Source organism: Adelges cooleyi, unplaced genomic scaffold, assembly GCF_023614345.1.
Source record: "Adelges cooleyi isolate 19-005CV unplaced genomic scaffold, UGA_ACOO_1.1 ACOO_flye_CR_arks_rails_tigmint_CR_PRNA_593, whole genome shotgun sequence".
NCBI classification, from domain to species: Eukaryota; Metazoa; Arthropoda; class Insecta; order Hemiptera; family Adelgidae; genus Adelges; species Adelges cooleyi.
In genome coordinates, this window is record NW_026096289.1 from 1 (window position 1) to 72,089 (window position 72,089).

Consider the following 72,089-nt stretch of genomic DNA (forward strand, 5'->3'; position numbering starts at 1 on the left):
CCGGTATGTATCCTTTTATGAGTCTTAAGAGAAGACTGTTGGCTGAATGTTCTTTCACACACATTGCATCTAAAAGGTTTCTCTTCAGTATGTATCCTTTTATGAGTCTTAAGAGAAGACTGTTGGCTGAATGTTCTTTCACACACATTGCATCTAAAAGGTTTCTCGCCAGTATGTGTCCTTTTATGTTTCTTGAGATCACATTGTTGACAGAATGTCTTTGCACAGAAATCGCATCTAAATGGTTTCTCACCGGTATGTATCCTTTCATGTTTTTTGAGATTAGATTTTTGACTGAATTTTTTTTCACAGACATTGCATCTAAAAAGTGTTTCTCCGGTATGTGTTCTCTCATGAGTCTTGAGAGAAGACTGTTGGCTGAATGTTCTTTCACACACATTGCATCTAAAAGGTTTCTCGCCAGTATGTGTCCTTTTATGAGTTTTGAGGTAAGATTGTTTATTAAAACATTTTTCACAGAAATTACATCTAAAAAGTTTCTCGCCGGTATGTATCCTTTTATGAGTTTTGAGGTTAGATGGATGACAGAATGTCTTTGCACAGACATCGCATTTGTAAGGTTTCTCTCCGGTATGTATCCTTTCATGATTTTTGAGATTAGATTTTTGACTGAATTTTTTTTCACAGACATCGCATCTAAAAAGTGTTTCTCCGGTATGTGTTCTCTCATGAGTCTTGAGAGAAGACTGTTGACTGAATTTTCTTTCACACACATTGCATTTAAAAGGTTTCTCTCTGGTATGTATCCTTTTATGGTAGTTGAGGTTAGATTGGTGACTGAATGTTTTTTCACAAACGTCACAATTAAAAGGTTTTTCTCCAGTATGTGTCATTTTATGAGTTTTGAGGTGTTCTTTTCGTCCAAATGACTTTTCACACACATTGCATTTAAAAGCCTTTTCGTCCGTATGAATCCGCCAATGTCTTTTCAGGTTTGATTTTGATTTGAAACTTTTTAAACAAATACCACAATTAAATAGGACATCTTTGTTTCTAGTATAGTTATCAATAGAGTTTGTACAATTTGAAGTGTCGATCTCGTTACACGGATAATGAATACTGCAACACGCATGAAACAAAATAAATTAATTTAAGATCAATATTTTATAGCAAATATTAATATTACTATTATTATATGTGTTAATGCATCAATCAAGCATAATTTTTAAGAAATAATTTCAAGGATTTCGCACACGACACATAATAGTGTTGAAATTTACCCATTTGAAAATATTTTTACTTGTGTTATTTTTTAAAAATATAAAATATAATTTTTTATATTTTCAAATATAGAAATTAGAAAATATTTATTTATTTATCTTGTTTACAATGCATTAAATATTGGATTTTAAATGACTTCGTAAGTATTATAATAATTCAAATCTAAATAAGTAACGGTCAGTCTACATGTTTTATACATTTATAGAATATAAAAAGGGCGAGTATGTAATTTTGTATACAAAATATTATAAAATATTACTAGCAGTAGAAATACTCTGAATGTTATTTTTTAAGAAAAAAAAATAAAATAAAGAGGAGTTGAAGAAGTAGGAAAGTACGACAGAATCATAGAATTAAATATTCATCTCATCGAAAACTATAAGTAAATTAGCATTGAGAATAGCTACGAAATAAAAGAATAAGAGTAAACATGAATGTATGCAATTTTAATTTTATTACAGACAATTAAACGCGAAACAGAGACTAGAAATATAATAAGAGGGCTCCATACAGACCATTTTTAAGGAGTTTTGTATAGGCAATATTTAAGAAAAAATTGGTTTAAATAAATTTCGACCAAGTCAATAAATTTACCGGTTAATTTGTATAAGCTTCAAGGTATTATTTTTAATTTAAATCATTTTGTCTATGAGTAAAAGCCATTTGAGTTAATACAACATACATTTTTTGTTCCATCGCACAGGCTCAACCAGTGATCCGATAAGTAATATGAAAACAGATTTGAATTCGTCATGAAATTTACTTGACATCGGTCGACGTACTTTTTTGATTTCTTATTACTACTATGTATAAAACACGTTTGAACATTTTATACAATTTCAACATTTTAAAATAATATTTAGAAAGGGTTAAAATTTAAAATTGAAAAAGTCCTTCGACCGATCCTAAGTAAACTTCATGACAAATTCAGATCCGTGTTTAGATTGCTTATCGGATCACTGGCTAGGCCTGTGCGATGGAATGAAAATTATGTATTTTGACTGAAAAAATGGTCTGTATGGAGCCCCCTAAAAGGTAAAATTATTTTGCATGGTAATTTTTTATTCAACTAATACATATTACAGTATTATTTATAAAGCAATAGTAATTATTAACTTTTAATATAAACTGAGTGGCCATAGACATAGATTGGGTCTCCTATCGACAGTTATTTTCAGTACCTACACTATATTTTCATTAAATATAATCAAATTATTTATATATATATATATATAAAAAGTGGGCCAGAGAAACAGGAAAATTTGAAAGTTTTAGTGGCAGCCCTAAGGAGCTTCTAGAAAGGCGATAGTGTTATTTTTATGTTCACAGGTAACTGCTATTTAGTAATCATGGAATAGTAGGTCGGTTTAGACACCATAATATCCCCAAAGGAGGACTTGAAAGTAACTTATGCTTACTGTTAGTAATCAAACCTCACTTATAACTGTTATTTGTGACATGCATGATTCTTCTTTTAATAATTAAAGTAAACAACCTCATCACTAAACCGTCAATCAACGTTTACTTAAAACGGTAATTTATGCTTAAATTCTATTTTTCTTTGTTATGTCCGTGGTTACCTTAAAATATGGTTTTTAATTCGTCGTTTTGTCTTAAACGATTTTTGGCAGTAATTGCAGTCATACAACGGTGTTAGCTCGTTTTCAGCATCAAACAGTTCATGCCTTACGATTTCAATATCTGATTCGAACACACAGTCATTGAAGCATTCTTTTCCAAATTTGACAATCAAATTGTCGTTATTGCAGCTAAATTTACAACAAACAAAATTAACATAATTTATATTTTGTATTAAAATTAAAAAAAATATATACATAATAGTAACAAAAAAAAAGAATAAAGAACTTGCATGAATGTTAAAATTTAACGTGACACAGAGACTAGAAACATATTACAAGGGTAAAATACTTAATACCTGTGTAAAATAAAGAATAATTTAGTTTACATTGTTTGAAAAATAAAAACCATCCAAATTTTCAGTGGTATATTTTGTTTTTTTTAAATATTTAAAACTAAATTTTAATTTACTTAAGTTAGATGAATAACACAAAACTACAAGTATGACTATTGACTTATAGGTAAGAAGTCAAGACGATAAAGATTTAAGCTAAACGATAGACCATTTAGCGGACTAGGTTAATTTAATGTGGCGTTGATCCCGTATCATTAGACACAACACGACTCCGGTGTACGAAGCACCTATCTTTTAGGATACATGGGATTTTATACTTCAATAACTAAATAAGTGATTGGCTTCTTTTTGGTGTGAAAAAGTTACATAGATGCACATGGTCAGTTTCCAACAGCTGAATTAAATATATTTTGGTTTTGAAATGTGTTTCATTCACTAATTTGTCAGTATCGTGTTTATTGTTGGATACATCATAATGCTCATCAACTAAGTAATTAACAAAGCCTAAATTATTATTTTACTGTATATTCAGACTTTTATCTATAAATAGTTCAATAAATTTGGCTTTTGTGTAAGCATAGAAGGTCTATTAGCTAAAAGGAGAGTAAAAAAAAATACATATACATTTTTTATATATACTTAAAATTTGGATTTATTTATAATTCACAATCAGACCATTAACATTTTATTATTATAGAGATAAAAATAGAAATTACTTATGTACTATATATAAAACTTTTAAAATAGTATTTACTAAACAATTATTTTAAAAGAGTATACATTTTACTGCAAATTTAACTGATCGATAACAAGTTTTAAATAAACTCATATGTTTAATATAATTTAAACCCTTATGATTTATAATAGCTTAAAGTGAATTAAGTTACTCAAGAAAAGTTCATGTTTCTCTTTACTTTTTATAACGTCAAAAATAATTGTTTAAACAATATTATTAAAACTATTTTGAAAATGAATTATGACATCATCAATTACATTTTTTTTTAAATTACGGAGGAAGTCATAGTTACAAAAGCTTAATTGTTTTATCTAGTAAAAAATGGTATTAAAATTGACTTACTCATAAGTATTGTTGACTTCATTCTTTACTATACACTCCTCTATAGTAGAAACTTCATTGTTTTTGAACTGCACATTTAACGGTTTGGGTGCAATGACTTCAAAGGAGTGTTGTTCTGTTTCATCATTTTCAAGTTTAATTTTCAACATTTTATACCGCTTCCAAACTCTATAATTGACATTTATAGGACAAATTAATTACAAAACTTTACTATTTTATTAAGTATTAAATTTAGTAATAACAATGATATAACAAAGAATAATTTAGTTAACATGATTTGAAAAATAAAAAACCAACAAAGTTTTGAGTGGTATATTTTGTTTTTTTTTTAATATTTAAAACTAAATAATAATTTACTAAAATTACATGAATAACACAAAACTACAAGTACGACTTGTTGGTAAGAATCTAACACGATAAAGATTAAAACTAGACGATAGCCCATTTTGTCGACTACGTTAAATTAAAGTGACATTCTGTGTCATTCAACCAAACTCTGAGCAATTAGTAAGTAATAAACAAACACATATGGATTATGATTCTATTTATTAACAAGCAGCATTCTAAGTCAATGGAATACGGAAAACACGACAATAATGTATACAAAACGGTAGGTACTCACATAACATAGAACCGTAAACCGCTGTTCACGGCTGCTACTTAAAACTTATAATAAATTATTAACAGACAAGACAAAACACAATTGTAACTTACTAACAAAACACAACGCAATACGGTTGTATTTATCATAAAATAAGTTATTATGATTAATATTTAGAAATTCTCACGAATCGGACCCGTAGCAACAATAATGAAAACCAATTGTTTCTATGGCGCTAAATCTAATTGAACTAGTTATAATTCACAGAAAGGAGCGATTGCAAAATAAAAATCTCGGACACTAACAAAAACAAAATTTGTATTTAATGTAGGTTTATTAACGCGAACTGCAGGACAAATGACAATGCAAACATTTTCTAGACAGATTTGTGATAGTGTGTGTTTGTATGATAACGAGTGATTGTCACAGGTGGAGGTACACCGCAGCATGGAGGTAAACTGGAGTTTTATAAGGCATACAAATCAATTTCCCAACTCCGGTTTCAAAGCTTGTTGTAAATTTACCTTCATCGAAATCCTATAAAATGTATTAATGCGTTTACCTAAGTTTTTATTCGATATGGAAACCCCTTCGCTGACTTGTAAAATTAGTGTTCAATATTATAATTACATTACAACAAAAATACCATGTGTTATCTTTATCCCTATATTTTTTTATACAGCGTAATAAGGTAGTACGATTCGGTTTTTAATTTATCTGAGAACGCGACCATTCTGATTTACTACTAGCCAACCCTAATTATGAGTATTTTACTTTTAATCAAATATAAAAAACTATAACAAATCATACTATCTTTATAAAATATAAAACTGAAAAAATTAAAGATTAAAATACAAAGTTGTCTAGGGGACTTTTTAGGTATTCACCGTGTTTCCAATCAGTATAAAAATATAGTAAATAGTAACAAATATTATATTTCATAAGTTTGAAATAAGGAAAGCTAAAATTATAATAAATATTATATTATGGTTCCTCGAAACTTTTGAATAATGAGTTAAACAATAGTAAGAGGTTTTTACAAACAACCATTCTCCTGTAAAATTGTCTTTTTGTATCTACTTACATCGTTTAATCTTTGTTGAAGTTTGAACACAGTTGTATATTTTAAAATAACACAATACATTGTGTTTAAATTAGGGTTGGGACTAATATTCGGATTTGGCGGATATCCGGATTATTTGATATCCGGATAATTCGGATACGGATATCCGAAATCCGGATAATTTTGGATATCCGGATAATTGATCAACTATCCGGATATCCGAGTTTCAGATATCAAATAATATTTAAATTATCCGGAGAACCAAAACTATCCGAATAGTTAAAAAATTATCCGGATAGTTTCGGATGTTAATTTAATTTTTAACCAGCCGAATATATTTTTTTGAGTACTCAAATTTATGTATTTTTTGAAACTTTCACGGGTTGAAATATCACATGGATGATTTTCAGATATATTCGTGTCAGTGGTTATTAACCGGCAGCGGAACAGTCGTGACAACCCTGAGGATGGACTCTGCAAAGAGTCCGAATAGTCGGTTAACAACCACTAACACAGATATATCTAAAAATCATTCATGTGATAGTAAAATTTAATTAGGTGTCGTTATTTAATTATTCGGTATGTTTAAAAACACTGTACCTATATTATTATGGTATATTTGTCTTATAAAAATGAAATGAATATCCGGATAATTTTTAACTATCCGAAACTATCCGGATTTAGGATATCCGTATCCGAATTATCCGGATAATTCGGATAGGCCCAACCCCTAGTTTAAATCTCTAAAAAGGTCCATGTTGAGTCTATTATCTTATGTAATATTTGATATGGATCGTATAAATATTTAAAGTTAGATATTTTAGTTTAGATATTTCACTTGTATTCAATTCATACATGATTAACTAAATAATTTTATTTTTTTGTTCCAGAGCTGTTAATTTAACTCATTTTTCTCTACCTCAAAAATGCCATAGACCAATCAGATATTATGTGCAATGTATATAAACTTAACTAATATTTAAAATAAATCAATAAACAGGCTTTTCCGTTACTTGATACGCAAGTTTATTTATTTTACTCTTAATACTGGCTTTTTTTTGTCAAATAAGAGACATACTGGTGCATTTAGCGCGAGTAAAGTATTTATTAAATGTATCTATTTAATACTATACATTATCCATTTTTCATACATTCTTGTTTTAACATTTAAAATATATTATTAAAGTTAAAATTAAATTGTCAGTTCTTATTTTTGAAGTTAAATTATTTCTCAAGTAGTATTTAATAATACATTTTTCTAAATAAAAACTTAATTTAAATTTAATAGAATAATGGTGGTGTATTGACAAACTGTGAGATATTAAAAAGGAAGAAGGTTTTAACTTAACCGACAAAACATTAAAATTTTTAAATTTAATTAAAAACATTTCTTTCTTTGTTTTCGCTGCTTTTTGCCTGTTTATTACTAGGCACTGATTGGCAAAGATGCTTGTTTTTAACTACTTAAAGTTGTATTAGCTACATTCTTAAGTTATAAAAAAATTAACTCGAGCAAGTAAAAAGTTATTTTTTACAAATTCATCTGAAGTTAAAACAACGATTAAAAGCTTATTACGAAAAATCTGAGTAAGAAATGTTTCATCATTTTCAAGTTTTAGTCGTGTGCTTTTGCTTGATGCCTTTTTAGAGTATTTTGGTGACCATACGATTTTTTACAGACGGAGCATTCATAACGTACCCCACCAATATGTATGCGTTCATGAGTTTTGAGGGTAGATTGTTGACTGAATTTTTTTTCACACACATCGCACTTAAACGGTTTCTCACCGGTATGTATCCTTTCATGTTTCTTGAGATCACATTGTTGACAGAATGTCTTTGCACAGAAATCGCATCTAAATGGTTTCTCACCGGTATGTATCCTTTCATGTTTTTTGAGATTAGATTTTTGACTGAATTTTTTTTCACAGACATTGCATCTAAAAAGTGTTTCTCCGGTATGTGTTCTCTCATGAGTCTTGAGAGAAGACTGTTGACTGAATTTTCTTTCACACACATTGCATTTAAAAGGTTTCTCTCCGGTATGCATCCTTTTATGAGTTTTGAGGTAAGATTGTGTATTAAAACATTTTTCACAGAAATTGCATCTAAAAGGTTTCTCTCCGGTATGTATACGTGCATGAGTTTTGAGGGTAGATTGTTGACAGAATGTCTTTGCACAGAAATCGCATCTAAATGGTTTCTCACCGGTATGTATCCTTTCATGTTTCTTGAGATCACATTGTTGACAGAATGTCTTTGCACAGAAATCGCATCTAAATGGTTTCTCACCGGTATGTATCCTTTCATGTTTTTTGAGATTAGATTTTTGACTGAATTTTTTTTCACAGACATTGCATCTAAAAAGTGTTTCTCCGGTATGTGTTCTCTCATGAGTCTTGAGAGAAGACTGTTGACTGAATTTTCTTTCACACACATTGCATTTAAAAGGTTTCTCTCCGGTATGCATCCTTTTATGAGTTTTGAGGTAAGATTGTGTATTAAAACATTTTTCACAGAAATTGCATCTAAAAGGTTTCTCTCCGGTATGTATACGTGCATGAGTTTTGAGGGTAGATTGTTGACAGAATGTCTTTGCACAGACATCGCACTTAAAGGGCTTTTCGTCAGTATGAATCCGCCAATGTCTTCTCAGGGATAATTTTGATGTAAAACTTTTTAAACAAATACCACAATTAAATAGGACATCTTTGTTTCGAGTATAGTAATCCAAATAGTTTGTAAAATTTGAAGTGTCGATCTCGTTACAAGGATAATGAATACTGCAACACGCATGAAACAAAATAAATTAATTTAAGATTAATATTTTATAGCAAATATTAATATTACTATAGTTATATGTGTTAATGCATCAAACAAGCATAATTTTTTAGAAATAATTTCAAGGATTTGGCATACGACACATAATTACTAAAATAGTTGTACTTTATCTGTTTGTATTTATGTTATTTTAAGTGGCAGCTCTGAGGAGCTTTTAGAAAGTCGATAGTGTTATTTTTATGTTCACAGGTAACTGCTATTTAGTAATCATGGAATAGTAGGTCGGTTTAGACACCATAATATCCCCAAAGGAGGACTTGAAAGTAACTTATGCTTACTCTTAGTAATCAAACCTCACTTATAACTGTTATTTGTGACATGCAGGATTCTTTTAATAATTAAAGTAAACAACCTCATCACTAAACCGTCAATCAACGTTTACTTAAAACGGTAATTTATGCTTAAATTCTATTTTTCTTTGTTATGTCCGTGGTTACCTTAAAATATGGTTTTTAATTCGTCGTTTTGTCTTAAACGATTTTTGGCAGTAATTGCAGTCATACAACGGTGTTAGCTCTTTTTCAGCATCAAACAGTTCATGCCTTACGATTTCAATATCTGATTCGAAAACACAATCATTGAAGCATTCTTTTTCAAATTTGACATTCAAATCGTCGTTATTGCAGCTAAATTTACAACAAACAAAATTAACATAATTTATATTTTGTATTAAAATTAAAAAAAATATATACATAATAGTTACAAAAAAAAAAGAATAAAGAACTTGCGTGTATGTTAAAATTTACCATGACACAGAGACTAGAAACATATTACAAGGGTAAAATACTTGAAATCGTTGTAGGTGGAATGGTAGAAAACAATATAACATGGTAAATATCATGAGAATGTACGGTAACATAATGCAGTAATATAGACTTAGACCGGTCATCGTACCCACAATTTTATTTTTTTTGGTATTTTGGTTTAACATCATATTGATAAGAGGTAGATATAGTTTTAAAACAATCTTTAATCAAACGAAGAAGAGGTTATTACTATAAGTTAAATGTCAGCAAACGCTAACGTCGATACCAACGATGGGTTTATAGAGGAGGACGACATAATTACAAAAGATTAATAAATTTATTTAGGATAAAAAAAATGGTTATAAAAATAGCCTTACACATAAGTATTGTCGACCTTATTCTTTATCAAATACTCCTCTGTTGTAGAAATTTCATTGTTTTTGAACTGCACATTTAACGGTTTGGGTGCAATGACTTCAAAGGAGTGTTGTTCTGTTTCATCATTTTCAAGTTTAATTTTCAACATTTTATAACGCTTCCAAACTCTATAATTGACATTTATAGGACAAATTAATTACAAAACTTTACTATTTTATTAAGTATTAAATTTAGTAATAACAATGATATAACAAAGAATAATTTAGTTAACATGATTTGAAAAATAAAAAACCAACAAAGTTTTGAGTGGTATATTTTGTTTTTTTTTTAATATTTAAAACTAAAAAATAATTTACTAAAATTAGATGAATAACACAAAACTACAAGTACGACTTGTTGGTAAGAATCTAACACGATAAAGATTAAAACTAGACGATAGCCCATTTTGTCGACTATGTTAAATTAAAGTGACATTCTGTGTCATTCAACCAAACTCCGAGCAATTAGTAAGTAATAAACAAACACATATGGATTATAATTCTATTTATTAACAAGCAGCATTCTAAGTCAATGGAATACGGAAAACACGACAATAATGTATACAAAACGGTAGGTACTCACATTACGTAGAACCGTAAACCGCTGTTCACGGCTGCTACTTAAAATGTATAACAAATGAATTACAGGCAAGACAAAACTCAATTGGAACTCATTAACGAAACACAACGCAATACGTTAAGTATTTAATATTTATCACAGAATTCGACCAAGTTATTTTGATTAAAATCTAAAAAAAATTACCAATCGGACCCGTAGCAACAATAATGAAAACAAATTGTTTCTATGGCGCTAAATCTAATTGAACTAGTTATAATCAACAGAAAGGAGCGATTGCAAAATAAAAATCTCAAATACTAACAAAAACAAAGTTTGTATTTAATGTAGGTTTATTAACGCGAACTGCAAGACAAATGACAATGTAAACATTTTCTAGACAGATTTGTGATAGTGTGTGTTTGTATGATAACGAGTGATTGTCACAGGTGGAGGTACAACGCAGCATGGAGGTAAACTGGGGTTTTATAAGGCATACAAATCAATTACCCAACTCCGGTTTCAAAGCTTGTTGTAAATTTACCTTCATCGAAATCCTATATAATGTATTAATGCGTTTACCTAAGTTTTTATTCGTTATGGAAACCCATACGCTGACTTGTAAAATTAGTTTTTAATATTATGACCAAAAAATATATAATACAAATATATATTAATAATAATACAATTTACAACTAATATTCTGCATAATATAAAAGTTATTAAAAAATATATAGGTAGCACAATAAATCGAAAACACAGTAATACAGTGGAAACAATAAACTAAAAATATCAAAATAATTAAAATAAAACTTAATTTTCATAACCATGGTTAGTTGGTTATAAAAAAAATACACATTTTTAATTAATAACCAATTTAAAAATATAAACTTACTTGTTAATATTTTAACAAAATAACAATATTATCAACTATTTTTCATGTGTAAATTATAGAACTAAAAAATGATATTATAAAAATATAAAAACTTAAAAATGTATATAGTCTGTGAACAGAATTATAAGTCAAATAGAAAACGTCAAAGTAATGATCAATTAAACGATAGTAAACATTGAAAAACTATAAAAAAATTAAAGCTGACACTTATTATCCCTTTAAAATACCTATATGTGAATAGGTAGTTTTTCTTCGTACTAAAGAAAAAAAACAATACACTTTTATTAACATTTTGAATATATATATATATTTTTTTTTAATAGTATAATTTAAATATTCTTTTGTGTTTTATTATAAAATATGCAAATAAAAACTCAGTATATCGATCAACTGGTAGCTTAGTTGAAAACCGTGGTACAAATCTAAAAGAACTAAAATGTGTGTATTATATAATTTGGTAAATAATATAGTGAGGAGTTTTTACAAACAGCCAGTCTACTATGAAATTGTGTTTATGTATCTACTTACACTAATTATTAATTAAGCCATAGTTCTAAAATATTATATATGTGCGTTTTTTTTTTACTTAAGCTATCACGTATGATCTTTGTTGAACACAGAAGTCTATCAATGTTGAATCTATTATCTTATGTAATATTTAATATGGACAGTTAAGGTATTTAAAGATATTTCGCTTGAATTAAATTGATACATTATTAACTAATGAATTTCATTTATTTTTTCCAGAGCTGTTAATTTAACTCATATTTCTCCACTTCAAAATGCCATAGACCAATCAGATATTATGTGCAATGTATATAAACTAACTAATATTTAAAATCAATCAATAAACTGGCTTTTCCGTTACATAATACGCAAGTTTAATTATTTTACTCTTAATACTGTATTTTTTGTCAAACAAGAGACATACCATATTTAGCACGAAGAAAGTACTTATTAAATGTATCTATTTAATACTATACATTATCCATTTTTTATACATTCTTGTTTTAACTTTTAAAAACATATTATTATAGTTAAAATTAAATTGTCAGTTCTTATTTTTGAAGTTAAATTATTTCTCAAGTAGTATTTAATAATAAATTTTTCTAAACAAAAACTTAATTTAAATTTAATAGAATAATGGCGGTGTATCGACAAAGTGTGAGATATTAAAAAGGAATAAGGTTTTAACTTAACCGACAAAACATTAAAATTTTTTAATTTAATTAAAAACATTTCTTTCTTTGTTTTCGCTGCTTTTTGCCTGTTTATTACTAGGCCCTGGTTGGCAAAGATGCTTGTTTTTAACTACTTAAAGTTGTATTAGCTACATTCTTAACTTATAAAAAAATTAACTGGAGCAAGTAAAAAGTTACTTTTTAACAAATTCATCTGAAGTTAAACCAACGGCTAAAAACTTATTACGAAAAATCTGAGTAACAAATGTTCACACTACATTTGTTAATCGTCATACTTACAAAAACATTACCTTTATTATGATAGCTTTATGCTCCTGTTAATTATCACGGTGACAACGTTTAAATTTCAAATAAATAATTATCAGAAATTTTTCCAAAAATTTGAAATTGTTACCCCGTTTTTAAGATTCAATTTTAATAGATTTAATTTATTCAAAAACATTAGGTTATAAACCACAAAAAAATGGTGATTTCCAAAGTTTTTAAGTTTAATTAACAATTTATCTATCTGATATTGTTACTTAGTTGTGCCTACTTAAAAAAATCTACAGAAATATCTAATTTCGATTTATTATATATTTTTTGCAAAAAGAACTTTAGCAACAAATTGGTAATAATTACTAAATCCTTCGATGAACTGTTGATGAGACATCGTTTCTTATACCTAAACAAATAACGTTATTAACTCTGAAAATACCTTATTGTTTTAAATCAAGCGAAACCAAAATTAACTATTAAGTATTTTAATAAATAATAGAAACAGTATAATAACATATATTTTCTTCAACGTGTAAATAATGCATCAAACAAATTTTTTAAAATATAAATGTAGAAAGAAATTTTATACAGATGAAAACATAAAATTAATAAAATTAAAATATAAAAAAAGTTTCTATAAAAATGATTAGTCGGATAAAAATGAATAAATATTTTAAATTCAAAACCAAGTTTGAAGTATAAGCTTACATAATACTCGTATATTATACATTATTATGTTAAAACTTAAATTATTATAGCTTCACTATTATAACTGTAATTTAATATTTTTATGTTTGAGAACAATTAGTTTTCGAGTACCTTAACCGGAATTACAAAATATGATTCGACAAAGGTGAATAAAAAATTGAATTTTAGCTAAATAACCTTACCTAAGAAAAGAAAACAATCAGTATAATTTAAAAAAAAATGTTATTTAAACATTTACACAGAAAGTCCGACTATTACGCTGTGCTGATTTATATACAGTTTCAAATATAATATAAATTTAAAACTCAAGTTAAACTACTAACAAAAAACCATCAATTCAAAATTAACTTGTATACGAGTTTCTAGCCAAGACATTGCCTGAATAGATTTTATAATTTATACATTTGTTTTGTGTGTGAGCTAGAGAAATGTACTATAAAAAATATATTTCAGCACAATATTAATTCAATTAAAAAGTATATTTGATATTTATCTTTTTTTAACTTGGACGTTAAATGCCTTGGCTACCTATAATTACCTCGTAATTAACAATATAATGAAAATATGTTTATTATCTGTGTTAATTTACTCACACCTAGCAACCTGGAATTTGTTTACAATCAATGTACTCAAATCATGTATTTTAATTTTTATTTTGTGGCCTAACTATAGGTACATAATATGTATAGTAAGTAGTATAGTAGCACTATATTATAGTTTTGAACAATTTTGAACATCCCTTCTGCCCCAAATTGCACATCATTTTGTTAGTAAAAAAAATAAACAATAATTATACTATATTTCTATACGTGTTTAACTATTAGACTGTATTAGCCTTAGTGAAATATTATTATCATTATAATTAGGTATACTGTCTAAAACGAGCATCAACTATAGAAGTGTACACCGGATTATTTCCGGTAGAGTAATTTAATAACCTGTCAAAGTAATACTCAATTTAAAACCAACGGTATCTATTTCTGTTTTTGCGTTGAAATATTATAAAAACTAAATGACCTAAACTAAATAAAATAGCTTGGTGATTTCGAAAATTGTTGGTTGAAGCCTGTGATAAAAATACGGTAACTGCGCTTTATGATTAATTTTTATTATTCATAATACTAATAGTTGTTAGGTGTATTTTAACTTATGACCACTAATGTTTCTACTCTCAAACACGATGTGTGTTCTTGAGAACGAACCAATAAAACTAATAAAAACAATGTATTGAAGATATTTCCATAATTGCTGAACCGATGTTTTCATATACAAATTGAAACGCTAAATCTATATTTAAAATACTTTTTTAAAATTGGTTACAAAAAAATACAATTTGTAAGGGGAGGATTAGAAATATACACAATATTTTGTATGTAAACTAGTTATTGATAGTACTTTAATTAACTAATATCGTTTAATTAACTATAATATATATGATAGAAAAATCTATATTCACAACGATTTATCATCTTGCTAAAACGTATATATTATGCTACATAAAACAATTTATATTGTTGGTTAGACACAATTTATGTGAACTACAACTAGTAGTATTAGCTTTAATAGTAAAATTGCTCAATGTAATGTAATGTTTTTTAACAAAGGTCTGTAACCTTTTTACAATAGTATCTGAAAATGTGTCATATTTATTCACTAGACATTCATTTTCAATTTAATAAAATCTTGTACACTACAAATTAAAAACACCATCTTCCTTAAATACATTTTTGTACTATAATACAAAAGTAGCAAAATGAAACGAAAATACAAATTTTTGCAAAGGGAAAAACAACAAACTTAGAAAAAAAAATTGTATTTAATAATTATAAAATAATTCACTTAAACACGACTGGTAGATTGAGTTAACATAAATCTTGTAAACAAATTTTAATAGATAATAGAAAAATGTAATAAAAAAATCAACAGTTATTTTAGTAGACTATAAACTTATTTTAATAAATACTAGAAATAATATAATAGCCCACCTATAATTTACCGTGTAATAAATGCATCATACAGATGAAAAAATTAAATTAAAATAATTAAAAAATAAAAAAACAGTTTCCATAAATATGATTAGACGGATAAAAATATTTAAAATTAAAAATAAATTTTAAAATATAAACTTCTAATACTCGTTTAATAAAAATAATTTATATTTAAAACAAACAGTAATTATAAAAAATATATATGACCAAAAAATATATAATACAATTATATATGAATAATAATACAATTTACAACTAATATTCTGCATAATATAAATGTTATTAAAAAATATATAGGTAGCACAATAAAACGAAAACACAGTAATACAGTGGAAACAATAAACTAAAAATATCAAAATAATTAAAATAAAACGTAATTTTCATAACCATGGTTAGTTGGATACAAAAAAAAATACATATTTTTAATTAATAACCAATTTAAAAATATAAACTTACTTGTTAATATTTTAACAAAATAACAATATTATCTACTATTTTTCATGTGTAAATTATAGAACTAAAAAATGATATTATAAAAATATAAAAACTTAAAAATGTATATAGTCTGTGAAAAGAATTATAAGTCAAATAGAAAACGTCAAAGTAATGATCAGTTAAACGATAGTAAACATTAAAAAACTATAAAAAAAATTGGTAAATATACTCGTATATCAATAATTCATATTAAATCGTAGGTTAAATAAAGAGCAAAATAATGAAAAATTGTTACCAAAACTATTTTAAAACTGTCAAATAGTCACGAAAGGTATATGAGGTTTTAGTCGTGTGCTTTTGCTTGATGCCTTTTAAGATGATATTGGCAACTATACGATTTTTTACAGACGGAGCATTCATATCGTACCCCACCAATATGTATGCGTTCATGAGTTTTGAGGTTAGATGGATGACAGAATGTCTTTGCACAGACATCGCATTTGTAAGGTTTCTCTCCGGTATGTATCCTTTCATGATTTTTGAGATTAGATTTTTGACTGAATTTTTTTTCACAGACATCGCATCTAAAAAGTGTTTCTCCGGTATGTGTTCTCTCATGAGTCTTGAGAGAAGACTGTTGACTGAATTTTCTTTCACACACATTGCATTTAAAAGGTTTCTCTCTGGTATGTATCCTTTTATGGTAGTTGAGGTTAGATTGGTGACTGAATGTTTTTTCACAAACGTCACAATTAAAAGGTTTTTCTCCAGTATGTGTCATTTTATGAGTTTTGAGGTGTTCTTTTCGTCCAAATGACTTTTCACACACATTGCATTTAAAAGCCTTTTCGTCCGTATGAATCCGCCAATGTCTTTTCAGGTTTGATTTTGATTTGAAACTTTTTAAACAAATACCACAATTAAATAGGACATCTTTGTTTCTAGTATAGTTATCAATAGAGTTTGTACAATTTGAAGTGTCGATCTCGTTACACGGATAATGAATACTGCAACACGCATGAAACAAAATAAATTAATTTAAGATCAATATTTTATAGCAAATATTAATATTACTATTATTATATGTGTTAATGCATCAATCAAGCATAATTTTTAAGAAATAATTTCAAGGATTTCGCACACGACACATAATAGTGTTGAAATTTACCCATTTGAAAATATTTTTACTTGTGTTATTTTTTAAAAATATAAAATATAATTTTTTATATTTTCAAATATAGAAATTAGAAAATATTTATTTATTTATCTTGTTTACAATGCATTAAATATTGGATTTTAAATGACTTCGTAAGTATTATAATAATTCAAATCTAAATAAGTAACGGTCAGTCTACATGTTTTATACATTTATAGAATATAAAAAGGGCGAGTATGTAATTTTGTATACAAAATATTATAAAATATTACTAGCAGTAGAAATACTCTGAATGTTATTTTTTAAGAAAAAAAAATAAAATAAAGAGGAGTTGAAGAAGTAGGAAAGTACGACAGAATCATAGAATTAAATATTCATCTCATCGAAAACTATAAGTAAATTAGCATTGAGAATAGCTACGAAATAAAAGAATAAGAGTAAACATGAATGTATGCAATTTTAATTTTATTACAGACAATTAAACGCGAAACAGAGACTAGAAATATAATAAGAGGGCTCCATACAGACCATTTTTAAGGAGTTTTGTATAGGCAATATTTAAGAAAAAATTGGTTTAAATAAATTTCGACCAAGTCAATAAATTTACCGGTTAATTTGTATAAGCTTCAAGGTATTATTTTTAATTTAAATCATTTTGTCTATGAGTAAAAGCCATTTGAGTTAATACAACATACATTTTTTGTTCCATCGCACAGGCTCAACCAGTGATCCGATAAGTAATATGAAAACAGATTTGAATTCGTCATGAAATTTACTTGACATCGGTCGACGTACTTTTTTGATTTCTTATTACTACTATGTATAAAACACGTTTGAACATTTTATACAATTTCAACATTTTAAAATAATATTTAGAAAGGGTTAAAATTTAAAATTGAAAAAAGTCCTTCGACCGATCCTAAGTAAACTTCATGACAAATTCAGATCCGTGTTTAGATTGCTTATCGGATCACTGGCTAGGCCTGTGCGATGGAATGAAAATTATGTATTTTGACTGAAAAAATGGTCTGTATGGAGCCCCCTAAAAGGTAAAATTATTTTGCATGGTAATTTTTTATTCAACTAATACATATTACAGTATTATTTATAAAGCAATAGTAATTATTAACTTTTAATATAAACTGAGTGGCCATAGACATAGATTGGGTCTCCTATCGACAGTTATTTTCAGTACCTACACTATATTTTCATTAAATATAATCAAATTATTTATATATATATATATATAAAAAGTGGGCCAGAGAAACAGGAAAATTTGAAAGTTTTAGTGGCAGCCCTAAGGAGCTTCTAGAAAGGCGATAGTGTTATTTTTATGTTCACAGGTAACTGCTATTTAGTAATCATGGAATAGTAGGTCGGTTTAGACACCATAATATCCCCAAAGGAGGACTTGAAAGTAACTTATGCTTACTGTTAGTAATCAAACCTCACTTATAACTGTTATTTGTGACATGCATGATTCTTCTTTTAATAATTAAAGTAAACAACCTCATCACTAAACCGTCAATCAACGTTTACTTAAAACGGTAATTTATGCTTAAATTCTATTTTTCTTTGTTATGTCCGTGGTTACCTTAAAATATGGTTTTTAATTCGTCGTTTTGTCTTAAACGATTTTTGGCAGTAATTGCAGTCATACAACGGTGTTAGCTCGTTTTCAGCATCAAACAGTTCATGCCTTACGATTTCAATATCTGATTCGAACACACAGTCATTGAAGCATTCTTTTCCAAATTTGACAATCAAATTGTCGTTATTGCAGCTAAATTTACAACAAACAAAATTAACATAATTTATATTTTGTATTAAAATTAAAAAAAATATATACATAATAGTAACAAAAAAAAAGAATAAAGAACTTGCATGAATGTTAAAATTTAACGTGACACAGAGACTAGAAACATATTACAAGGGTAAAATACTTAATACCTGTGTAAAATAAAGAATAATTTAGTTTACATTGTTTGAAAAATAAAAACCATCCAAATTTTCAGTGGTATATTTTGTTTTTTTTAAATATTTAAAACTAAATTTTAATTTACTTAAGTTAGATGAATAACACAAAACTACAAGTATGACTATTGACTTATAGGTAAGAAGTCAAGACGATAAAGATTTAAGCTAAACGATAGACCATTTAGCGGACTAGGTTAATTTAATGTGGCGTTGATCCCGTATCATTAGACACAACACGACTCCGGTGTACGAAGCACCTATCTTTTAGGATACATGGGATTTTATACTTCAATAACTAAATAAGTGATTGGCTTCTTTTTGGTGTGAAAAAGTTACATAGATGCACATGGTCAGTTTCCAACAGCTGAATTAAATATATTTTGGTTTTGAAATGTGTTTCATTCACTAATTTGTCAGTATCGTGTTTATTGTTGGATACATCATAATGCTCATCAACTAAGTAATTAACAAAGCCTAAATTATTATTTTACTGTATATTCAGACTTTTATCTATAAATAGTTCAATAAATTTGGCTTTTGTGTAAGCATAGAAGGTCTATTAGCTAAAAGGAGAGTAAAAAAAAATACATATACATTTTTTATATATACTTAAAATTTGGATTTATTTATAATTCACAATCAGACCATTAACATTTTATTATTATAGAGATAAAAATAGAAATTACTTATGTACTATATATAAAACTTTTAAAATAGTATTTACTAAACAATTATTTTAAAAGAGTATACATTTTACTGCAAATTTAACTGATCGATAACAAGTTTTAAATAAACTCATATGTTTAATATAATTTAAACCCTTATGATTTATAATAGCTTAAAGTGAATTAAGTTACTCAAGAAAAGTTCATGTTTCTCTTTACTTTTTATAACGTCAAAAATAATTGTTTAAACAATATTATTAAAACTATTTTGAAAATGAATTATGACATCATCAATTACATTTTTTTTTAAATTACGGAGGAAGTCATAGTTACAAAAGCTTAATTGTTTTATCTAGTAAAAAATGGTATTAAAATTGACTTACTCATAAGTATTGTTGACTTCATTCTTTACTATACACTCCTCTATAGTAGAAACTTCATTGTTTTTGAACTGCACATTTAACGGTTTGGGTGCAATGACTTCAAAGGAGTGTTGTTCTGTTTCATCATTTTCAAGTTTAATTTTCAACATTTTATACCGCTTCCAAACTCTATAATTGACATTTATAGGACAAATTAATTACAAAACTTTACTATTTTATTAAGTATTAAATTTAGTAATAACAATGATATAACAAAGAATAATTTAGTTAACATGATTTGAAAAATAAAAAACCAACAAAGTTTTGAGTGGTATATTTTGTTTTTTTTTTAATATTTAAAACTAAATAATAATTTACTAAAATTACATGAATAACACAAAACTACAAGTACGACTTGTTGGTAAGAATCTAACACGATAAAGATTAAAACTAGACGATAGCCCATTTTGTCGACTACGTTAAATTAAAGTGACATTCTGTGTCATTCAACCAAACTCTGAGCAATTAGTAAGTAATAAACAAACACATATGGATTATGATTCTATTTATTAACAAGCAGCATTCTAAGTCAATGGAATACGGAAAACACGACAATAATGTATACAAAACGGTAGGTACTCACATAACATAGAACCGTAAACCGCTGTTCACGGCTGCTACTTAAAACTTATAATAAATTATTAACAGACAAGACAAAACACAATTGTAACTTACTAACAAAACACAACGCAATACGGTTGTATTTATCATAAAATAAGTTATTATGATTAATATTTAGAAATTCTCACGAATCGGACCCGTAGCAACAATAATGAAAACCAATTGTTTCTATGGCGCTAAATCTAATTGAACTAGTTATAATTCACAGAAAGGAGCGATTGCAAAATAAAAATCTCGGACACTAACAAAAACAAAATTTGTATTTAATGTAGGTTTATTAACGCGAACTGCAGGACAAATGACAATGCAAACATTTTCTAGACAGATTTGTGATAGTGTGTGTTTGTATGATAACGAGTGATTGTCACAGGTGGAGGTACACCGCAGCATGGAGGTAAACTGGAGTTTTATAAGGCATACAAATCAATTTCCCAACTCCGGTTTCAAAGCTTGTTGTAAATTTACCTTCATCGAAATCCTATAAAATGTATTAATGCGTTTACCTAAGTTTTTATTCGATATGGAAACCCCTTCGCTGACTTGTAAAATTAGTGTTCAATATTATAATTACATTACAACAAAAATACCATGTGTTATCTTTATCCCTATATTTTTTTATACAGCGTAATAAGGTAGTACGATTCGGTTTTTAATTTATCTGAGAACGCGACCATTCTGATTTACTACTAGCCAACCCTAATTATGAGTATTTTACTTTTAATCAAATATAAAAAACTATAACAAATCATACTATCTTTATAAAATATAAAACTGAAAAAATTAAAGATTAAAATACAAAGTTGTCTAGGGGACTTTTTAGGTATTCACCGTGTTTCCAATCAGTATAAAAATATAGTAAATAGTAACAAATATTATATTTCATAAGTTTGAAATAAGGAAAGCTAAAATTATAATAAATATTATATTATGGTTCCTCGAAACTTTTGAATAATGAGTTAAACAATAGTAAGAGGTTTTTACAAACAACCATTCTCCTGTAAAATTGTCTTTTTGTATCTACTTACATCGTTTAATCTTTGTTGAAGTTTGAACACAGTTGTATATTTTAAAATAACACAATACATTGTGTTTAAATTAGGGTTGGGACTAATATTCGGATTTGGCGGATATCCGGATTATTTGATATCCGGATAATTCGGATACGGATATCCGAAATCCGGATAATTTTGGATATCCGGATAATTGATCAACTATCCGGATATCCGAGTTTCAGATATCAAATAATATTTAAATTATCCGGAGAACCAAAACTATCCGAATAGTTAAAAAATTATCCGGATAGTTTCGGATGTTAATTTAATTTTTAACCAGCCGAATATATTTTTTTGAGTACTCAAATTTATGTATTTTTTGAAACTTTCACGGGTTGAAATATCACATGGATGATTTTCAGATATATTCGTGTCAGTGGTTATTAACCGGCAGCGGAACAGTCGTGACAACCCTGAGGATGGACTCTGCAAAGAGTCCGAATAGTCGGTTAACAACCACTAACACAGATATATCTAAAAATCATTCATGTGATAGTAAAATTTAATTAGGTGTCGTTATTTAATTATTCGGTATGTTTAAAAACACTGTACCTATATTATTATGGTATATTTGTCTTATAAAAATGAAATGAATATCCGGATAATTTTTAACTATCCGAAACTATCCGGATTTAGGATATCCGTATCCGAATTATCCGGATAATTCGGATAGGCCCAACCCCTAGTTTAAATCTCTAAAAAGGTCCATGTTGAGTCTATTATCTTATGTAATATTTGATATGGATCGTATAAATATTTAAAGTTAGATATTTTAGTTTAGATATTTCACTTGTATTCAATTCATACATGATTAACTAAATAATTTTATTTTTTTGTTCCAGAGCTGTTAATTTAACTCATTTTTCTCTACCTCAAAAATGCCATAGACCAATCAGATATTATGTGCAATGTATATAAACTTAACTAATATTTAAAATAAATCAATAAACAGGCTTTTCCGTTACTTGATACGCAAGTTTATTTATTTTACTCTTAATACTGGCTTTTTTTTGTCAAATAAGAGACATACTGGTGCATTTAGCGCGAGTAAAGTATTTATTAAATGTATCTATTTAATACTATACATTATCCATTTTTCATACATTCTTGTTTTAACATTTAAAATATATTATTAAAGTTAAAATTAAATTGTCAGTTCTTATTTTTGAAGTTAAATTATTTCTCAAGTAGTATTTAATAATACATTTTTCTAAATAAAAACTTAATTTAAATTTAATAGAATAATGGTGGTGTATTGACAAACTGTGAGATATTAAAAAGGAAGAAGGTTTTAACTTAACCGACAAAACATTAAAATTTTTAAATTTAATTAAAAACATTTCTTTCTTTGTTTTCGCTGCTTTTTGCCTGTTTATTACTAGGCACTGATTGGCAAAGATGCTTGTTTTTAACTACTTAAAGTTGTATTAGCTACATTCTTAAGTTATAAAAAAATTAACTCGAGCAAGTAAAAAGTTATTTTTTACAAATTCATCTGAAGTTAAAACAACGATTAAAAGCTTATTACGAAAAATCTGAGTAAGAAATGTTTCATCATTTTCAAGTTTTAGTCGTGTGCTTTTGCTTGATGCCTTTTTAGAGTATTTTGGTGACCATACGATTTTTTACAGACGGAGCATTCATAACGTACCCCACCAATATGTATGCGTTCATGAGTTTTGAGGGTAGATTTTTGACTGAATTTTTTTTCACACACATCGCACTTAAACGGTTTCTCACCGGTATGTATCCTTTCATGTTTCTTGAGATCACATTGTAGACAGAATGTCTTTGCACAGAAATCGCATCTAAATGGTTTCTCACCGGTATGTATCCTTTCATGTTTTTTGAGATTAGATTTTTGACTGAATTTTTTTTCACAGACATCGCATCTAAAAAGTGTTTCTCCGGTATGTGTTCTCTCATGAGTCTTGAGAGAAGACTGTTGACTGAATTTTCTTTCACACACATTGCATTTAAAAGGTTTCTCTCCGGTATGCATCCTTTTATGAGTTTTGAGGTAAGATTGTGTATTAAAACATTTTTCACAGAAATTGCATCTAAAAGGTTTCTCTCCGGTATGTATACGTGCATGAGTTTTGAGGGTAGATTGTTGACAGAATGTCTTTGCACAGAAATCGCATCTAAATGGTTTCTCACCGGTATGTATCCTTTCATGTTTCTTGAGATCACATTGTTGACAGAATGTCTTTGCACAGAAATCGCATCTAAATGGTTTCTCACCGGTATGTATCCTTTCATGTTTTTTGAGATTAGATTTTTGACTGAATTTTTTTTCACAGACATCGCATCTAAAAAATGTTTCTCCGGTATGTGTTCTCTCATGAGTCTTGAGAGAAGACTGTTGACTGAATTTTCTTTCACACACATTGCATTTAAAAGGTTTCTCTCCGGTATGCATCCTTTTATGAGTTTTGAGGTAAGATTGTGTATTAAAACATTTTTCACAGAAATTGCATCTAAAAGGTTTCTCTCCGGTATGTATACGTGCATGAGTTTTGAGGGTAGATTGTTGACAGAATGTCTTTGCACAGACATCGCACTTAAAGGGCTTTTCGTCAGTATGAATCCGCCAATGTCTTCTCAGGGATAATTTTGATGTAAAACTTTTTAAACAAATACCACAATTAAATAGGACATCTTTGTTTCGAGTATAGTAATCCAAATAGTTTGTAAAATTTGAAGTGTCGATCTCGTTACAAGGATAATGAATACTGCAACACGCATGAAACAAAATAAATTAATTTAAGATTAATATTTTATAGCAAATATTAATATTACTATAGTTATATGTGTTAATGCATCAAACAAGCATAATTTTAAAGAAATAATTTCAAGGATTTGGCATACGACACATAATTACTAAAATAGTTGTACTTTATCTGTTTGTATTTATGTTATTTTAAGTGGCAGCTCTGAGGAGCTTTTAGAAAGTCGATAGTGTTATTTTTATGTTCACAGGTAACTGCTATTTAGTAATCATGGAATAGTAGGTCGGTTTAGACACCATAATATCCCCAAAGGAGGACTTGAAAGTAACTTATGCTTACTCTTAGTAATCAAACCTCACTTATAACTGTTATTTGTGACATGCAGGATTCTTTTAATAATTAAAGTAAACAACCTCATCACTAAACCGTCAATCAACGTTTACTTAAAACGGTAATTTATGCTTAAATTCTATTTTTCTTTGTTATGTCCGTGGTTACCTTAAAATATGGTTTTTAATTCGTCGTTTTGTCTTAAACGATTTTTGGCAGTAATTGCAGTCATACAACGGTGTTAGCTCTTTTTCAGCATCAAACAGTTCATGCCTTACGATTTCAATATCTGATTCGAAAACACAATCATTGAAGCATTCTTTTTCAAATTTGACATTCAAATCGTCGTTATTGCAGCTAAATTTACAACAAACAAAATTGACATAATTTTTATTTTGTATTAAAATTAAAAAAAATATATACATAATAGTTACAAAAAAAAAAGAATAAAGAACTTGCGTGTATGTTAAAATTTACTATGACACAGAGACTAGAAACATATTTCAAGGGTAAAATACTTGAAATCGTTGTAGGTGGAATGGTAGAAAACAATATAACATGGTAAATATCATGAGAATGTACGGTAACATAATGCAGTAATATAGACTTAGACCGGTCATCGTACCCACAATTTTATTTTTTTTGGTATTTTGGTTTAACATCATATTGATAAGAGGTAGATATAGTTTTAAAACAATCTTTAATCAAACGAAGAAGTGGTTATTACTATAAGTTAAATGTCAGCAAACGCTAACGTCGATACCAACGATGGTTTATAGAGGAGGACGACATAATTACAAAAGATTAATAAATTTATTTAGGATAAAAAAAATGGTTATAAAAATAGCCTTACACATAAGTATTGTCGACCTTATTCTTTATCAAATACTCCTCTGTTGTAGAAATTTCATTGTTTTTGAACTGCACATTTAACGGTTTGGGTGCAATGACTTCAAAGGAGTGTTGTTCTGTTTCATCATTTTCAAGTTTAATTTTCAACATTTTATACCGCTTCCAAACTCTATAATTGACATTTATAGGACAAATTAATTACAAAACTTTACTATTTTATTAAGTATTAAATTTAGTAATAACAATGATATAACAAAGAATAATTTAGTTAACATGATTTGAAAAATAAAAAACCAACAAAGTTTTGAGTGGTATATTTTTTTTTTTTTTTAATATTTAAAACTAAATAATAATTTACTAAAATTAGATGAATAACACAAAACTACAAGTACGACTTGTTGGTAAGAATCTAACACGATAAAGATTAAAACTAGACGATAGCCCATTTTGTCGACTATGTTAAATTAAAGTGACATTCTGTGTCATTCAACCAAACTCCGAGCAATTAGTAAGTAATAAACAAACACATATGGATTATAATTCTATTTATTAACAAGCAGCATTCTAAGTCAATGGAATACGGAAAACACGACAATAATGTATACAAAACGGTAGGTACTCACATTACGTAGAACCGTAAACCGCTGTTCACGGCTGCTACTTAAAATGTATAACAAATGAATTACAGGCAAGACAAAACTCAATTGGAACTCATTAACGAAACACAACGCAATACGTTAAGTATTTAATATTTATCACAGAATTCGACCAAGTTATTTTGATTAAAATCTAAAAAAAATTACCAATCGGACCCGTAGCAACAATAATGAAAACAAATTGTTTCTATGGCGCTAAATCTAATTGAACTAGTTATAATCAACAGAAAGGAGCGATTGCAAAATAAAAATCTCAAATACTAACAAAAACAAAGTTTGTATTTAATGTAGGTTTATTAACGCGAACTGCAAGACAAATGACAATGTAAACATTTTCTAGACAGATTTGTGATAGTGTGTGTTTGTATGATAACGAGTGATTGTCACAGGTGGAGGTACAACGCAGCATGGAGGTAAACTGGGGTTTTATAAGGCATACAAATCAATTACCCAACTCCGGTTTCAAAGCTTGTTGTAAATTTACCTTCATCGAAATCCTATATAATGTATTAATGCGTTTACCTAAGTTTTTATTCGTTATGGAAACCCATACGCTGACTTGTAAAATTAGTTTTTAATATTATGACCAAAAAATATATAATACAAATATATATTAATAATAATACAATTTACAACTAATATTCTGCATAATATAAAAGTTATTAAAAAATATATAGGTAGCACAATAAATCGAAAACACAGTAATACAGTGGAAACAATAAACTAAAAATATCAAAATAATTAAAATAAAACTTAATTTTCATAACCATGGTTAGTTGGTTATAAAAAAAATACACATTTTTAATTAATAACCAATTTAAAAATATAAACTTACTTGTTAATATTTTAACAAAATAACAATATTATCAACTATTTTTCATGTGTAAATTATAGAACTAAAAAATGATATTATAAAAATATAAAAACTTAAAAATGTATATAGTCTGTGAACAGAATTATAAGTCAAATAGAAAACGTCAAAGTAATGATCAATTAAACGATAGTAAACATTGAAAAACTATAAAAAAATTAAAGCTGACACTTATTTTCCCTTTAAAATACCTATATGTGAATAGGTAGTTTTTCTTCGTACTAAAGAAAAAAAACAATACACTTTTATTAACATTTTGAATATATATATATATTTTTTTTTAATAGTATAATTTAAATATTCTTTTGTGTTTTATTATAAAATATGCAAATAAAAACTCAGTATATCGATCAACTGGTAGCTTAGTTGAAAACCGTGGTACAAATCTAAAAGAACTAAAATGTGTGTATTATATAATTTGGTAAATAATATAGTGAGGAGTTTTTACAAACAGCCAGTCTACTATAAAATTGTGTTTATGTATCTACTTACACTAATTATTAATTAAGCCATAGTTCTAAAATATTATATATGTGCGTTTTTTTTTTACTTAAGCTATCACGTATGATCTTTGTTGAACACAGAAGTCTATCAATGTTGAATCTATTATCTTATGTAATATTTAATATGGACAGTTAAGATATTTAAAGTTATTTCGCTTGAATTAAATTGATACATTACTAACTAATGAATTTAATTTATTTTTTCCAGAGCTGTTAATTTAACTCATATTTCTCCACTTCAAAATGTCATAGACCAATCAGATATTATGTGCAATGTATATAAGCTTAACTAATATTTAAAATCAATCAATAAACTGGCTTTTCCGTTACATAATAAGCAAGTTTAATTATTTTACTCTTAATACTGTATTTTTTGTCAAACAAGAGACATACCTATTGGTATATTTAGCACGAAGAAAGTACTTATTAAATGTATCTATTTAATACTATACATTATCCATTTCTTATACATTCTTGTTTTAACTTTTAAAAACATATTATTATAGTTAAAATTAAATTGTCAGTTCTTATTTTTGAAGTGAAATTATTTCTCAAGTGGTATTTAATAATACATTTTTCTAAATAAAAACTTAATTTAAATTTAATAGAAAAATGGCGGTGTATCGACAAAGTGTGAGATATTAAAAAGGAATAAGGTTTTAACTTAACCGACAAAACATCAAAATTTTTAAATTTAATTAAAAACATTTCTTTCCTTGTTTTCGCTGCTTTTTGCCTGTTTATTACTAGGCACTGGTTGGCAAAGATGCTTGTTTTTAACTACTTAAAGTTGTATTAGCTACATTCTTAACTTATAAAAAAATTAACTGGAGCAAGTAAAAAGTTACTTTTTAACAAATTCATCTGAAGTTAAACCAACGGCTAAAAACTTATTACGAAAAATCTGAGTAACAAATGTTCACACTACATTTGTTTATCGTCATACTTACAAAGACATTACCTTTATTATGATAGCTTTATGCTCCTGTTAATTATCACGGTGACAACGTTTAAATTTCAAATAAATAATTATCAGAAATTTTTCCAAAAATTTGAAATTGTTACCCCGTTTTTAAGATTCAGTTTTAATAGATTTAAGTTATTCAAAAACATTAAGTTATAAACCACAAAAAAATGGTGATTTCCAAAGTTTTTAAGTTTAATTAACAATTTATCTATCTGATATTGTTACTTAGTTGTGCCTACTTAAAAAAATCTACAGAAATATCTAATTTCGATTTATTATATATTTTTTGCAAAAAGAACTTTAGCAACAAATTGGTAATAATTACTAAATCCTTCGATGAACTGTTGATGAGACATCGTTTCTTATACCTAAACAAATAACGTTATTAACTCTGAAAATACCTTATTGTTTTAAATCAAGCGAAACCAAAATTAACTATTAAGTATTTTAATAAATAATAGAAACAGTATAATAACATATATTTTCTTCAACGTGTAAATAATGCATCAAACAAATTTTTTAAAATATAAATGTAGAAAGAAATTTTATACAGATGAAAACATAAAATTAATAAAATTAAAATATAAAAAAAGTTTCTATAAAAATGATTAGTCGGATAAAAATGAATAAATATTTTAAATTCAAAACCAAGTTTGAAGTATAAGCTTACATAATACTCGTATATTATACATTATTATGTTAAAACTTAAATTATTATAGCTTCACTATTATAACTGTAATTTAATATTTTTATGTTTGAGAACAATTAGTTTTCGAGTACCTTAACCGGAATTACAAAATATGATTCGACAAAGGTGAATAAAAAATTGAATTTTAGCTAAATAACCTTACCTAAGAAAAGAAAACAATCAGTATAATTTAAAAAAAAATGTTATTTAAACATTTACACAGAAAGTCCGACTATTACGCTGTGCTGATTTATATACAGTTTCAAATAAAATATAAATTTAAAACTCAAGTTAAACTACTAACAAAAAACCATCAATTCAAAATTAACTTGTATACGAGTTTCTAGCCAAGACATTGCCTGAATAGATTTTATAATTTATACATTTGTTTTGTGTGTGAGCTAGAGAAATGTACTATAAAAAATATATTTCAGCACAATATTAATTCAATTAAAAAGTATATTTGATATTTATCTTTTTTTAACTTGGACGTTAAATGCCTTGGCTACCTATAATTACCTCGTAATTAACAATATAATGAAAATATGTTTATTATCTGTGTTAATTTACTCACACCTAGCAACCTGGAATTTGTTTACAATCAATGTACTCAAATCATGTATTTTAATTTTTATTTTGTGGCCTAACTATAGGTACATAATATGTATAGTAAGTAGTATAGTAGCACTATATTATAGTTTTGAACAATTTTGAACATCCCTTCTGCCCCAAATTGCACATCATTTTGTTAGTAAAAAAAATAAACAATAATTATACTATATTTCTATACGTGTTTAACTATTAGACTGTATTAGCCTTAGTGAAATATTATTATCATTATAATTAGGTATACTGTCTAAAACGAGCATCAACTATAGAAGTGTACACCGGATTATTTCCGGTAGAGTAATTTAATAACCTGTCAAAGTAATACTCAATTTAAAACCAACGGTATCTATTTCTGTTTTTGCGTTGAAATATTATAAAAACTAAATGACCTAAACTAAATAAAATAGCTTGGTGATTTCGAAAATTGTTGGTTGAAGCCTGTGATAAAAATACGGTAACTGCGCTTTATGATTAATTTTTATTATTCATAATACTAATAGTTGTTAGGTGTATTTTAACTTATGACCACTAATGTTTCTACTCTCAAACACGATGTGTGTTCTTGAGAACGAACCAATAAAACTAATAAAAACAATGTATTGAAGATATTTCCACAATTGCTGAACCGATGTTTTCATATACAAATTGAAACGCTAAATCTATATTTAAAATACTTTTTTAAAATTGGTTACAAAAAAATACAATTTGTAAGGGGAGGATTAGAAATATACACAATATTTTGTATGTAAAATAGTTATTGATAGTACTTTAATTAACTAATATCGTTTAATTAACTATAATATATATGATAGAAAAATCTATATTCACAACGATTTATCATCTTGCTAAAACGTATATATTATGCTACATAAAACAATTTATATTGTTGGTTAGACACAATTTATGTGAACTACAACTAGTAGTATTAGCTTTAATAGTAAAATTGCTCAATGTAATGTAATGTTTTTTTAACAAAGGTCTGTAACCTTTTTACAATAGTATCTGAAAATGTGTCATATTTATTCACTAGACATTCATTTTCAATTTAATAACATCTTGTACACTACAAATTAAAAACACCGTCTTCCTTAAATACATTTTTGTACTATAATACAAAAGTAGCAAAATGAAACGAAAATACAAATTTTTGCAAAGGGAAAAACAACAAACTTAGAAAAAAAAATTGTATTTAATAATTATAAAATAATTCACTTAAACACGACTGGTAGATTGAGTTAACATAAATCTTGTAAACAAATTTTAATAGATAATAGAAAAATGTAATAAAAAAATCAACAGTTATTTTAGTAGACTATAAACTTATTTTAATAAATACTAGAAATAATATAATAGCCCACCTATAATTTACCGTGTAATAAATGCATCATACAGATGAAAAAATTAAATTAAAATAATTAAAAAATAAAAAAACAGTTTCCATAAATATGATTAGACGGATAAAAATATTTAAAATTAAAAATAAATTTTAAAATATAAACTTCTAATACTCGTTTAATAAAAATAATTTATATTTAAAACAAACAGTAATTATAAAAAATATATATGACCAAAAAATATATAATACAATTATATATGAATAATAATACAATTTACAACTAATATTCTGCATAATATAAATGTTATTAAAAAATATATAGGTAGCACAATAAAACGAAAACACAGTAATACAGTGGAAACAATAAACTAAAAATATCAAAATAATTAAAATAAAACGTAATTTTCATAACCATGGTTAGTTGGATACAAAAAAAAATACATATTTTTAATTAATAACCAATTTAAAAATATAAACTTACTTGTTAATATTTTAACAAAATAACAATATTATCTACTATTTTTCATGTGTAAATTATAGAACTAAAAAATGATATTATAAAAATATAAAAACTTAAAAATGTATATAGTCTGTGAAAAGAATTATAAGTCAAATAGAAAACGTCAAAGTAATGATCAGTTAAACGATAGTAAACATTAAAAAACTATAAAAAAAATTGGTAAATATACTCGTATATCAATAATTCATATTAAATCGTAGGTTAAATAAAGAGCAAAATAATGAAAAATTGTTACCAAAACTATTTTAAAACTGTCAAATAGTCACGAAAGGTATATGAGGTTTTAGTCGTGTGCTTTTGCTTGATGCCTTTTAAGATGATATTGGCAACTATACGATTTTTTACAGACGGAGCATTCATATCGTACCCCACCAATATGTATGCGTTCATGAGTTTTGAGGTTAGATGGATGACAGAATGTCTTTGCACAGACATCGCATTTGTAAGGTTTCTCTCCGGTATGTATCCTTTCATGATTTTTGAGATTAGATTTTTGACTGAATTTTTTTTCACAGACATCGCATCTAAAAAGTGTTTCTCCGGTATGTGTTCTCTCATGAGTCTTGAGAGAAGACTGTTGACTGAATTTTCTTTCACACACATTGCATTTAAAAGGTTTCTCTCTGGTATGTATCCTTTTATGGTAGTTGAGGTTAGATTGGTGACTGAATGTTTTTTCACAAACGTCACAATTAAAAGGTTTTTCTCCAGTATGTGTCATTTTATGAGTTTTGAGGTGTTCTTTTCGTCCAAATGACTTTTCACACACATTGCATTTAAAAGCCTTTTCGTCCGTATGAATCCGCCAATGTCTTTTCAGGTTTGATTTTGATTTGAAACTTTTTAAACAAATACCACAATTAAATAGGACATCTTTGTTTCTAGTATAGTTATCAATAGAGTTTGTACAATTTGAAGTGTCGATCTCGTTACACGGATAATGAATACTGCAACACGCATGAAACAAAATAAATTAATTTAAGATCAATATTTTATAGCAAATATTAATATTACTATTATTATATGTGTTAATGCATCAATCAAGCATAATTTTTAAGAAATAATTTCAAGGATTTCGCACACGACACATAATAGTGTTGAAATTTACCCATTTGAAAATATTTTTACTTGTGTTATTTTTTAAAAATATAAAATATAATTTTTTATATTTTCAAATATAGAAATTAGAAAATATTTATTTATTTATCTTGTTTACAATGCATTAAATATTGGATTTTAAATGACTTCGTAAGTATTATAATAATTCAAATCTAAATAAGTAACGGTCAGTCTACATGTTTTATACATTTATAGAATATAAAAAGGGCGAGTATGTAATTTTGTATACAAAATATTATAAAATATTACTAGCAGTAGAAATACTCTGAATGTTATTTTTTAAGAAAAAAAAATAAAATAAAGAGGAGTTGAAGAAGTAGGAAAGTACGACAGAATCATAGAATTAAATATTCATCTCATCGAAAACTATAAGTAAATTAGCATTGAGAATAGCTACGAAATAAAAGAATAAGAGTAAACATGAATGTATGCAATTTTAATTTTATTACAGACAATTAAACGCGAAACAGAGACTAGAAATATAATAAGAGGGCTCCATACAGACCATTTTTAAGGAGTTTTGTATAGGCAATATTTAAGAAAAAATTGGTTTAAATAAATTTCGACCAAGTCAATAAATTTACCGGTTAATTTGTATAAGCTTCAAGGTATTATTTTTAATTTAAATCATTTTGTCTATGAGTAAAAGCCATTTGAGTTAATACAACATACATTTTTTGTTCCATCGCACAGGCTCAACCAGTGATCCGATAAGTAATATGAAAACAGATTTGAATTCGTCATGAAATTTACTTGACATCGGTCGACGTACTTTTTTGATTTCTTATTACTACTATGTATAAAACACGTTTGAACATTTTATACAATTTCAACATTTTAAAATAATATTTAGAAAGGGTTTAAATTTAAAATTGAAAAAAGTCCTTCGACCGATCCTAAGTAAACTTCATGACAAATTCAGATCCGTGTTTAGATTGCTTATCGGATCACTGGCTAGGCCTGTGCGATGGAATGAAAATTATGTATTTTGACTGAAAAAATGGTCTGTATGGAGCCCCCTAAAAGGTAAAATTATTTTGCATGGTAATTTTTTATTCAACTAATACATATTACAGTATTATTTATAAAGCAATAGTAATTATTAACTTTTAATATAAACTGAGTGGCCATAGACATAGATTGGGTCTCCTATCGACAGTTATTTTCAGTACCTACACTATATTTTCATTAAATATAATCAAATTATTTATATATATATATATATAAAAAGTGGGCCAGAGAAACAGGAAAATTTGAAAGTTTTAGTGGCAGCCCTAAGGAGCTTCTAGAAAGGCGATAGTGTTATTTTTATGTTCACAGGTAACTGCTATTTAGTAATCATGGAATAGTAGGTCGGTTTAGACACCATAATATCCCCAAAGGAGGACTTGAAAGTAACTTATGCTTACTGTTAGTAATCAAACCTCACTTATAACTGTTATTTGTGACATGCATGATTCTTCTTTTAATAATTAAAGTAAACAACCTCATCACTAAACCGTCAATCAACGTTTACTTAAAACGGTAATTTATGCTTAAATTCTATTTTTCTTTGTTATGTCCGTGGTTACCTTAAAATATGGTTTTTAATTCGTCGTTTTGTCTTAAACGATTTTTGGCAGTAATTGCAGTCATACAACGGTGTTAGCTCGTTTTCAGCATCAAACAGTTCATGCCTTACGATTTCAATATCTGATTCGAACACACAGTCATTGAAGCATTCTTTTCCAAATTTGACAATCAAATTGTCGTTATTGCAGCTAAATTTACAACAAACAAAATTAACATAATTTATATTTTGTATTAAAATTAAAAAAAATATATACATAATAGTAACAAAAAAAAAGAATAAAGAACTTGCATGAATGTTAAAATTTAACGTGACACAGAGACTAGAAACATATTACAAGGGTAAAATACTTAATACCTGTGTAAAATAAAGAATAATTTAGTTTACATTGTTTGAAAAATAAAAACCATCCAAATTTTCAGTGGTATATTTTGTTTTTTTAAATATTTAAAACTAAATTTTAATTTACTTAAGTTAGATGAATAACACAAAACTACAAGTATGACTATTGACTTATAGGTAAGAAGTCAAGACGATAAAGATTTAAGCTAAACGATAGACCATTTAGCGGACTAGGTTAATTTAATGTGGCGTTGATCCCGTATCATTAGACACAACACGACTCCGGTGTACGAAGCACCTATCTTTTAGGATACATGGGATTTTATACTTCAATAACTAAATAAGTGATTGGCTTCTTTTTGGTGTGAAAAAGTTACATAGATGCACATGGTCAGTTTCCAACAGCTGAATTAAATATATTTTGGTTTTGAAATGTGTTTCATTCACTAATTTGTCAGTATCGTGTTTATTGTTGGATACATCATAATGCTCATCAACTAAGTAATTAACAAAGCCTAAATTATTATTTTACTGTATATTCAGACTTTTATCTATAAATAGTTCAATAAATTTGGCTTTTGTGTAAGCATAGAAGGTCTATTAGCTAAAAGGAGAGTAAAAAAAAATACATATACATTTTTTATATATACTTAAAATTTGGATTTATTTATAATTCACAATCAGACCATTAACATTTTATTATTATAGAGATAAAAATAGAAATTACTTATGTACTATATATAAAACTTTTAAAATAGTATTTACTAAACAATTATTTTAAAAGAGTATACATTTTACTGCAAATTTAACTGATCGATAACAAGTTTTAAATAAACTCATATGTTTAATATAATTTAAACCCTTATGATTTATAATAGCTTAAAGTGAATTAAGTTACTCAAGAAAAGTTCATGTTTCTCTTTACTTTTTATAACGTCAAAAATAATTGTTTAAACAATATTATTAAAACTATTTTGAAAATGAATTATGACATCATCAATTACATTTTTTTTTAAATTACGGAGGAAGTCATAGTTACAAAAGCTTAATTGTTTTATCTAGTAAAAAATGGTATTAAAATTGACTTACTCATAAGTATTGTTGACTTCATTCTTTACTATACACTCCTCTATAGTAGAAACTTCATTGTTTTTGAACTGCACATTTAACGGTTTGGGTGCAATGACTTCAAAGGAGTGTTGTTCTGTTTCATCATTTTCAAGTTTAATTTTCAACATTTTATACCGCTTCCAAACTCTATAATTGACATTTATAGGACAAATTAATTACAAAACTTTACTATTTTATTAAGTATTAAATTTAGTAATAACAATGATATAACAAAGAATAATTTAGTTAACATGATTTGAAAAATAAAAAACCAACAAAGTTTTGAGTGGTATATTTTGTTTTTTTTTTAATATTTAAAACTAAATAATAATTTACTAAAATTACATGAATAACACAAAACTACAAGTACGACTTGTTGGTAAGAATCTAACACGATAAAGATTAAAACTAGACGATAGCCCATTTTGTCGACTACGTTAAATTAAAGTGACATTCTGTGTCATTCAACCAAACTCTGAGCAATTAGTAAGTAATAAACAAACACATATGGATTATGATTCTATTTATTAACAAGCAGCATTCTAAGTCAATGGAATACGGAAAACACGACAATAATGTATACAAAACGGTAGGTACTCACATAACATAGAACCGTAAACCGCTGTTCACGGCTGCTACTTAAAACTTATAATAAATTATTAACAGACAAGACAAAACACAATTGTAACTTACTAACAAAACACAACGCAATACGGTTGTATTTATCATAAAATAAGTTATTATGATTAATATTTAGAAATTCTCACGAATCGGACCCGTAGCAACAATAATGAAAACCAATTGTTTCTATGGCGCTAAATCTAATTGAACTAGTTATAATTCACAGAAAGGAGCGATTGCAAAATAAAAATCTCGGACACTAACAAAAACAAAATTTGTATTTAATGTAGGTTTATTAACGCGAACTGCAGGACAAATGACAATGCAAACATTTTCTAGACAGATTTGTGATAGTGTGTGTTTGTATGATAACGAGTGATTGTCACAGGTGGAGGTACACCGCAGCATGGAGGTAAACTGGAGTTTTATAAGGCATACAAATCAATTTCCCAACTCCGGTTTCAAAGCTTGTTGTAAATTTACCTTCATCGAAATCCTATAAAATGTATTAATGCGTTTACCTAAGTTTTTATTCGATATGGAAACCCCTTCGCTGACTTGTAAAATTAGTGTTCAATATTATAATTACATTACAACAAAAATACCATGTGTTATCTTTATCCCTATATTTTTTTATACAGCGTAATAAGGTAGTACGATTCGGTTTTTAATTTATCTGAGAACGCGACCATTCTGATTTACTACTAGCCAACCCTAATTATGAGTATTTTACTTTTAATCAAATATAAAAAACTATAACAAATCATACTATCTTTATAAAATATAAAACTGAAAAAATTAAAGATTAAAATACAAAGTTGTCTAGGGGACTTTTTAGGTATTCACCGTGTTTCCAATCAGTATAAAAATATAGTAAATAGTAACAAATATTATATTTCATAAGTTTGAAATAAGGAAAGCTAAAATTATAATAAATATTATATTATGGTTCCTCGAAACTTTTGAATAATGAGTTAAACAATAGTAAGAGGTTTTTACAAACAACCATTCTCCTGTAAAATTGTCTTTTTGTATCTACTTACATCGTTTAATCTTTGTTGAAGTTTGAACACAGTTGTATATTTTAAAATAACACAATACATTGTGTTTAAATTAGGGTTGGGACTAATATTCGGATTTGGCGGATATCCGGATTATTTGATATCCGGATAATTCGGATACGGATATCCGAAATCCGGATAATTTTGGATATCCGGATAATTGATCAACTATCCGGATATCCGAGTTTCAGATATCAAATAATATTTAAATTATCCGGAGAACCAAAACTATCCGAATAGTTAAAAAATTATCCGGATAGTTTCGGATGTTAATTTAATTTTTAACCAGCCGAATATATTTTTTTGAGTACTCAAATTTATGTATTTTTTGAAACTTTCACGGGTTGAAATATCACATGGATGATTTTCAGATATATTCGTGTCAGTGGTTATTAACCGGCAGCGGAACAGTCGTGACAACCCTGAGGATGGACTCTGCAAAGAGTCCGAATAGTCGGTTAACAACCACTAACACAGATATATCTAAAAATCATTCATGTGATAGTAAAATTTAATTAGGTGTCGTTATTTAATTATTCGGTATGTTTAAAAACACTGTACCTATATTATTATGGTATATTTGTCTTATAAAAATGAAATGAATATCCGGATAATTTTTAACTATCCGAAACTATCCGGATTTAGGATATCCGTATCCGAATTATCCGGATAATTCGGATAGGCCCAACCCCTAGTTTAAATCTCTAAAAGGTCCATGTTGAGTCTATTATCTTATGTAATATTTGATATGGATCGTATAAATATTTAAAGTTAGATATTTTAGTTTAGATATTTCACTTGTATTCAATTCATACATGATTAACTAAATAATTTTATTTTTTTGTTCCAGAGCTGTTAATTTAACTCATTTTTCTCTACCTCAAAAATGCCATAGACCAATCAGATATTATGTGCAATGTATATAAACTTAACTAATATTTAAAATAAATCAATAAACAGGCTTTTCCGTTACTTGATACGCAAGTTTATTTATTTTACTCTTAATACTGGCTTTTTTTTGTCAAATAAGAGACATACTGGTGCATTTAGCGCGAGTAAAGTATTTATTAAATGTATCTATTTAATACTATACATTATCCATTTTTCATACATTCTTGTTTTAACATTTAAAATATATTATTAAAGTTAAAATTAAATTGTCAGTTCTTATTTTTGAAGTTAAATTATTTCTCAAGTAGTATTTAATAATACATTTTTCTAAATAAAAACTTAATTTAAATTTAATAGAATAATGGTGGTGTATTGACAAACTGTGAGATATTAAAAAGGAAGAAGGTTTTAACTTAACCGACAAAACATTAAAATTTTTAAATTTAATTAAAAACATTTCTTTCTTTGTTTTCGCTGCTTTTTGCCTGTTTATTACTAGGCACTGATTGGCAAAGATGCTTGTTTTTAACTACTTAAAGTTGTATTAGCTACATTCTTAAGTTATAAAAAAATTAACTCGAGCAAGTAAAAAGTTATTTTTTACAAATTCATCTGAAGTTAAAACAACGATTAAAAGCTTATTACGAAAAATCTGAGTAAGAAATGTTTCATCATTTTCAAGTTTTAGTCGTGTGCTTTTGCTTGATGCCTTTTTAGAGTATTTTGGTGACCATACGATTTTTTACAGACGGAGCATTCATAACGTACCCCACCAATATGTATGCGTTCATGAGTTTTGAGGGTAGATTTTTGACTGAATTTTTTTTCACACACATCGCACTTAAACGGTTTCTCACCGGTATGTATCCTTTCATGTTTCTTGAGATCACATTGTAGACAGAATGTCTTTGCACAGAAATCGCATCTAAATGGTTTCTCACCGGTATGTATCCTTTCATGTTTTTTGAGATTAGATTTTTGACTGAATTTTTTTTCACAGACATCGCATCTAAAAAGTGTTTCTCCGGTATGTGTTCTCTCATGAGTCTTGAGAGAAGACTGTTGACTGAATTTTCTTTCACACACATTGCATTTAAAGGTTTCTCTCCGGTATGCATCCTTTTATGAGTTTTGAGGTAAGATTGTGTATTAAAACATTTTTCACAGAAATTGCATCTAAAAGGTTTCTCTCCGGTATGTATACGTGCATGAGTTTTGAGGGTAGATTGTTGACAGAATGTCTTTGCACAGAAATCGCATCTAAATGGTTTTCACCGGTATGTATCCTTTCATGTTTCTTGAGATCACATTGTTGACAGAATGTCTTTGCACAGAAATCGCATCTAAATGGTTTCTCACGGTATGTATCCTTTCATGTTTTTTGAGATTAGATTTTTGACTGAATTTTTTCTCACAGACATCGCATCTAAAAAATGTTTCTCCGGTATGTGTTCTCTCATGAGTCTTGAGAGAAGACTGTTGACTGAATTTTCTTTCACACACATTGCATTTAAAAGGTTTCTCTCCGGTATGCATCCTTTTATGAGTTTTGAGGTAAGATTGTGTATTAAACATTTTTCACAGAAATTGCATCTAAAAGGTTTCTCTCCGGTATGTATACGTGCATGAGTTTTGAGGGTAGATTGTTGACAGAATGTCTTTGCACAGACATCGCACTTAAAGGGCTTTTCGTCAGTATGAATCCGCCAATGTCTTCTCAGGGATAATTTTGATGTAAAACTTTTTAAACAAATACCACAATTAAATAGGACATCTTTGTTTCGAGTATAGTAATCCAAATAGTTTGTAAAATTTGAAGTGTCGATCTCGTTACAAGGATAATGAATACTGCAACACGCATGAAACAAAATAAATTAATTTAAGATTAATATTTTATAGCAAATATTAATATTACTATAGTTATATGTGTTAATGCATCAAACAAGCATAATTTTAAAGAAATAATTTCAAGGATTTGGCATACGACACATAATTACTAAAATAGTTGTACTTTATCTGTTTGTATTTATGTTATTTTAAGTGGCAGCTCTGAGGAGCTTTTAGAAAGTCGATAGTGTTATTTTTATGTTCACAGGTAACTGCTATTTAGTAATCATGGAATAGTAGGTCGGTTTAGACACCATAATATCCCCAAAGGAGGACTTGAAAGTAACTTATGCTTACTCTTAGTAATCAAACCTCACTTATAACTGTTATTTGTGACATGCAGGATTCTTTTAATAATTAAAGTAAACAACCTCATCACTAAACCGTCAATCAACGTTTACTTAAAACGGTAATTTATGCTTAAATTCTATTTTTCTTTGTTATGTCCGTGGTTACCTTAAAATATGGTTTTTAATTCGTCGTTTTGTCTTAAACGATTTTTGGCAGTAATTGCAGTCATACAACGGTGTTAGCTCTTTTTCAGCATCAAACAGTTCATGCCTTACGATTTCAATATCTGATTCGAAAACACAATCATTGAAGCATTCTTTTTCAAATTTGACATTCAAATCGTCGTTATTGCAGCTAAATTTACAACAAACAAAATTGACATAATTTTTATTTTGTATTAAAATTAAAAAAAATATATACATAATAGTTACAAAAAAAAAAGAATAAAGAACTTGCGTGTATGTTAAAATTTACTATGACACAGAGACTAGAAACATATTTCAAGGGTAAAATACTTGAAATCGTTGTAGGTGGAATGGTAGAAAACAATATAACATGGTAAATATCATGAGAATGTACGGTAACATAATGCAGTAATATAGACTTAGACGGTCATCGTACCCACAATTTTTTTTTTTTTGGTATTTTGGTTTAACATCATATTGATAAGAGGTAGATATAGTTTTAAAACAATCTTTAATCAAACGAAGAAGTGGTTATTACTATAAGTTAAATGTCAGCAAACGCTAACGTCGATACCAACGATGGTTTATAGAGGAGGACGACATAATTACAAAAGATTAATAAATTTATTTAGGATAAAAAAAATGGTTATAAAAATAGCCTTACACATAAGTATTGTCGACCTTATTCTTTATCAAATACTCCTCTGTTGTAGAAATTTCATTGTTTTTGAACTGCACATTTAACGGTTTGGGTGCAATGACTTCAAAGGAGTGTTGTTCTGTTTCATCATTTTCAAGTTTAATTTTCAACATTTTATACCGCTTCCAAACTCTATAATTGACATTTATAGGACAAATTAATTACAAAACTTTACTATTTTATTAAGTATTAAATTTAGTAATAACAATGATATAACAAAGAATAATTTAGTTAACATGATTTGAAAAATAAAAAACCAACAAAGTTTTGAGTGGTATATTTTTTTTTTTTTTTTAATATTTAAAATTAAATAATAATTTACTAAAATTAGATGAATAACACAAAACTACAAGTACGACTTGTTGGTAAGAATCTAACACGATAAAGATTAAAACTAGACGATAGCCCATTTTGTCGACTATGTTAAATTAAAGTGACATTCTGTGTCATTCAACCAAACTCCGAGCAATTAGTAAGTAATAAACAAACACATATGGATTATAATTCTATTTATTAACAAGCAGCATTCTAAGTCAATGGAATACGGAAAACACGACAATAATGTATACAAAACGGTAGGTACTCACATTACGTAGAACCGTAAACCGCTGTTCACGGCTGCTACTTAAAATGTATAACAAATGAATTACAGGCAAGACAAAACTCAATTGGAACTCATTAACGAAACACAACGCAATACGTTAAGTATTTAATATTTATCACAGAATTCGACCAAGTTATTTTGATTAAAATCTAAAAAAAATTACCAATCGGACCCGTAGCAACAATAATGAAAACAAATTGTTTCTATGGCGCTAAATCTAATTGAACTAGTTATAATCAACAGAAAGGAGCGATTGCAAAATAAAAATCTCAAATACTAACAAAAACAAAGTTTGTATTTAATGTAGGTTTATTAACGCGAACTGCAAGACAAATGACAATGTAAACATTTTCTAGACAGATTTGTGATAGTGTGTGTTTGTATGATAACGAGTGATTGTCACAGGTGGAGGTACAACGCAGCATGGAGGTAAACTGGGGTTTTATAAGGCATACAAATCAATTACCCAACTCCGGTTTCAAAGCTTGTTGTAAATTTACCTTCATCGAAATCCTATATAATGTATTAATGCGTTTACCTAAGTTTTTATTCGTTATGGAAACCCATACGCTGACTTGTAAAATTAGTTTTTAATATTATGACCAAAAAATATATAATACAAATATATATTAATAATAATACAATTTACAACTAATATTCTGCATAATATAAAAGTTATTAAAAAATATATAGGTAGCACAATAAATCGAAAACACAGTAATACAGTGGAAACAATAAACTAAAAATATCAAAATAATTAAAATAAAACTTAATTTTCATAACCATGGTTAGTTGGTTATAAAAAAAATACACATTTTTAATTAATAACCAATTTAAAAATATAAACTTACTTGTTAATATTTTAACAAAATAACAATATTATCAACTATTTTTCATGTGTAAATTATAGAACTAAAAAATGATATTATAAAAATATAAAAACTTAAAAATGTATATAGTCTGTGAACAGAATTATAAGTCAAATAGAAAACGTCAAAGTAATGATCAATTAAACGATAGTAAACATTGAAAAACTATAAAAAAATTAAAGCTGACACTTATTTTCCCTTTAAAATACCTATATGTAATAGGTAGTTTTTCTTCGTACTAAAGAAAAAAAACAATACACTTTTATTAACATTTTGAATATATATATATATTTTTTTTTAATAGTATAATTTAAATATTCTTTTGTGTTTTATTATAAAATATGCAAATAAAAACTCAGTATATCGATCAACTGGTAGCTTAGTTGAAAACCGTGGTACAAATCTAAAAGAACTAAAATGTGTGTATTATATAATTTGGTAAATAATATAGTGAGGAGTTTTTACAAACAGCCAGTCTACTATAAAATTGTGTTTATGTATCTACTTACACTAATTATTAATTAAGCCATAGTTCTAAAATATTATATATGTGCGTTTTTTTTTTTACTTAAGCTATCACGTATGATCTTTGTTGAACACAGAAGTCTATCAATGTTGAATCTATTATCTTATGTAATATTTAATATGGACAGTTAAGATATTTAAAGTTATTTCGCTTGAATTAAATTGATACATTACTAACTAATGAATTTAATTTATTTTTTCCAGAGCTGTTAATTTAACTCATATTTCTCCACTTCAAAATGTCATAGACCAATCAGATATTATGTGCAATGTATATAAGCTTAACTAATATTTAAAATCAATCAATAAACTGGCTTTTCCGTTACATAATAAGCAAGTTTAATTATTTTACTCTTAATACTGTATTTTTTGTCAAACAAGAGACATACCTATTGGTATATTTAGCACGAAGAAAGTACTTATTAAATGTATCTATTTAATACTATACATTATCCATTTCTTATACATTCTTGTTTTAACTTTTAAAAACATATTATTATAGTTAAAATTAAATTGTCAGTTCTTATTTTTGAAGTGAAATTATTTCTCAAGTGGTATTTAATAATACATTTTTCTAAATAAAAACTTAATTTAAATTTAATAGAAAAATGGCGGTGTATCGACAAAGTGTGAGATATTAAAAAGGAATAAGGTTTTAACTTAACCGACAAAACATCAAAATTTTTAAATTTAATTAAAAACATTTCTTACCTTGTTTTCCCTGCTTTTTGCCTGTTTATTACTAGGCACTGGTTGGCAAAGATGCTTGTTTTTAACTACTTAAAGTTGTATTAGCTACATTCTTAAGTTATAAAAAAATTAACTCGAGCAAGTAAAAAGTTAATTTTTAACAAATTCATCTGAAGTTGAAACAACGGTTAAAAACTTATTACGAAAAATCTGAGTAACAAATGTTCAAACTACATTTTTTATCGTTTTACTTACAATGACATTACCTTTATTATGATAGCTTTATGCTCCTGTTAATTATCACGGTGACAACGTTTAAATTTCAAATAAATAATTATCAGAAATTTTTCCAAAAATTTGAAATTGTTACCCCGTTTTTAAGATTCAGTTTTAATAGATTTAAGTTATTCAAAAACATTAAATTATTAACCACAAAAAAATGGTGATTTCCAAAGTTTTTAAGTTTAATTAACAATTTATCTATCTGATATTGTTACTTAGTTGTGCCTACTTAAAAAAATCTACAGAAATATCTAATTTCGATTTATTATATATTTTTTGCAAAAAGAACTTTAGCAACAAATTGGTAATAATTACTAAATCCTTCGATGAACTGTTGATGAGACATCGTTTCTTATACCTAAACAAATAACGTTATTAACTCTGAAAATACCTTATTGTTTTAAATCAAGCGAAACCAAAATTAACTATTAAGTATTTTAATAAATAATAGAAACAGTATAATAACATATATTTTCTTCAACGTGTAAATAATGCATCAAACAAATTTTTTAAAATATAAATGTAGAAAGAAATTTTATACAGATGAAAACATAATATTAATAAAATTAAAATATAAAAAAAGTTTCTATAAAAATGATTAGTCGGATAAAAATGAATAAATATTTTAAATTCAAAACCAAGTTTGAAGTATAAGCTTACATAATACTCGTATATTATACATTATTATGTTAAAACTTAAATTATTATAGCTTCACTATTATAACTGTAATTTAATATTTTTATGTTTGAGAACAATTAGTTTTCGAGTACCTTAATCGGAATTACAAAATATGATTCGACAAAGGTGAATAAAAAATTGAATTTTAGATAAATAACCTTACCTAAGAAAAGAAAACAATCAGTATAATTAAAAAAAAAAATGTTATTTAAACATTTACACAGAAAGTCCGACTATTACGCTGTGCTGATTTATATACAGTTTCAAATAAAATATAAATTTAAAACTCAAGTTAAACTACTAACAAAAAACCATCAATTCAAAATTAACTTGTATACGAGTTTCTAGCCAAGACATTGCCTGAATAGATTTTATAATTTATACATTTGTTTTGTGTGTGAGCTAGAGAAATGTACTATAAAAAATATATTTCAGCACAATATTAATTCAATTAAAAAGTATATTTGATATTTATCTTTTTTTAACTTGGACGTTAAATGCCTTGGCTACCTATAATTACCTCGTAATTAACAATATAATGAAAATATGTTTATTATCTGTGTTAATTTACTCACACCTAGCAACCTGGAATTTGTTTACAATCAATGTACTCAAATCATGTATTTTAATTTTTATTTTGTGGCCTAACTATAGGTACATAATATGTATAGTAAGTAGTATAGTAGCACTATATTATAGTTTTGAACAATTTTGAACATCCCTTCTGCCCCAAATTGCACATCATTTTGTTAGTAAAAAAAATAAACAATAATTATACTATATTTCTATACGTGTTTAACTATTAGACTGTATTAGCCTTAGTGAAATATTATTATCATTATAATTAGGTATACTGTCTAAAACGAGCATCAACTATAGAAGTGTACACCGGATTATTTCCGGTAGAGTAATTTAATAACCTGTCAAAGTAATACTCAATTTAAAACCAACGGTATCTATTTCTGTTTTTGCGTTGAAATATTATAAAAACTAAATGACCTAAACTAAATAAAATAGCTTGGTGATTTCGAAAATTGTTGGTTGAAGCCTGTGATAAAAATACGGTAACTGCGCTTTATGATTAATTTTTATTATTCATAATACTAATAGTTGTTAGGTGTATTTTAACTTATGACCACTAATGTTTCTACTCTCAAACACGATGTGTGTTCTTGAGAACGAACCAATAAAACTAATAAAAACAATGTATTGAAGATATTTCCACAATTGCTGAACCGATGTTTTCATATACAAATTGAAACGCTAAATCTATATTTAAAATACTTTTTTAAAATTGGTTACAAAAAAATACAATTTGTAAGGGGAGGATTAGAAATATACACAATATTTTGTATGTAAAATAGTTATTGATAGTACTTTAATTAACTAATATCGTTTAATTAACTATAATATATATGATAGAAAAATCTATATTCACAACGATTTATCATCTTGCTAAAACGTATATATTATGCTACATAAAACAATTTATATTGTTGGTTAGACACAATTTATGTGAACTACAACTAGTAGTATTAGCTTTAATAGTAAAATTGCTCAATGTAATGTAATGTTTTTTTAACAAAGGTCTGTAACCTTTTTACAATAGTATCTGAAAATGTGTCATATTTATTCACTAGACATTCATTTTCAATTTAATAACATCTTGTACACTACAAATTAAAACACCGTCTTCCTTAAATACATTTTTGTATTTTTCATGTGTAAATTATAGAACTAAAAAATGATATTATAAAAATATAAAAACTTAAAAATGTATATAGTCTGTGAAAAGAATTATAAGTCAAATAGAAAACGTCAAAGTAATGATCAGTTAAACGATAGTAAACATTAAAAAACTATAAAAAAAATTGGTAAATATACTCGTATATCAATAATTCATATTAAATCGTAGGTTAAATAAAGAGCAAAATAATGAAAAATTGTTACCAAAACTATTTTAAAACTGTCAAATAGTCACGAAAGGTATATGAGGTTTTAGTCGTGTGCTTTTGCTTGATGCCTTTTAAGATGATATTGGCAACTATACGATTTTTTACAGACGGAGCATTCATATCGTACCCCACCAATATGTATGCGTTCATGAGTTTTGAGGTTAGATTGATGACAGAATGTCTTTGCACAGACATCGCATTTGTAAGGTTTCTCTCCGGTATGTATCCTTTCATGATTTTTGAGATTAGATTTTTGACTGAATTTTTTTTCACAGACATCGCATCTAAAAAGTGTTTCTCTGGTATGTGTTCTCTCATGAGTCTTGAGAGAAGACTGTTGACTGAATTTTCTTTCACACACATTGCATTTAAAAGCCTTTTCGTCCGTATGAATCCGCCAATGTCTTTTCAGGTTTGATTTTGATGAGAACTTTTAAAACAAATACCACAAATAAATAGGACATCTTTGTTTCGAGTATAGTTATCAATAGAGTTTGTACAATTTGAAGTGTCGATCTCGTTACACGGATAATGAATACTGCAACACGCATGAAACAAAAATAAATTAATTTAAGATCAATATTTTATAGCAAATATTAATATTACTATTATTATATGTGTTAATGCATCAATCAAGCATAATTTTTAAGAAATAATTTCAAGGATTTCGCACACGACACATAATAGTGTTGAAATTTACCCATTTGAAAATATTTTTACTTGTGTTATTTTATAAAAATATAAAATATAATTTTTTATATTTTCAAATATAGAAATTAGAAAATATTTATTTATTTATCTTGTTTACAATGCATTAAATATTGGATTTTAAATGACTTCGTAAGTATTATAATATTTCAAATCTAAATAGGTAACGGTCAGTCTACATGTTTTATACATTTATAGAATATAAAAAAGGCGAGTATGTAATTTTGTATACAAAATATTATAAAATATTACTAGCAGTAGAAATACTCTGAATGTTATTTTTTAAGAAAAAAAAATAAAATAAAGGGGAGTTGAAGATGTAGGAAAGTACAACAGAATCATAGAATTAAATTTTCATCTCATCGAAAACTATAAGTAAATTAGCATTGAGAATAGCTACAAAATAAAAGAATAAGGGTAAAGAACATGAATGTATGCAATTTTAATTTTATTACAGACAATTTAACGCGAAACAGAGACTAGAAATATATTAAGGGGGCTCCATACCATTTTTAAGGAGTTTTGTATAGGCAATATTAAGAAAAAATTGGTTTAAATAAATTTCGACCAAGTCAATAAATTTACCGGTTAATTTGTATAAGCATCAAGGTATTATATTTACATAGATTGGGTCTCCTATCGACAGTTATTTTCAGTACCTATACTATATTTTCATTAAATATAATCAAATTATTTATATATATATATATAAAAAGTGGGCCAGAGAAACAGGAAAATTTGAAAGTTTTAGTGGCAGACCTAAGGAGCTTCTAGAAAGGCGATAGTGTTATTTTTATGTTCACAAGTAACTGCTATTTAGTAATCATGGATTAGTAGGTCGGTTTAGACACCCTAACATCCCCAAAGGCTGATTTGAAAGTAACTTATGCTTACTGTTAGTAATCAAACCTCACTTATTACTGTTATTCGTGACATGCATGATTCTTCTTTTAATAATTTAAGTAAACAACCTCATCACCTAACCGTCAATCAACGTTTACTTAAAACGGTAATTTATGCTTAAATTCTATTTTTCTTTATTACGTACGTGGTTACCTTAAAATGTGGTTTTTAATTCGTCGTTTTGTCTTAAACGATTTTTGGCAGTAATTGCAGTCAAACGTCGGTGTTAGCTCGTTTTCAGCATCAAACAGTTCATGCCTTACGATTTCAATATCTGATTCGAAAACACAATCATTGAAGCATTCTTTTTCAAATTTGACATTCAAATCGTCGTTATTGCAGCTAAATTTACAACAAACAAAATTAACAAAATTTATATTTTGTATTAAAATTTAAAAAAAAAAATACATAATAGTAACAAAAAAAAAGAATAAAGAACTTGCATGAATGTTAAAATTTAACGTGACACAGAGACTAGAAACATATTACAAGGGTAAAATACTTAATACCTGTGTAAAATAAAGAATAATTTAGTTTACATTGCTTGAAAAATAAAAACCGTCCAAATTTTCAGTGGTATATTTTGTTTTTTTTAAATATTTAAAACTAAATTTTAATTCACTTAAGTTAGATGAATAACACAAAACTACAAGTATGACTATTGACTTTCAGGTAAGAAGTCAAGACGATAAAGATTTAAGCTAAACGATAGACCATTTAGCGGACTAGGTTAATTTAATGTGGCGTTGATCCCGTATCATTAGACACAACACGACTCCGGTGTACGAAGCACCTATCATTTAGGATACATGGGATTTTATACTTTAATAACTAAATATGTGATTGGCTTCTTTTTGGTGTGAAAAAGTTACTTAGATGTACATGATCAGTTTCCAACAACTGAATTAAATATATTTTGGTTTTAAACTGCGTTTCATTCACTAATTCGTCAGTTTCGTGTTTATTGTTGGATACATCATAATGCTCATCAACTAAGTAATTAACAAAGCCTAAATTATTATTTTACTGTATATTCAGACTTTTATCTATAAATAGTTCAATAGCTTTGGCTTTTGTGTAAGCATAGAAGGTCTATTACCTAAAAGGAGAGTAAAAAAAAAATATATATATTTTTTTTAATATACTTAAAATTTGGATTTATTTATAATTCACTATCAGACCATTAACAGTTTAATTTTTATAGATATAAAAATAGAAATTACTTATGTATTATATATAAAACTTTTAAAATAGTATTTACTAAACAATTATTTTAAAAGAGTATACATTTTACTGAAAATTTAACTGATCGATAACAAGATTTAAATAAACTCATATGTTTAATATATTTTAAACCCTTATGATTTATAATAGCTTAAAGTGAATTAAGTTACTCATGAAAAGTTGATGTTTCTCTTTACTTTTTATAACGTCAAAAATAATTGTTTAAACAATATTATTAAAACTATTTTGAAAATGAATTATAACATCATCAATTAAATTTTTTTTTAAATTACGGAGGAAGTCATAGTTACAAAAGCTTAATTGTTTTATCTAGTAAAAAATGGTATTAAAATTGACTTACTCATAAGTATTGTTGACTTCATTCTTTACTATACACTCCTCTATAGTAGAAATTTCATTGTTTTTGAACTGCACATTTAACGGTTTGGGTGCAATGACTTCAAAGGAGCTTCAAATGAGGTTCTGTTTCATCATTTTCAAGTTTAATTTTCAGGTTTTAGTCGTGTGCTTTTGCTTGATGTTTTTTTAGAGTATTTTGGTGACCATACGATTTTTTACAGACGGAGCATTCATATCGTACCCCACCAATATGTATGCGTTCATGAGTTTTGAGGGTAGATTGTTGACAGAATGTCTTTGCACAGACATCGCATTTGTAAGGTTTCTCGCCGGTATGTATCCTTTTATGAATCTTAAGAGAAGACTGTTGCCTGAATGTTCTTTCACACACATTGCATCTAAAAGGTTTCTCGCCAGTATGTGTCCTTTTATGAGTTTTGAGGTAAGATTGTGTATTATAACATTTTTCACATACATCGCATCTAAAGGGTTTCTCTCCGGTATGATTCTTTTTATGAGTTTTGAGGTTACTTTGTGTATTAAAACCTTTTTCACAGATATCGCATCTAAAAGGTTTCTCGCCAGTATGTGTCATTTTATGAGTTTTGAGGTTTTCTTTTCGTCCAAATGTTTTTTCACACACATTGCATTTAAAAGCCTTTTCGTCCGTATGAATCCGCCAATGTCTTTTCAGGTTTGATTTTGATGAGAAACTTTTTAAACAAATACCACAAATAAATAGGACATCTTTGTTTCGAGTATAGTTATCAATAGAGTTTGTACAATTTGAAGTGTCGATCTCGTTACACGGATAATGAATACTGCAACACGCATGAAACAAAATAAATTAATTTAAGATCAATATTTTATAGCAAATATTAATATTACTATTATTATATGTGTTAATGCATCAATCAAGCATAATTTTTAAGAAATAATTTCAAGGATTTCGCACACGACACATAATTACTAAAATAGTTGTACTTTATCTGTTTGTATTTATGTTATTTTAAGTGGCAGCTCTGAGGAGCTTTTAGAAAGTCGATAGTGTTATTTTTATGTTCACAGGTAACTGCTATTTAGTAATCATGGAATAGTAGGTCGGTTTAGACACCATAATATCCCCAAAGGAGGACTTGAAAGTAACTGATGCTTACTCTTAGTAATCAAACCTCACTTATAACTGTTATTCGTGACATGCAGGATTCTTCTTTTAATAATTTAAGTAAACAACCTCATCACCTAACCGTCAATCAACGTTTACTTAAAACGGTAATTTATGCTTAAATTCTATTTTTCTTTATTACGTACGTGGTTACCTTAAAATGTGGTTTTTAATTCGTCGTTTTGTCTTAAACGATTTTTGGCAGTAATTGCAGTCAAACGTCGGTGTTAGCTCGTTTTCAGCATCAAACAGTTCATGCCTTACGATTTCAATATCTGATTCGAAAACACAGCCATTGAAGCATTCTTTTTCAAATTTGACATTCAAATCGTCGTTATTGCAGCTAAATTTACAACAAACAAAATTAACAAAATTTATATTTTGTATTAAAAATTAAAAAAAAAAATACATAATAGTTACAAAAAAAAAGAACTTGCATGAATGCATAAAATTTAACGTGACACGGAGACTAGAAACATATTACAAGGGTAAAATACTTGAAATCGTTGTTGGTGGAATGGTAGAAAACAATATAACATGGTAAATATCATGCGAATGTACGGTAACATAATGCAGTACTATAGACTTTGACCGGTCATCGTACCCAAAATTTTATTTTTTTGGTATTTTGGTTTAACATCATATTGATAAGAGGTAGATATAGTTTTAAAACAATCTTTAGTCAAACGAAGAAGTGGTTATTACTATAAGTTAAATGTCAGCAAACGCTAACGTCGATACCAACGATGGGTTTATAGAGGAGGACGACATAATTACAAAAGATTAATAAATTTATTTAGGATAAAAAAAATGGTTATAAAAATAGCCTTACACATAAGTATTGTCGACTTCATTCTTTATCAAATACTCCTCTGTTGTAGAAATTTCATTGTTTTTGAACTGCACATTTAACGGTTTGGGTGCAATGACTTCAAAGGAGTGTTGTTCTGTTTCATCATTTTCAAGTTTAATTTTCAACATTTTATACCGCTTCCAAACTCTATAATTGACATTTATACGACAAATTAATAACAAAACTTTACTATTTTATTAAGTATTAAATTTAGTAATAACAATGATATAACAAAGAATAATTTAGTTAACATGATTTGAAAAATAAAAAACCAACAAAGTTTTGAGTGGTATATTTTGTTTTTTTTTTTAATATTTAAAACTAAATAATAATTTACTAAAATTAGATGAATAACACAAAACTACAAGTACGACTTGTTGGTAAGAATCTAACACGATAAAGATTAAAACTAGACGATAGCCCATTTTGTCGACTACGTTAAATTAAAGTGACATTCTGTGTCATTCAACCAAACTCTGAGCAATTAGTAAGTAATAAACAAACACATATGGATTATGATTCTATTTATTAACAAGCAGCATTCTAAGTCAATGGAATACGGAAAACACGACAATAATGTATACAAAACGGTAGGTACTCACATAACGTAGAACCGTAAACCGCTGTTCACGGCTGCTACTTAAAACTTATAATAAATTATTAACAGGCAAGACAAAACACAATTATAACTTACTAACAAAACACAACGCAATACGGTTGTATTTATCATAAAATAAGTTATTATGATTAATAATTAGAAATTCTCACGAATCGGACCCGTAGCAACAATAATGAAAACAAATTGATTCTATGGCGCTAAATCTAATTGAACTAGTTATAATTCACAGAAAAGAGCGATTACAAAATAAAAATCTCAAATACTAACAAAAACAAAATTTGTATTTAATGTACGTTTATTAACGCAAACTGCAGGACAATGCAAACATTTTCTAGACAGATTTGTGATAGTGTGTTTGTGTGATAACAAGTAATTGTCACAGGTGGAGGTACACCGCAGCATGGAGGTAAATTGCCCATTCTTTTTCAATTTTGACATTCAAATCGTCGTTATTGCAGCTAATACTAAAACAAACAAAAGTGCAATACTTTATATTATTCTATTAAAATTAAAGCAGTTAATATAACTAAAAAACAGATATCATTAAGAAATAGTCAATAAATTAAATTTTTATAAAACTGATATAAATTTTATTTTTTATTTTTATTAGGCTAACAACTTTAAAAAAAAATATAAGATTTTATGTTAATGTTTTGTTTTTTTAATAGGTAACTAACGATTTAGCTTTTAAATATTTAGTCGTATTATAACATACAGATACAGTTCGAAGCGTATACAATAGTATTATGAACACTTTTAGAATAAATATGTAATGAATAAATTATTCTATATAAAAAAATACAATACTATTCGATTGACGACCTATGAGCTCTACTCTTGATTGAATTGTGAAATAGTTTTGAAGAATTTTCGTGTCAGTAAAGTATTAAAAATTAACTTTAACAAACCACAAAAATAAAAAGATTCACCTAGTTGAAACAATTATTTTTATAACTTAAATAGTATGTTTATATGAATAGGAAAAAATATATAATAATTATATTTCATGATTTTTTATGACATAAATTAATTTAAGAATAAGATAGATTAAACATAAAATTTAATTTAAGAGTATTTTGAAGAAACTATTAGAATTTAAATTTAGGTGTATTTCTATACCTAACATGCTTATTGGGTTTAAAAGAAAAACAGTTTGGCTCACATTGTTTTACAAATATAAACTAAATATAATTTTAAAAAAACATGAACTTATTTGGAAAAAAATGTTATATTTTAGAACACTGATAACAATTTTTTTTTTTTAAAGATTTTAATTTTATTTTATTTTTAAGTCAAATTAGCTTAAATATTTTATTTTATTTCAAAACATGATCTATAAACGATATGATACTACAAAATCATATAAGCTTTATTGTACATTGTAATCAAAGTTTAAGCTGTAGTATCTGTTATTTACTAGAATGACTATTGACTATTACTATTACTGTTTATGCAAATTAAAAAATCGCCTTACGCTGAAGTATTTTCATCAAATTCTTTTTTAATTAAACATTCCTCGGTTTTAGAACGACCATTGTGTGATTGTGTAATATGGTGGTTCAGTTTTCGTTTAGATGAAAATTGTTTTGAACACACACTGCATCTGACCGACTCTCTTTCGTCCATCAATTTGTCATTTGACTGCAGAATCAAAGGTTCTTCCACTTAAATCACAGTTTCAAACACATGATCATCAATTTGGTCGATTTCATGTTTAATTGTAATATGACTATAAGTCTTGTTATCTCTGTAAATAACAAATCGCAAACTATTATATTACAGCTGTATAAACAAGATTTTAACTACTAATGTATCAGTTTATTGCTTTTCTTAATTGTAGGCATGACGGGAAGAATGTATACTAGGTTAAGGAAAGTTATAGTAGTGTAAGTTTTTTTTGCGTTTGTTAAAGGTACTTTTTTAAATAATGTTTTAAAACAAAAATTACTAATATATAAAAAATCAAAACAAGTTACTTATATCTAAATAAATATAGAGGAACTTAAATTTTAGTCAATTTAGAAGCACAGTGAAAATTCACATTTCACTTAACTTTTTATAACACCAAAAATAACTGTATTTAAATATTAAACTAGTTATTCATCAACAATTGATTTTGTAATTAAGTAAGAGAAATTAGTTAAAACTTTATTAAATACAACTTTTAGTGTCCAAAAAAATAATTGAATCATAATATTGGAAAATATTAAAATCTTATAATCATATGCTTATCATATCATTATACTTCTAATAAATATATTTAAGATCTAATAACAAATTGAGACTTTTGTCGACAGATACAATTCACTTGTAGGTCAGATTTACACATATGTTATTTACTATAATAAGATGAAAAGTATATTTTTTGTTTGTACCTTCTAGTTAATTTATAATTAAAACTGAATAATTAGAGGTACTACACATCAGAAGCTAACGAAGAGATTTCTCTTCATCTGTTCCAACATAGTTTGTAGTTGAGTTTAAAGGCCAAAAAAATAAATAATTAAAAAACTAATTTTTATTCGTATTATTAATTTAATTATAAAAAGCAATTTTATAAGTGAATACCATAATATGATTTCAGAGTAATATCATTAAAAGCAATAATATTATAACAAAAACGTTTGATGTCTCTTCTGCCTTGGCAACCAGATGCCATGTTTTCTTTGAGTAATATATTTACAATGAAGTTCTCCCAAAGTAAAACCAAATACAAATAAATCATCAACAGCAAAATGTGTAAGTAATTTTCAGACTAAATTGAATTCACAAAAAGGTATAAAAAAAAAAAAAATAGTATTATAATTAAATACCATAGGATTTAAGAGTAATATCATTAAATGTAATGATATGACTAAATAGGGATGATGACTCTCCTACACTGTCAACCAATTGCCATTGATTTTTACAATTATTTTGTAATAAAATATAAGTAGAAACTTGTTTAGTACTTAGGCATGGTATTTATGGTTAAATTGTGTTTACATACAACTTATAATTTATTATTAACTACTGCAGCAGTGCACCTGTATCGAGCAGTGGGCATTGGTATAATAATCTCCGTCCATACTTTTGACTTTGTATCATAGTATTCTACAGAATTCAAATAATTCTTATTTGAGAAATCATAGCTACCAACCTATATCATAAAAATATACATCTATATTTTCTTGTACACAATGTGTATTCGTTATGTTAACTACAATAAAATTAATACATACGACATATATGTACTGCTTTTATGTACAAACAGCAAAATTTGTTCGTGGTTTATTCAATGGCTTTGTAGAAACCCATAGTTCTGATTCTGACTTTAGATCAAGCTCGTCTACATGATGGACCCATCGACCAGACTCATCTGCACCACCGATGGCAAGTATTATCCCATTTTCAGATACTACCATCTTTGAGCCTTCACGGGGAGGTAAAAAAAAAAATGATCGCTCGGTTTTCATTTTAGGTCATTAACGTTTCTAATATCCATATACTTTACACAGGAACCGGCACTGTTTGAATGACCAGTGATTGCAAAAACAATCTGAATTTACATAAACACAAACGTCAGGTGATACAAGCACATAACTAGTACAATTATTGTGTACCTATAACGTGTAAAAATCTTCCAAGAGTAGCTGGTGGTTTTGATTTGATGTAAATTTTAGTGATATTGTCTAAAATTCCTCTCATAACTAAAAAAGCATAACAATAATAATATTTATTTAAAAGACACATCAAACATATATTTCACTTATAGGCGCTATTGTATGTACAAATAAAGGGCAACAATTTAGATAGGAATATCAACAATATATATGCTTACCATTAGTATTATTTCCCACTAATGGATGATCATAAATCCTTAGTAGTCCTTCTTTTGAAATTAAAGGCAAACGTAAATATTTCATAAGAACCGGTAACAAGTCATTACGTTCATCTGTGTTATAGCGTATCCAACCAATGATAAAATCAAATATCTAAAATAAAATCTTAAATTATTATTAAATAACTGTAATGGAGCCAACATTATAACAAGTAATTTTTTTATTTATTATTAAGTCACAGTTATTATACCTTTTCCTCAGAATCAATTACTAAATCATCATGTGCAATCAACTTGACAACATCATCAAATTCGAAGCCATAAAGTGTTTCTAATGCTCGATCCGAATTTACAATTATACTAAAAAACTCTATGTTTTATTATTTAATAATTTAAACGTTGCGATCATATGTTGCACCTGATTACTAACGTGAAATGGTATAAAAAATATAGCCAACAAATATTGTAAATCTTTTCATCTAATATTGATTTGGAATTGTTCATAAAACTAACACAATTTGTAGGATTTATGTTTTCTTTAATATGTTTAAAACATAACTCTTTTATATGATTTAGACCATACATATTAGCAGCCATCAACAGTTCTACAAAATATAATAACAAGTAAATAAAAATAGTGTAATATTTTATAAATTGTATATCCTATTGCATATTTCCTACTTCACAATTATTTTCTTTAGTATCCAGTTTAAAAGTATATGCAAATTTCACCACAAATTCTAAAATTTCAGAATCTATATCTTTTATAAGAATCTAATTTTTATTTCTTTCTCTAAACTGTCCACTGAACATCGTATAAAATACATGACTCGCAGAGGCCAATATTTTTCTGTGTGCTTCTATTTTTAAGCTTTCATCGGTAACTAAGGTAACATCACAAAATTCTTTTTCCCTAAAAAAAAGTATTCATATTAATGTATTTATTTGCAATAGTAGTAATAAATTACTATAAGATTTAAATTGAAAAAAAAAAAATTCTGAAAAGCAATAACAAAATATGCAATAAGTGTACATAAATGTGGAATAAGAATCATGATATTTAAAAAATTATATAAATATTGATAATAATGTGTAGAAACTATTGTTTTCTCGTTTTTTTCGTAGTGTAAACCAAAAAAAAAATTAAACAAAGCTCTTGAAAAAGCCATAATATAAGTTTTGCTTATTTGGATTATGTAGAAAAATGATGCATGATTTTTAAATGAAAGATTTGAATTATACATTTTTAAAATTCAATTAACACCATTTGTTTTTTTATTTACAAATAAAGTACATTTTTAATTATTGTTTTATTTAATGTAAAAATAGTAAAAGTATTTACCCCATAACTTTTAAAACAAATATTTGTATATATATAGGTATATGAATATACAGTGTAATTTTACCGTGAACCATTCAATATCTTATAGGGTTTAATAAACATTTTTTTTTCCATCATGTTTTTATAAATTTACAACTTTTTTTGTTTTTATCCCTTCTCAATTTACATTATTTTGATAGCAACTTCTGATACTTTAATGGTAACGCATACATTTCATGAACACTTTAAATTGAGAACAACGTACTAAAGTTTTTAGCTGGCCGATAACATAACCAGTTTTGGATAACTATTTTTGAAGTTATCAGAGTTTCAAGTTAAGGGCAGGAGGAAAAGGATAACTTTACAAAAGTATTGATTCATGATCGGTTTGCAACCAGTCAAAATCTTAGATACATTATTCTTGATTACAAAAAATTAATGAAATTAATGCGTTACTATTTTATTTCAAAAGTAGCAATCAAAAAACTGGGAGGGGGTACATATGAACAAATATCGATATTTGTACAATAATAATCAATGGTAATATTATGTAATATTGGTTTTATTGGGTATCAGTTTGTGATAACGGTTTTGTGTTAATATCGGTTCATAGTTTTTGCAAAAAATTATGCATTTTTTAATATATCGGGTATCGGTTTTATATCGGCAACATATATCGGAATATCGGGTATCAATAAAAATGGTATCGGCCCATCTTAATAATAAACAATATGAAAATAAAAAATGTAATTTCTTATATAAACCCTAATAGATATTGAGTGGTTTACGGTAAAATTATCACTTGTATATACCTATTAAAGTAAAAAGTTTATACCTACACCCCAAGACTTCTCAGGGAACAATAAAAATACAATCATTTATCGGCAATAAATAATACTTGTACAAAACTTATCAAATAAAGACTTACTCATAGAATTGATAAATTTTTTCAAAGTGTTCTTTCATAATAACTTCCATAATGGTTTGCTTGTATTACAGTTTAGAATATAGATGTACCTTTTCTGTGTTTGATTGTCAACTAATTGTAAAACTAGCTTGTCTAAAACATAAATAAATATATAAATATTATAAAACATAATTTAAATATAAAAACCTGAAGAAATGAGGTTCAGCTGTAGTTCTAAGTACACTACTTTTATATACTTCTATGTTTTCAGGTAGAAAATTGTTATATAATACGTAAATTATGTTTAGTTTTTAGAAACATCTCCTGGATCTAAAAATACTAATCCAAACAAATTCTAAGCCTATTATTAACTATCGTTTCTATCTTATAACCTACAACTAAACAAAATTGTTAATTTGCTCTCCACCGATTTTGTGTTACATGAAACCTACAACTAATTAATTACAATGCCACTTCTCTTCACCTCATTTCAAATCATTTTTGTAAAAAAAAGTGTTAAATTATTTTTAAATATAACAAAGTTTTCCACATTCACAGATTAGTTATTTAACGTATCTTAAGGTAAGTATAATAATAATATGTAGTACGGGAAACACGACATACAACTCATTAGGTTTGAATGACAATCAAAATGCTTTAAGAACCAGTGGATTTTATTTACAATTACAAATAAACCCTAACCACAATAAAAATATACTTTTCAGCGTATACGTATTACAGCAACTATGTTGCCATCATCAGCGCTAACCGTAGATTGTTGACGGATTTCATTTATTTACTATCTGACCCAAGCAGCTCTTACAAGCAATTCGTTGAAATTTACAATCGTCCGATAAGTAAAATTTAAAAAAAAGAACCAACAACACATCATGAAACTAACATTTTGACATTGTATTTGTTATTGTTACTCAATCATTCAGTAAACTACTCAGAATTTAAAAAATAATTCTAAATTTTTAAAAATAACAAACTAGATATAACGGAACGATAAAAAGTGTTTTAATTGGACAATGAATAAAAAAAGAATATCCTAGATAAATATATAATCTAACCTGTTAATAATTATAATAATAAAAAAATATAATAATATAATCGAGTCTACAGTATATTCCTTTTTTGTGTCGTTAGTTTAAGCAAAACATTTTTAAATTTATGAATATATTTTAAGCTTCATAGTTTATCTTTACAAACTATAATAGTTCTGCAACCACTTATGTATTTAATTTTTCTATTTTGCAGTAATCGAAATAATCCTCAGAGTAAATTAACAAACGATAGCTATTTTAACAATACATTATATTACAAATAAAACAAAAACGACGAGTGTTATGAAACAAATTTTAAGTTACATTATGTTGTTGTCCTCATTGTATAGATGCGCCACTGTATTGGCCAAACAGATGATAAGATATATTTTATTAGGTTCCAAATATTCCAACTGGCTTTGCTATCATCAGAATATGCAGGAATAATATTTGAAAAGCGTTTATAGAAAGATGACGGCATAACTAATACATTTTTAATGTTTGTAATGAGTAAAGTGTTAAGTGTTATTTAACTACTTTATATTTATTTTAACTTTGTTTTTGAGTAGTACAGATAGTTTTTTAACCATTGAAAACTAAATTAAATTTACTTAAATTAGATTAATAACACAAAACTACAAGTATGAATTGTAGGTAAGAAGGTAACACAATAAAGATTAAAGTTAGATATACACATGCAGTAGTCTAAGCCAATGGAAGACAGAAAACACAGCAATAATGTAAATAAGTAAGAAATACAAATCAGTAGGTACTCACACAACGTAAAACCGTATACCGCTGTCTAGGGCTGCAGCTCCAAAACTTATAATTAATGATTAACAGGCAAGACAAATATGAACTGTAACGCAAATCGAAACGAAATACCGAAACACGACCAAATTATTATGATTTAATATTTAGATATTCTCACGAATCGGATCCGTAGCTACAACAATGAAAACAAACTGTTACTATGGCGCTAAATTTAAATTAACTAGTTAACACTCACAGAAAGGAGAGATTAATAAAGAAATCTCAATTATTAACAAAAAACAAAACTTTTATTTACAACACTCAGAAATTTTCCTAACAGATTTGTGATAGTGTGGATTTGTGTGATAACGAGTTTTGCCTAAGGTGGAGGTACACCGCTGCGTGGAGGTAAACAATATTGAGGTAATATAAATGTATATTCATTTAATTAAAAACGTTGAATATTAACTTTGTATTCGATTTATTTTTAAATTAAATGTATGACTTAAGATGTACAGTGCTTAAACATACAATTACTACACACAAGTGTAGGTATCTGTTATTGTTCCACAATTGATTCGCCGATAAAAACATATTATATGTACAGTTAAGCATTCTCTTAGGGCAAAATTAAGAAAGAGCGATACCTGCCATTGTTATTAAGAACAAAGGTAAAAGTAGTTTTTCGCAAAATCTTAATTTAGAGTTCAAACTACAGGGTGGGGCAAAAGATATGCAGCGGTTTTGAAGCGCTGCAGAAAAAAAACTATTCAATTTAGAGAAATGAGATTTATATTGTTCGATTCAGTAGACAATCTAGTTTTTTACACAAAGTTTTAATGGTTCACTATTTTAGTGATGTAATCTTTAAAACTTGATATAAAAAACTAGATTGTCTACTGAATCGAATAATAAAATATTTTTTCTACAGCGCTTCAAAACAGATGCATATCTTTGGCCCCACCCTGTATAATGTATATTTACATTAATAGGTACAACAACGAAGATTCGGTATTGTTTGTCAGAATACCACAGTCCTTTCTATAGAAAAAAGTGATCACTTATAAAAATAAAAATATCGATAAAAGCATTGTAACTAACGGCAATTATGTATTTAAAAATTAAATTTTAGTATTAGGACGGATACGGTTAGAGTTCATCGTCTGTCTATGAAATGTATTGCCATAGTCAACCATACATAGTATTTAATAGTATTATAATGAAAATATTTTCATTACCGGTTGATTGTTGATTCACACTCTCACATAGCAACCTACAAGTTGACTACAGTCAAAGTGCAATACTCCCCATTTATTTTAGGTTTCCCTTATTAAAACAAAAAATAGTAGATATTAAATATATTATTGTATTTGCCTATGTACCAGCTGTGGCCATAAATTAACTATAAAAAACATAGGATAAAATTTCTTTAATCTATATATTTTTTCAGAAGAATGAAAATATATACGTTTAACTATTTTAAGACCACCGTGTTCTGAATCTCGACAAGTCCACTAATATAAATTATACACTTAATTATACTTTTGTCTAAAAGTTTTATTCTCAGTTAAACGATAATAATAATTAAAAAATTAAAAGAAAACTAATTAAAATACCTATATTAAATCTGAATTAAATCGTAAGTAAAAAAGAAATTGCAAAATAATAACAAATAGGTACTGAAAAATTATTTTAAAACTGCCAAATAGTCACGAGAGGTTTATGAGGCTATGAGCCATGTGAAGGGCACAGGAGTAGTAGGTTGTCCATGTATGAACGTTTTAGAGTATAGTAAAAACAAAGTTCGTGGAATACTTCTCCCACTATACATAATAACAAAAAAATCACATTACGTGCTATTCTACTAAAAAATGTATTTATTTAAACAATTTATTGAAATAAACAAAAAAAAATTAATGGCATACGTTTAAAGAAACTATTTAAAAAAAAAAAAAAAAAAAATGGACAACACATGTTTTTTAGGCACAACTCAGACCGACGAGCTCCATTAATTGGTCGACACTAAATTTGTACTTGTTAAACAACTGTTGATCGATGTTTCAAATACTTCACCATGTTTATAAAACGAACAGGTACGTTAAGACTGTTTGAAAACTTTTCTTCACCTTTGCCCTTCATGTGCTTTTGCTTGATGTATTTTGAGAGTATTCTGGCGACTATATGATTTCTCACAAACTGGGCATTTATATTGTACCCTACCAATATGCATGCGTTTATGAGTTTTGAAGGAAGATTCTTGTCTGAATGTTTTTTCACAGATATCGCATCTAAAAGGTTTCTCGCCGGTATGTATCCTTTCATGAATTTTAAGATTTTGTTGTAGGCTGAAAGTTTTTTCACAGACATTGCATTTAAAGGGTTTCTCTCCGGTATGCACCCTTTCATGAACTTTGATGTGACTTTGTTGACTAAATGTTTTTTCACAGAAATTGCATTTAAAGGGTTTCTCTCCGGTATGTATCCTTTCATGAAGTTTGAGGGAAAACTGTCGACCAAAAGTTTTATCACAGACATTGCATTTATAAGGTTTCTCCCCAGTATGCATCCTTTCGTGAAGTTTGAGACTAGATTGTTGACTGAATTTTTTTTCACACACATCGCACTTAAACGGTTTCTCTCCGGTATGTATCCTTTCATGGTTTTTGAGATTACAATGAACACTGAATGTTTTCGCACACACTTCGCATTTAAAAGGTTTCTCACCGGTATGTATCCTTCCATGAGTTTTTAGGGAACGCTGATCAACAAATGTTTTTTCACAGACATTGCATCGAAAAGGTTTCTCTCCGGTATGTATATATTTATGATTGTTGAGGTGATATTGTGTGTTAAAACATTTTTCACAGATATCGCATCTATAAGGTTTCTCGCCGGTATGTATACGTGCATGTGTCTCGAGATTATTTTTTAGACTAAATGTTTTTGCACAGACATCGCATTTAAAGGGCTTTTCTCGAGTGTGTACGCGTTTGTGATTTGTCAGGATGGATTTACGAGAAAATGACCTTAGGCAAACCACACATTTATAGGGCTTTTCGCCAGTGTGCACGCGTTCGTGTTTTGTGAGGTCGTTTTTTTGGAGAAACGACTTTAAACATACATCACATTTGTAGGGTTTCTCTCCGGTATGCACCCTTTCATGAACTTTGATGTGACTTTGTTGACTAAATGTTTTTTCACATAAATTGCATTTAAAGGGTTTCTCTCCGGTATGTATCCTTTCATGAAGTTTGAGGGAAAACTGTCGACCAAATGTTTTATCACAGACATTGCATTTATAAGGTTTCTCCCCGGTATGCATCCTTTCATGAAGTTTGAGACTAGATTGTTGACTGAATTTTTTTTCACACACATCGCACTTAAACGGTTTCTCTCCGGTATGTATCCTTTCATGGTTTTTGAGATTAGAATGAACACTGAATGTTTTCGCACACACTTCGCATTTAAAAGGTTTCTCACCGGTATGTATCCTTCCATGAGTTATTAGGGAACGCTGATCAACAAATGTTTTTTCACAGACATTGCATCGAAAAGGTTTCTCTCCGGTATGTATATATTTATGATTGTTGAGGTAATATTGTGTGTTAAAACATTTTTCACAGATATCGCATCTATAAGGTTTCTCGCCGGTATGTATACGTGCATGTGTCTCGAGATTATTTTTTTGACTAAATGTTTTTGCACAGACATCGCATTTAAAGGGCTTTTCTCGAGTGTGTACGCGTTTGTGATTTGTCAGGATGGATTTACGAGAAAATGACCTTAGGCAAACCACACATTTATAGGGCTTTTCGCCAGTGTGCACGCGTTCGTGTTTTGTGAGGTCGTTTTTTTGGGGAAACGACTTTAAACATACATCACATTTGTAGGGTTTTTCTCCAGTATGTACGCGTTCGTGTTTTGTGAGGTTGGCTTTTTTGGAAAACGATTTAAGGCATAGACCACACGGGAAGGACTTTTTGCCGGAGTGCACACGTATGTGGTTTGTGAGGCCAGTTTTTTGAGAAAAATACTTCAGGCATACATTACATTTGAAGTGCTTTTCACCGATGTGCTTGCGTTTGTTTATTGTAGCCCGGGTTGTGGTAGATTTTCGGAGTGAATGATTGTTAGTTGAACCTTTGTGGAATTTTATCATATGTAGAGTTTTTTGCTTTTCTGTGTTATACGATTTTTGACAAAATTCGCAGTGGAATAACCGCCGTTCTTTTAAAACTTCACTGCCAGTCTTTGTTGCTATTTGACGTTTGTTAATTGTTCCGATCCGTGATTCAAAATGACAACTATTCATTTTTTTGGTCGATTTAAAACTCGTACCATTGTGACTACAACAAAAAATTGTCGAACAATAAACAATAACGTTTAAAACAAATATAGTCTATTGACAATTGTATAATATAATATTTATAAATTATATTATGAACTAAGTAATTGTGCAGTGTAAAGATTGTACAAAAAGTCCAGTTAAGACTTTAGTAAATTATAATAATCCAGTTTATAAGATATATAATAATACTGAATGGAGAAATGTATAAGTAATTGTATTAAAAGACAGAAAACGTTACATTTATCATATTTTTTTAGTTCTAATAAACGTATTTAAGATATAATAATGAATTGAGATTATTTTCAATGGATACGATCTACTTGTAGGTAAGATTTGCACAAATGTTATTTACTGTAGTAAAATGAAAAGTATAACTTTCTTTGTATCCCCCAGTTAACTTATAATTAAAACTGAATATAACAAATAAGAGGTCGCATAAAAATGAATAAATATTTTTAATTAAAAATAAGTTTTAAAATACAAATTTGCATTTATTTTGAATCATTTCTCTTCAGTGCCAACAAAAAAGACTACAGTTATTTTAACTATAATGTTTAAAACAAATATAGTCTATTCACAATTGTTTGTATCATATTTATAATTATATTATGAACTAAGTAATTGTACAGTTTAAAGATTGTACAAAAAGTCCAGTAAGACAGTAAATTATAATAATCTAATTTATAAGATATGTAATGTACTGATATTTCAAAATTGATAATTGTATATTTTACTAAAATAATAATTTTCTGTACCTGAATTTATTTTGGGCAACCTGTTTGCTATTGACATTTCGTGCCGTTGAGTGTACACTATGCGATTGAGTTATATGGCTGGCCACTCTTCTTTTGGTACCAAACGTCATATTACATACATCGCAGACAAATGTACGCATTTGTTCTAAATGGTTATCTTGGCTTGTCCTTTGAACATCGAAAACATTATATTTTTCAAATTCAATTACGGACTCCAAACAATGTTCATTTTCAAAGTCTACTTCAACTTTAACAACTGTACCGTTGGACGTTTCTCCGACACTAAAAACAAAACAAATTGTAAATATTTTATAGCTGATAAAAAGAACAACAAAAAACCGTTTATCATTAGGTTGTAGGTATTACTTTAAATTGGTATAAAAGAAATCATACAACAGCTGTTGTACAGCAACATTTTAATCTGGTGAAATTGTAAATATTTCATTATGAAAAAACTAATTTTAACTATCTACTTATGGGAATTTCATAGATACTCAGTGTAACAAAGCCAAGTCAAACATTACTGTTTTGTATTCAAAATATATTTTTTATATAATTTATCTATATAAAAAAAATCACAAACCCCTAGTTTTTCACCAAGAACCGCTAAACCAAATCTTAATCACATTATGATTTCTTTTTAACAAAATGTATATTAAAATTCACATTACTTGTACGCATCTCCGCCGATTGTTTTTTGAGGTTCTATGTTGGTCATCGGACTACACTTGTATGATTTTTCAGTATTATTTAGATTTGGCCTTTTATCAGAAGCAATGGTAAGCTGCTCTATCGACTGACTATCTTCTTCTAATTTGATTGTGGTTGTGTAGTAACCATTGTCCATTTTACTTTGGATTCTTGGTTTATTTCTCGCTATAAGAATTCTAAAAAACAAAACATATTTAAAATATTTTAGACAAGAACTCATAATATATTTTTAAAATATAACTATAAGCCAAGATTAAACACATTTAAAAACATTTATATAATTATATACATATAAGATATTGTTTTCTGTAGAAACTTATGATATATCTTTAAATTACTATAGCCTGAGTCTAATCATTTTAAATAAAAATGCAAGTCTGACTAAAACGAATAAATGAAATAAACATAGCCGTAACTGTTTTTCTTCACAATATAAAGTACTCTTTATTCCACCTCGCATTTTTCTCTAAATAATAACTTAAATTATGTTTTTTATTTCTTTCCAAACATAAATTATATTAAAAAAAGAAAATAGACTTGTTAACATATAATTGTTAAAAGTAACTTTAATTAAACCGTTTCTACGATGACAAACGTCACTTGACTTTTGCCATCGCATCAATTGGTTATAACTTTCTTGGTTTTATACACAAAACAGTAAAATTGATAAAAAGACATCACAGTACAGATTGTTAACAAAGACATGAGGTGACAGATGGATGTAATATAAGGTGTTAAACTACTTATCAAGTATTGAACCTACAGCCGTTGATAGCGATCCTTACTCCACGAGTCTAAAATGTACGCAAGAATCGTTTAGACAATTCTAAAAATGACCATCAAACTTTTATAAAAATTAAATAATAAATTGAATTACAATTTTCTTTATTTCCTTCCAAACATAAATAATATTTCTTAAAAAAAGATAAGAAAATTGCAAACATATAAATATTAATAGTAACTTTAATTAAACCGTTGCTACGATGACAAACATCACTTGACTTTTGCCATCGCATCAATTGGTTATAACTTTCTTGGTTTTATACACAAAACAGTAAAAATGATAAAAAGACATCACAGTACAGATTGTTAACAAAAAAATAAGGTGACAGATGGATGTAATATAAGGTGTTAAACTACTTATCAAGTATTGAACCTACAGCCGTTGATAGCGATCCTTACTCCACGAGTCTAAAATGTACGCAAGAATCGTTTAGACAATTCTAAAAATGACCATCAAACTTTTATAAAAATTAAATAATAAATTGAATTACAATTTTCTTTATTTCCTTCCAAACATAAATAATATTTCTTAAAAAAAGATAAGAAAATTGCAAACATATAAATATTAATAGTAACTTTAATTAAACCGTTGCTACGATGACAAACGTCACTTGACGTTTGCCATCGTATTGATTAGTTTAATCTTCTTGGTTTTATACACAAAACAGTAAAATTGGTAAAAAGATATCACAGTACTGATTGTTAATAATAAAATAAGGTGACAGATGGATGTAATATAAGGTGTTAAACTACTTATCAAGTATCGAACCTACAGCCGTTGATAGCGATCCTTACTCCACGAGTCTAAAATGTACGCAAGAATCGTTTAGACAGTTTTTAAAAATCACTACCGAACTTGTATACTATGTAGGTTACTAATCCGTTTCATTAGAACAAATAAAACGGTATTAATCAATTAAAACGTCACTCGATACTTACTGGTACGTGGCTACAAGAACGTTGGTCGAAGCTCCTAGGCACTGGACTTAAAACGTCGGGTATGGAATCTTAAACAACACTTTATACCTATAATTTAAGCATCTTTTTTTATGAAAAAACAAGATTATATTATGATTTTTATTTAAAAAAATAAATAGTATATCCACCTTGTTGTTGACAGTCTACTCTGTATACAACCTACTTGATAATGATGACGTGTCAATACAATGTGTGATAACAGCGGTGGCAGCGATAGCGGGCTGTGGGTAGAAATCAGTGAGGTTATAAATTTAAGCGCCGGTTCGAGGCTTAGTTTAAAAAAGCAGTAAAGGCAATTTTAAATTTTAAGTTGATTTCATAAACATAACGTTAATGGTTATGAGAAAAAATTTAATACATCAAATTATTAAACTTGGGTTTAATTATTATCGATTGCAATTTGCGCTGGAATTTACATATCGATACTTTATAGTGATGATTTTGAGACCTTTTGTTTTTAATCTATACACATTAAACAAAATATTTCCAACTAACACAATGCGCAGAATATTATATCAAGCGTTTTATAAATTTGTTTGTCAATATGGTTAAATAGTATGCGGAGGGTGTGCAGATAACTCTCTAAGACCTCTCGGAGTACAACAAAACTTTGTTGTTTGACTATGTATGAATAAAAAACACATGCAAAGCTCCACTATTTTAAACTGTAAAGACTTTTAAGTATATCCAGTAAGATCTTTGTACAAACAATTTGCCATATTGCATGAGTCGTTTAAAATGAGTACTTCCCTAGGATCCAAGGGTGATCATAGAGCGTTTGACATAAGTCCTTGGTACACAAAAAAAGATTTCGGTTAACATTTTTTAGTCTACATAGATCCTTCTATGTTTAACTCTTTGCCATTACGCATTAAAAAAAAATGTTTGTTAATCTATATAATAAGAAAATTGTCCGGAAGTAGTTATTAGAAAATCTGTTATAAAATATTGTTTATTTTAATTTTATAAAGTTTAAAATATTGAAATAAATGTCTATTTTATGTATTGTGAACGTTTTTATTTATAAAAATGTTTGTGAATTACTATTCACAAACATTTTTACCTTATATACCCCACCACAAACTATGCTTACGGCTTACTGGGGTATATAATTCACAATTTGTTACATTTAATAACATTATTTTTATTGTATACAAATAATTGTGCTTCCCTCCTATTAAAAAAAAAATGAGTATGTTTGTATGAATAAATCTGATTAATCTTTCAAGTGTTAATATTTAGTTGCCCCTTATTCAGGTAGGTGAATTAGTTCACCTTCAACAGTTATTTTATATAGACTTTTGAAATATAAATTAAAAAACAATTGTTTAGTTTTTAAGAAATTATGAATTTTTTTTTTTTAGAAAAGTTCACATTTTTTGTCGTATGATTGAGATGATAATAACGTTGTAATTAAATTACAAACTAAATAAGTAGTGTATTGATTTTCATTAATATTTGGAATATTTGGATATATCCAAGTTACAATCCGTCAATTGGACAAGTAATCAGATTTTCAGATTAAAATTTGTTTAATTAAATTAAAAAAAGAAATTATTGCTTTCGATATCCGTCTGTGTAATTATATCAACATGAATCATCAAATTATTTTTAAAAAGATATTCTTACAACTAAATATGTGTTACCTACTCGAAGAAGGAAAAGAAAAACAGTTTATTAAGATCTTAAGAATAAAGAATATCTATATAACCTACATATATGAATAATATAAGATTAATATTACGATTTAAATACATAAAAATGAATAATATGAATAATATTATCTATAATGTATGTAAAAATTATGATTTTAGTGCATTAAACATACAAAGGAGCTATTACAATTGTATCAAATAATACAATATAAAATTTATTATACATTATATAACGTGAAATATTTTATAGTGCTAAAGCCAATACCCATTTTGTAGTGCTATCACAAATATCAACGTAACGAATATAGTTGAAAGTATTCTGCAACTGAAGACATTTATAATGTTTATTACAAAAAAAAAATATTAATTAGAGAAGATAAATATAATTCAAGTTTTAGAACCAATTAAGAAAAACAAAACATTCACACGATGCAGCATCCAAATTTATAATAGAAAAATAAAAATCTATGTTTTCTGATAGTTTTTTTTTATTATAATAATTTTATCGCGGATTTAGGGCTGAGGAATATAAAAATTATGTTACTTCTAGCATCTCCATTCATATTCCAACCTGAATCGGTGATAAAAATTATTATAATAAAAAAAAAACTATGAGGAAACATAAACGTTTACCGAGAGAACGGTAAACGTTTAAAGAAATAAATAGTTTTTATTTTTGTACTAAAACAAGTTAATTAACGAAGTTAAAGGAGAATAATTTTTAAAAAAAATTTAACAAATCAAATGTTTAGATATTTAATCTAATTATGCAAAATATATTAAATCTTCAGGAAATTTTTGATAAATAAAATGTTTAATAGCAGAAAAATCCACACCATCTAAAATTTGTTTTAAATAATTGACCAACTTTTCAGCACATTTAATAGTATTCAAAATCTTTGGTTTTATTTCTTTCTTATTCGATGTGGTCTTAGTAGCTTCAGTACATTCAGCACACTCAATAGTATCCTGAATATTATTTTCGACAATTTCAGTATGTATTATGGTTTTAGTAGCGTCAGTTCCATCTTTGACATTGTTTTCAGACTCCTTGAGATCTTTTTTAAGTCCACCTTTATCCAATGATATTTTTTGATCGTAGTCCATTTTCACTTTATATCTATAACCGTCATAAAATTCCAGCAAAAGTTTGATCCTATCAGACAATTTATTGGGCGTAAGGATATTAATAACTGCCCTAAGTTTTGTTTTCCATTCTTTTAACTCGTTTATTACTATTTGAAAATCATCCAGGATGCCTAATTTCAAGATCTTCGCGAATTCCTTCAATATATCGGTAAATGATCCTACATATGTTTTTGGCTGAAACATTTTTAGCGATTCCAAGTGGTTCACAAATGTCTGAACAACCCGTAACATTATTGTTTTTAACATTACAATAAAATATTTGTGAACACATTGCAGCGAGTTAACAATTATATATAACGATGGCATTGGATTTTTAACCGATTTCATCATAGTAGACAGCACATCAATAATTTCGTCACTATTTTCTAAGCCTCCAAAACTTTTAGTAAGAGTATCCATTATCTTTTTGTCCTCAATTACGTTGTTTAAATATAGCCGGTCAAAATCAACACCTTGAACATTATTCTTTATACTTGGCTGCCGTTTACATTTATTTGTAAGCTTATCTAGCGCTGAACTATGATCTAACTCAAATATACTACTGATTATGTTTGCAGGTGATTTATAGGAACGTTCTTTGTCAAAACATTTGCAAGGATTCGGCATAGCTTTTTCTACATATTTTAAAATATCATTATAAAGTTTCTTTATTTTAATATATATTATTTTATCGTTAGACATCGATGCCAATTGTTTCATTAAGTGTGTATAAAAATGAAATACCCACATA

At 27.3% G+C, this 72,089-nt stretch overlaps 4 protein-coding genes across 4 annotated transcripts; all 4 read right to left on the reverse strand.

Moving 5' to 3' along the window:
• Window positions 1-4: 4 nt before the first annotated feature.
• Window positions 5-56,245, reverse strand: LOC126844020 (zinc finger protein 665-like; the record flags this gene model as incomplete). Its single annotated transcript, XM_050581863.1, has 13 exons — window positions 56,160-56,245; window positions 54,608-54,880; window positions 53,401-53,597; window positions 36,041-36,208; window positions 25,771-25,938; window positions 25,086-25,274; window positions 24,259-24,590; window positions 16,309-16,637; window positions 10,987-11,033; window positions 9,882-10,049; window positions 9,196-9,384; window positions 7,949-8,700; window positions 5-748 (listed from the first exon to the last, which is right to left on the reverse strand). Coding segments are annotated over exons 4-13 (3,067 nt in total), but the record flags the coding sequence as incomplete, so codon positions are not given.
• Window positions 38,798-41,810, reverse strand: LOC126844023 (zinc finger protein 28-like). The gene is made up of 5 exons (XM_050581865.1): window positions 41,662-41,810; window positions 40,978-41,166; window positions 40,050-40,482; window positions 39,839-40,003; window positions 38,798-39,753 (listed from the first exon to the last, which is right to left on the reverse strand). Exons 1-5 carry the CDS (start codon window positions 41,808-41,810, stop codon window positions 39,319-39,321), a joined length of 1,371 nt encoding a protein of 456 aa, XP_050437822.1. The 3' UTR covers window positions 38,798-39,318.
• Window positions 47,345-54,759, reverse strand: LOC126844024 (zinc finger protein 600-like). The gene is made up of 6 exons (XM_050581866.1): window positions 54,608-54,759; window positions 52,494-52,661; window positions 51,816-52,004; window positions 50,706-51,317; window positions 49,066-49,254; window positions 47,345-47,705 (listed from the first exon to the last, which is right to left on the reverse strand). The coding sequence occupies exons 1-6, from the start codon at window positions 54,757-54,759 to the stop codon at window positions 47,345-47,347; spliced, it is 1,671 nt and encodes a 556-aa protein (XP_050437823.1).
• Window positions 56,246-62,949: 6,704 nt separating the features above from the next.
• On the reverse strand, window positions 62,950-68,720 carry LOC126844026 (zinc finger protein 665-like). Its single transcript, XM_050581868.1, has 5 exons — window positions 68,684-68,720; window positions 68,517-68,603; window positions 66,755-66,970; window positions 66,084-66,365; window positions 62,950-65,326 (listed from the first exon to the last, which is right to left on the reverse strand). Exons 3-5 carry the CDS (start codon window positions 66,928-66,930, stop codon window positions 63,103-63,105), a joined length of 2,682 nt encoding a protein of 893 aa, XP_050437825.1. The 5' UTR covers window positions 66,931-66,970; window positions 68,517-68,603; window positions 68,684-68,720; the 3' UTR covers window positions 62,950-63,102.
• Between the last annotated feature and the right edge of the window lie 3,369 nt (window positions 68,721-72,089).

What these genes read in the sequence shown, in the direction of transcription:
- LOC126844026 (XM_050581868.1), bottom strand. Translation starts at nt 66,930, where the DNA reads ATGGACAATGGTTACTACACAACCACAATCAAATTAGAAGAAGATAGT. An exon ending in ATCGGCGGAGATGCGTACAA is followed by an intron (nt 66,366 to 66,754) that starts GTAATGTGAATT and finishes TTTTGTTTTTAG; the next exon opens with TGTCGGAGAAACGTCCAACG. An exon ending in GTTGCCCAAAATAAATTCAG is followed by an intron (nt 65,327 to 66,083) that starts GTACAGAAAATT and finishes TTTTTGTTGTAG; the next exon opens with TCACAATGGTACGAGTTTTA.
- LOC126844023 (XM_050581865.1), bottom strand. Translation starts at nt 41,810, where the DNA reads ATGTTGAAAATTAAACTTGAAAATGATGAAACAGAACAACACTCCTTT. An exon ending in AAGGTCGACAATACTTATGT is followed by an intron (nt 41,167 to 41,661) that starts GTAAGGCTATTT and finishes TTGTAAATTTAG; the next exon opens with CTGCAATAACGACGATTTGA. An exon ending in ATTAAAAACCATATTTTAAG is followed by an intron (nt 40,483 to 40,977) that starts GTAACCACGGAC and finishes TGCGTGTTGCAG; the next exon opens with TATTCATTATCCTTGTAACG.
- LOC126844024 (XM_050581866.1), bottom strand. Translation starts at nt 54,759, where the DNA reads ATGGACGAAAGAGAGTCGGTCAGATGCAGTGTGTGTTCAAAACAATTT. An exon ending in TTTGATGAAAATACTTCAGC is followed by an intron (nt 52,662 to 54,607) that starts GTAAGGCGATTT and finishes TGTCAATTATAG; the next exon opens with AGTTTGGAAGCGGTATAAAA. An exon ending in TGCTCCGTCTGTAAAAAATC is followed by an intron (nt 49,255 to 50,705) that starts GTATGGTCACCA and finishes TTGTAAATTTAG; the next exon opens with CTGCAATAACGACGATTTGA.